The 68082-nt window shown below is 41.2% G+C and overlaps 2 protein-coding genes across 11 annotated transcripts; one reads left to right on the forward strand and one right to left on the reverse strand.

Annotated features, from left to right (window-relative positions):
- The first annotated feature begins 1541 nt into the window (after positions 1 to 1541).
- On the forward strand, positions 1542 to 22341 carry LOC130921266 (protein piccolo-like). Of its 9 annotated transcripts, none has more exons than XM_057844937.1 (20): positions 1542 to 1622; positions 8380 to 10379; positions 10984 to 11045; positions 11124 to 11345; positions 11419 to 11723; positions 11801 to 12012; positions 12096 to 12194; positions 12274 to 12311; positions 12383 to 12762; positions 13498 to 13526; positions 13604 to 13741; positions 13809 to 13979; positions 14123 to 14248; positions 14311 to 14434; positions 14514 to 14678; positions 14759 to 14955; positions 15031 to 15168; positions 15237 to 15275; positions 15357 to 16620; positions 16692 to 22341. In XM_057844937.1, the coding sequence occupies exons 2-19, from the start codon at positions 9033 to 9035 to the stop codon at positions 15462 to 15464; spliced, it is 3900 nt and encodes a 1299-aa protein (XP_057700920.1). In that variant the 5' UTR covers positions 1542 to 1622; positions 8380 to 9032; the 3' UTR covers positions 15465 to 16620; positions 16692 to 22341. The 9 variants fall into 9 exon arrangements, with proteins under 9 accessions (XP_057700920.1, XP_057700925.1, XP_057700921.1 ...); XM_057844942.1 differs by adding an exon at positions 14015 to 14053 and having other exon boundaries at positions 1560 to 10379; positions 13809 to 13901; XM_057844938.1 differs by having other exon boundaries at positions 1560 to 2863.
- A 1305-nt stretch (positions 22342 to 23646) lies between these two features.
- On the reverse strand, positions 23647 to 48655 carry prelp (proline/arginine-rich end leucine-rich repeat protein). 2 transcript variants are annotated; one of them, XM_057844957.1, is made up of 8 exons: positions 48552 to 48637; positions 38984 to 39127; positions 37369 to 37786; positions 37114 to 37299; positions 36885 to 37042; positions 33644 to 33840; positions 29470 to 29545; positions 23647 to 24982 (listed from the first exon to the last, which is right to left on the reverse strand). In XM_057844957.1, exons 1-8 carry the CDS (start codon positions 48557 to 48559, stop codon positions 24892 to 24894), a joined length of 1278 nt encoding a protein of 425 aa, XP_057700940.1. In that variant the 5' UTR covers positions 48560 to 48637; the 3' UTR covers positions 23647 to 24891. The 2 variants fall into 2 exon arrangements, with proteins under 2 accessions (XP_057700940.1, XP_057700941.1); XM_057844958.1 differs by lacking the exon at positions 38984 to 39127 and having other exon boundaries at positions 23801 to 24982; positions 48552 to 48655.
- Positions 48656 to 68082: the final 19427 nt, after the last annotated feature.

A 68082-nucleotide genomic window follows, 5' to 3' on the forward strand; every position in this document is an offset into this window, starting at 1 on the left:
AGTATTCACCTAATATGAGTGATGCTGCCACTCAAACTGATCCAAACACGTCCGATGCAATGGTACAGTGACCAGCTGATGCGTGCCGAGCACTTAATATGGACCACCCTTACGTCGCTAAACGTGAGTTGGATGTAAAAGAGATGGAGGACAAGCGATCCAGACGACGAATTTAATGACTCCGATCCTGACTATCACACGTGTGCATTCATAGTTTTATTACTTTCAGTGAGAGTTTATAATGTCAATAGTCATGGAAATAAAAATGCACGAATGACAAGGTGTGTTCACTTTTGGCCTGTACTGTATGTAAAGCACACGACAGCTCTGGATGCTAACAATCTACATAATCATACTGGGATAAGTCTGAAAACGCAATAGCTTACCTTGAAGATCTGCTAACAAAAACCGGAGTTCTCAACAGCATACACTCTCTCGCTCCGTTGTCATTGAGACGCACTTGCCGCAAGTACGTCACCAGTTTTGCCCAGCTCTTGGCTTATCAGGTATTTCCTGCGCCACATTTTGCCCTGCTGCTCGTCTTGTGAACGACCGACAGTGCTGTCCTGCTCTTCACTTTTCCGATCTGGTTCAAATTGGAAGAGCAGAACCGACGACATGTTGGTGTAGCTAACGAGTGACACGCTGGAAGTTCGGCAACGGGCCCGGTGACGTCACACACTGCGACGTAACAAGAATGGCGACCTATCACTTAAAATAATTTTACAAACTTTATTCAAACAAAAAGATTAAGAGGGATTTTAATATCAAATTATTATAACACACAATAACATTTATCTTTTAAGAATTTCTTGTCTTCAAGATCGAGGATCCCTATAAGGCGGCCATTGAAGCATCCTGGGCCTCTGTAACACCTCAGCAGTTCCACAGGCTGATTGCCTCCATGCCACGCTCCATTGAAGCAGTCATTTCTGCAAAAGGATTCCCGACCAAGTATTGAGTGCATAGCTGATATAATTTATTGAAGGTTGACTTTTTTTGTATGAAAAAACACTTTTTTGTATTGGTCGGATGAAATAAGCAAATTTTTTGAGATAGGGATTTGATGTTTTTCTTGACTTTTTTTTTTGCCAAAATCATTGATATTAAAACAATAAAAGGCTTGAACTACTTCATTTGTGTGTAATGAATCTAAAATATATTAAAGTCTAATTTTTATCAGTATCTTACAGAAAATAATGAACTTTATCACAATATGCAATTTTTTTTGAGAAGGACTGGTATATATGGAAAAAAAAACACAAAGTAAAATAAGTCGACATCTTTTTTGAGTTTTTATGGCGTTTTGCAAACAACCTAAGGGTGCGTTGCCGCCACCCACTGACCTGGAGTGTGAACAACAGCCATTTTATACTAGTGAATCAATTTTTGGTTTCCTATTATTCCTTCATAAAAGCATCGTTGATATCCTTCGCAAATCCAGAAAGTTAAAAAAAAGTTTTAAATTAAAATAAAATAAAAAAAAAACCGGCCCTGCCGGAAACGTTCGAGATAGCACGCATGCGCAAACGCTCTGTGACGTAAAAACATGGCGTCGAACCAAACCGAAAACAAGTACTAGCACTTGAATTGTGTTTTTCCAACTTCTGTTCAAATCAAAGGTAAACACGCGAAAACATTTTGTTTCATGTTTGCATATTTGTAGTGCCAAAAATGCTGTATTTTGTCGTGTGGGCACTCTTGTCTGAAGCAAACAAGCCGGCATTTTGCTCAACCAGCGAGCATGCTAAACGCCATATTAGCGGCGGTAATTCTCTACTGTCTTCTGTGCCTGTTAGCCAAATACTGTATTTTCATGTTTCTTGTGTGTGATATTTTTTTCGAGCATCGGAGAAGCCCAGTCTTTCTGCTAGATAATACGTGTTTATAGTGCCAACTCATTCTTCGCAGTGCAATACTACAAGGACACAAACGTTTTCAGCTAGTTCAAACACTATTGAAATTGGTTAAGAAATAAAGGAAATACAGCTCATTTAACTTAAGAAAATCGGCCAAACACATGTTACAGAAGCTTTTACTTCAGGAACCAAAGATGTAAGTTTCCTTATTTCTGAGTTCTGCCATTATTTTGACTTGAAAGACAAATTATGATGTATAGTTTGTGTTGTATTGTTCGATACGGTTATGAAATATGAGTACAATTGACATTTTTTCCCCAAATATGACAGCCTCAAAGTACTGTACATAGCAAGTTCCTTTGAGAATGACATGAAATTACATGAAACTTCATCAAATAAGGATTAATAACGGTCTTTAAATACCTTATTTTGAGGGCCGGAAGATTTAAATGGTAATAATATTGTGTGAAACTAATAGAGATGCACGATAATTATCGGTCCGATAATAGGAATTATGACGTCATCCCAATAACTCCAATAACAATGGGCCTATTAATAATATTTTTGGCACAGTGTTGGATTGGGATGTGAGCGTTTGTTTCCACTCCTGTTTTGCCAGTATGCAGTTTTGTTACTGTTCTAGAGGCCGTATTTTTCCTTCCCTGAGTTTTAAACCTTACTATGACAATTAGAGATGCACGATAATATCGGTCACCGATAATTATCGGCCGATAATGGCAATTATGACGTCACACAGATAATCCAGATAAAACCAAATTCAACCGATAATGCAATCCGATAATTATATACTTTGAAATATTTTAATTGAGTCTAACATAAGCTCTTTTGAGTTAAATGTAATTCCTACTTTGGCCTGCGGATGGCGCATGTTGCGTTCTGACGGCGAAGAGTGGAGGCGCCACAGAGGAAGAAATTACTTTTCCTTTGCTGTGGAGTAAAAACAGCTTGTAGCTCAACTCATGTCCTCTACTCTGTCATCACAGGTTGGTTAAAACTCTGCATCCATCTGTTTAGCATATATTATTAATGTTAGAAAGGGTTTGGGATAATAATATACGGTGTGAAAAGCAAAAAAAACGATGTTTGTTGAGCGTTTTGGAGTCAAACGTGATGGTGTTGTATGCTAACCTGCGGAGCTAACGGCCTAGCGTAGGAAGATGATGATGTAGCATACCCTAGCGGAAACCAGTCGGTACATGTTAAAAATGGTTGTTACATACAGATGTATTAAGAATATCCATTCTCCAATGTATAAATATGCTTCATATGTTGAATTTAAAAGCAAGGTACACATTTTATTGTGTATTTATATATTTAAAAAATGTGTATGCTAATGGTTGAAATTTTTAATGGCCATTTGGACTTTTTGGACTTTTGGAGGCCATTTCTTTTGTTAACTTCTGTTGTGTACATATATGTTTGTAAAAGAAATTACTTTTCCTTTGCTGTGGAGTAAAAACAGCTTGTAGCTCAACTCATGTCCTCTACTCTGTCATCACAGTCACACTACAAGTCCAATTGGTTCACCTAATGTGCCCCTCTGAACCCCAGAGGAGCAACAATTTGATTTAGCCTCCAAATGTGCGCAATCAACAGTTTTGTCCAATTCTGCTAGTTTTAAGTAGATGTTTTTGCAGTGTAGTAATGTGATATATGTTAGGGATGGCTTAGTTTTAAGGCATTTTTGTGCAACTTGGGTGTTTACTCTCGAAGTAATTGTTGCCAAAAGCTTACCATTACACAATGTCATTGCCATTGTTTAGATGTTGGAATTTACTACTTGTTCACATTTGATGTGGAAAAAAATAGCACTAAATTACATTTTTGCACAGTAACATTTGATCTGTGTATACTTTAAAATTTTACTTATATATTTGAATAAAATTATCGGCGTGACATTATCGGTTATCGGGTGGAAGGGGCAGGAAATTATCGGTTATCGATATCGGTTGAAAAATGTATTATCGTGCATCACTAATGACAATTAGCAAATGTTTGCATTTTACAGTGTCACGTTTACAAATTCTTGAGGGGCTTTTTCGTTATTGATAGTCTTGCTGTTCTATAATTGCCAAGTTAAGAAAGTTGTTTCATTGACCAAGACGACAAAAGTCTACTCTCCTGTAGCACCAAATGTTTTTGTCTGATGACAAGGCACAATACCTGTTGGGTTGATGTTTTAGTTCAGTGCTCATTGTTCAGGGAAACACATCGTCAATGATATTGACTGATTGATTGTGATTCACTCAAATTATATTTATTTGAAAAAATTAATATGGGCACTTTTTTTTTTTTTTTAATCAAAACAGTTCTTGTCTTTGTTTTGTTCATTATAATAATGCTCATGTCATCATGAAAATTCTGGTTTGGTCAAATGCAAATCTACGCTGAATCAACCACTAGTGTTTTTGACCTACAGGTGTTCAAAAACTCAGGTGAATATACATTGAAAAATTATGAAATATTATCGGTTATCGTATCGGTATCGGCGTCGAGGAGCAGGAAGTTATCGATATCGGTTTCAAAAAATTGATATCGTGCACCCCTAGAAACTAAGCTCATGTTGTTTCCCAAAGAACCAATCAGAAATGCATCTTTTCTATAGGATACGGTTGCCGCCCAGCTCGTGTTGATGACCACAATTTTTATTTTGTTTCTAAATGTACTTTGTCATGACTATTCTACTGACATTTTAATGTATTTATGTTTTGCTAAACCATGGGTCCCCAAAACTACTATTAGGCCCGCGGGCTGGATACGGCCCCCTGAACAATACCAGAGACCATTTTGATTTTTTTGTTTTGTTTTTCTCAATAGTGTCATTTATTTCCTGGCTTTTTTCTGTGAAGAACCCAGAGAGGGTTATTATTAGGGCTGTCAAAATTACCGCGTTAACGGGCGGTAATTAATTTTTTAAATTAATCACATTAAAATATTTGACGCATTTAACGCACATGCCCTGCTCAAACAGATTAAAATGAAAGCACAGTGTCATTTCCACTTGTTACTTGTTTTTTGGTGTTTTGTTGACCTCTGCTGGCGCTTGGGTGCAACTAAGTTTATGGGTTTCAGCACCATGAGCATTGTGTAATTATTGACATCAACAATGGCAAGCTACTAGTTTATTTTTTGATTGAAAATTTTACAAACTTTATTAACAGGGTACCCGCGGGTTATTAAAAGTATTATAAAAGCATTGAATTTAGTTTTCCATTATTAAAGGTATTAAAAGTATTAAATTAGCTGTGGTAAGTCTGGAATTTTTTCACCGTGGTCTTAATTTTCAAGAACATCTCAGTGCAACCTAATTATATCTGTGACAAAGTTTTTTTTTTTTTTTTTTTTTTTTTTAAATCCTTAACGAAGATGACGCATAGAATTTCTACGATGCACTGCACTACAAATCGAAATGCCACTCGAGCGTGCCATACCACCACAGCCGGCAAAACGGAGAATCCATCCACCTCTGCATCGGGAATGCGTCCGTTTGTCGGTGGAAGGAAAACCCTGCAGGCAGAAGTATTGTAGATTCTGAACACCAAAACAGACCACCATTCATATACTTCAAATGAGTCCATTGGTGATCTGTTTCGGATAATATTTCATTTTTGGTCGGCATCGGCTGTCACAATGTTGGTCATATTGCGTTTTGCGTTCCCGATGTCTTAACTGTCTTTTGTAACAAATGTTCAGTTGGCAGAAAAAAACCCGCACATTTTCTTAATGTTTAAACAGTCTACATATTTTATGACCATGCATTTACACATTGAAATAACGCTGGAAAAGTTTGTTAAACATAATGTTGCTCAAATCGTGTTTTTTTCCAGAGGGAGCATTCCCGACATAGTAACTGCAGCCAATTTAAGCTCATCAAGACTTTAAGATAGAGGTAAAATCAGGCCTAAAAAGTCCAGCCCGACCCGAACTGGTCCGCAGGTATTAAAGCCCGACCCGCGTTTTGTGTGATAACATTTGTGACGATGTCTGCATAAAAGCCTGCCTTATATAACGAATTCTCAGTTGGCAGAAAAAAAACGCACATTTTCTTAATGTTTAAATAGACAATACATTTTTATGATCATTATAAATTTATTTACACAAAGAAATAACGCTGGAAAAGTTTGTTAAATATAAATAAACAGATGCGGTTTTGCGGACTCGCAGAGGGGAAGATTGAAAAGGGCGTATACAGTGCCTTCTTTTTTTTTTTTAATCCAAATGATTTATTTTATAACAAGTATTCATTAGTTTATCATTCATTGCAGTTTATGGATCATGCGAAGGCAGTGGACCTGCTTAAACATTTCGGTTTGCCTTTTGAATGAATGTGAATTTCGCCGTTTTAACTCGAGAGTTAGCCATGTTCACTGGGGTCTTGGCAGGTGCACTAGTGGCTAGCCTGTTACAGAAGATGGCTGGTCTGAGTCCTGTCCTCCTCCTCTTTTTGTCCATAATTATTGTGTGCGTGTGTGTGTTTAAAAAAAATTCTGACAGAATTTATAATGTTACTTTAAATGTGTTTTAATTGTATCTTCAATATATGTGCATTCTTTTGTCAAACACACTTAGTAATTGAGGTTAAATTTGATGTTCAGTGCTTTATTTATTTAGTATGATTCAATATGATTTAAATAATGGGTGCGAGAGAAGTATTAATTTTCAGTTGAAATGGCATTAAAAAAGGTCTTAAAAGTCTTGAATTTAGATTTATCGATCCTGGGGGGACCCTGATTAAAACAAAAACATCAAGAGGGGTTTTAATATCAAATTTCTATAACTTGTACTAACATTTATCTTTTAAGAACAAGTCTTTCTATCCATGGATCGCTTTATCATAATGTTAATACCATCTTGTTGATTTATTGTTATAATAAACAAATACAGTACTTATGTACAGTATGTTGAATGTATATATCCGTCTTGTCTTATCAAAGGCTGTTCGGTCCCTGTACGACCGGTGTCAGAGTTTGGTCCGCATTGCCGGCAGTAAGTCGAATTCGTTCCCAGTGAGGGTTGGACTCCGCCAAGGCTGCCCTTTGTCACCGATTTTGTTCATAATTTTTATGGACAGAATTTCTAGGCGCAGCCGAAGCGTTGAGGGGGTCCGGTTTGGTGACCTCAGTATTGAATCTCTGCTTTTTGCAGATGATTTAGTGCTGTTGGCTTCATCAAGTCGTGACCTCCAACTCTCACTGGAGCGGTTCGCAGCTGAGTGTGAAGCGGTTGGGATGAAGATCAGCACCTCCAAATCCGAGACCATGGTCCTCAGTCGGAAAAGGGTGGAGTGCCCTCTCTGGGTCGGGGATGAGATCCTGCCCCAAGTGGAGGAGTTCAAGTATCTTGGGGTCTTGTTCACGAGTGACGGTAGGAGGGAGCGGGAGATCGACAGGCGAATCGGTGCGGCGTCTGCAGTAATGCGGACTCTGCACCGGTCCGTAGTGGTGAAGAAGGAGCTGAGACGAAAGGCAAGCTCTCGATTTACCAGTCGATCTACGTTCCTACCCTCACCTATGGTCACGAGCTTTGGGTCGTGACTGAAAGAACAAGATCCCGGATACAAGCGGCCGAAATGAGTTTCCTCCGCAGGGTGTCCGGGCTCTCCCTTAGAGATAGGGTGAGAAGCTCGGTCATCCGGGAGGGACTCGGCGTCGAGCCGCTACTCCTCCGCGTTGAGAGGAGCCAGCTGAGGTGGCTCGGGCATCTGGTTCGGATGCCTCCCGGACGCCTCCCTGGAGAGGTGTTCCGGGCATGTCCCACCGGCGGGAGGCCCCGGGGACGACCCAGGACACGCTGGAGAGACTATGTCTCCCGGCTGGCCTGGGAACGCCTTGGGATCCCGCCGGAGGAGCTGGTTGAAGTGGCTGGGGAGCGGGAAGTCTGGGCTTCCCTGTTAAAGCTGCTGCCCCCGCGACCCGACCCCGGAACAAGCGGAAGATAATGGATGGATGGATGGACGTCTTGTCTTATCTTTCCATTCCAATAATTTACAGAAAAATATGGCATATTTTATAGATGGTTTGAATTGCGATTAATTACGATTATTTTTAAGCTGTGATCAACTCGATTAAAAAATTTAATCGTTTGACAGCCCTAGTTATTATCTATTTAATTAATAGTGTTATATGATATTATTTTTATTTGGTTGACTTTTTGTTCCGTGAAGAATCCAGAAAGGGTTATTTGATTGTGGCTTTCTGAAAAACACTAAATTTTTACATTTAGGCACTCCTGCAACCGTCACACTTTTCTGTTACAAACTGACCTCGGCCCCTCATCAGAGAAGGGAAAAGTTATGTGGCCTTCACAGGAACAAGTTTGGGGACCCCTGTGCTAAACCCTACGGAGGAGTTTAAGATTTCTCACGATGCATCCCAAAAAGTGAAAAGATGTGATTTTTTGGTTGTTGCTGGATACACAATGAAATCCCAATAAATCATGTTAGGATTTGTGTGTACTTTACACAAGTGATGCTATATGTATGAAATTTTGTTTTTGCAAGAAACAAGCAGGAAGTGCCACCCACAAGCGTGCGACATTACCTGGAAAAAGAAGCAGAGTGGAAAGGCGTTCTCACCGGCGAGCAGCGGTCCAGTTTGTTTCAAGAGCATCGTTTTGGTTTTTTAACTTTTTCCAGCTTTGCGTTGACATCGAAGCATTGTACCTGTTCCCCTGCTCCAGCTAACCAGTGCGTGGGTTGCTGTAAGCCTGTTCCTGATTTGCCCACGGGCAACCATGTTCCACAACCCATACGACCTGTTTGCGGCTCTAAGAAGGCAGACGTCGAGAGACCCCCGTAGCTTGTTCTCTGGCGAAAGACTTCCGGATGGCAACGCGATTCCCACGTTGGTACCCAGTTACTGTCCAAGAGTCAACACTGGTGTAGACATTTATGCTTCAGAACTAAACAATCGAGGGCAAGACTTCCTCTCCTCGGTTGCGACACCGAGGTCTTCCCAAAACATCAACTGACGCTCTGACGTAGCCGATAGCTCCGCCAGTCACTTATCCAACTATGGCCGAACTTCCGCTGCCGCCGCCTCCTCAAGCTGTTATCAACCGTCTTCATCAGGAGGACGTTCTTTGCTCGCTGTGCCCATTGAGGAGGGTCGCGACATCTGCTCCAGTCCAAGCCTACGTTACGGCAAGCCTGACATGGACCGAGCTGAGGCCTCACAACCCAAATATACGCCTGAGTCAGCCGTCGACGTCCTTGTGCAATTTGGACTTGAAAAGGAAGACTTAGAACATCTCATCTCCTACCCTGAAGACCAGATCACCCCAGAGACCTTGCCCTTCATCTTGCGGCAAATCCGCATTCAGAAGGCTAAAAAGGCCTCTGACGCCAATCGCTCCAAACCCTCACGTGAACCGGCCCCTGACCAAAGCCATGCTAGCGGAGACAGTTGGAGAGGTCCTGGACTGGCACAAAAGGACACCCCGTCTCCTCTTGTCCAAACAAGTAAAGTCATCGACTATGGACATATGAGCAAATATGCTGGCAATATGGAGGAGGAGGTTCAGGGCAGGGCAAAAAGAGCTGAGGGTGACAATTTGCTGACAATGGACAATTTGGACAGAAGTAGTTGCGGTCAAGACCAGGTGCAGCAGGTGGGAAGAAGCTCTAGCCTGGCAACTTCTTCCCTGGATCGACAGATGAGTCCCAGCTCTTACTTTAGCTCTCTCCTGATGCCTACCCCTCTTGAGGGTCGCGATCTGGGTAAACCAGCGCTGGCTATTGCACAGTCCATTTTCCCTCATTTCTCTTTACCGAAACAGGACACGGATCTTCGAGGCATCAAATCTCAAGCCCCGAAATCCAGTGATTTTGAACAAGTACAGGCTGTACTTAAGCCCATTTTAAAGCCACAACCACAACAACAGATTCTACATCGCATCCATCCAAGCAGACCTGATGTTGTGGTCCTCGGAGGAGATATCGGCGGCAGTGACCGGTTCCAAAATATAGCTCCAGCGGGTGGTGAGAAGTCCAAGAAGCAGCAGGTGCCTTCACTGGGGCAGAATATCAAGGAAGAGCAGTCACAAAAGAAGCAGTCCTCACAGAAACCACCAGAGACGCAGGAGACCACCAAGGCCAAGCAGCAGCCGTCGAGCAAGCCGCAGCAGCCGTCGAGCAAGCCGCAGCCGCCGAGCAAGTCGCAGCCGCCGAGCAAGCCGCAGGCCTTGTTGCCGACCCCGGTGTTTGCGCCGATGACAAGGCCGCCGGCCTTTTTGCCGACCTCGGTGTTTGCGCCGATGGCAAGGCCGCAGTTTCACCCCGTACCGAGAACTTTACCTTTCCCCAGCCTCCTAAACTTGACACCACGTCCTTTGTGCATCCCGGGTCCAAGTTATGGCGTCCCGCATCCCCAAAACCCGGCGCACATGGAGGTCGGCACGAGTTTGCCGAAGGCAAACCTGATGCGGGACTATGCGGCAGCCACGCCGAGGGTCTTTCCACACTTGTGTTCTCTGTGTAACAAAGAGTGTGTCCATTTAAAGGTGAGTGGACATCCGATGTCTTGTTCCTTCTCCCTACTGCTGTTCATTTCTCCCTCTTTGTCACACGTACACTTTGCTGCTCTGTTGTAATCTGTTCCAATTTGTTGGAGTCGGACTAGCGTTTTGTTGAGCCGTCGCCTGTCAACACTGAGGACCAGGGGCATCGAAGTTTTGGTTTTGCTACTTGGATATTCAGCTTTTAACAACATTTGTCCTCATGGAAAAACATTTGGCTCTTATGTGATGCAACATATTTTTTTTCTAAGCCACACCCAAGGCACTTCATATCTTATTTCAAGCCCTAGTCACAGAAAAAAAAATCCCTTGTCATTTTTTACCATTTTGCATCGACTTTTTGTTATTTTCCCGGCGTGTCGTCCAGGCGTCGCAGAACCAAGTCTTCATGGACATTTATTCTAAATAAATGATTTCACTGGGGGGCCGTGAATTTATTGGACTTGCTGGGCTAAAGCAAGAAAATGAATTCTTGTGCGTCTTTGTTTATGAAATTAGAGGAATAAACCAATTCCACTGGTAAAGCTTGTAGTGTTTGAATACTTTGAAGATACTACCCACTTATCTAGTGTTGTGTTTTGCCTACAAGGACTGGCTCACTCATCAGAACACCAACTTTCACCTTGAGAACTGCAAAGTCCTCCGAAAGCGGTCAGTTTTTTTACAAACCAATCATCTCAAAAGTTGTAGTTTAGTAAAACTTGGTCCTACGGCGATGAAACCATTTAGATATCCAGAGTGGAATGGGGAGGTGGTGAATTCCTGCGAGGATACGCCAAACATTGCGGCGCCCACACCAGAGTCCAAAAGTAAGAAACCTGATCGTGGATCCCACTCATCTTCCCGCTCTGTCAGTCCCCGGCGACAACGCAGCTCAGAACCTCAACAAGAGAAGAATACGCGGAAGAGGACCCCATCTCGCTCGCCTCACAGCTCCAGACACCAACGCAGGTGCTGTCCAGTTTTCACTCTTCCTAATTCTTAGTCCTTCTGGCTCAAAATTGCCATTCTCCAAATGTTCCAGGTCTCGTTCTTTCTCCTCGACTTCACCCGATTATCGTCATTCGCGCTCGAGGAGCTATGAGAGACGCGGTTCGCGGCGAAGCCAAGAGAGAGACACGTCTTCGAGAAGAAGCGATGAAAGGCGGTCCACCAAGCGGAGGAGGTCCTCGTCGCGGAGCCGCCGCGATAGGCACTCGTCACCCAAGAGAAGCCACGAGAGACGGTCGCCCGCCAAGAGAAGCCGTGAATCGAGCGCTACGTCGCAGAACAGCCAAGATATGTCGACCAAAGCTGACATACTTGCAAAGAAACTCATGAAAACATCAGGTGGGTCCAATCGTGTCGTGACAGGTGAGAAGCAACAAAGCATATGAATTCAATTCACCACATTGTCTTCTGTCCAGTTGTCCAGTCTCTGTCCAGGCAGACAGACTTGGAGACGATGGTCAAAACTCTGGCCCCTGCCTTGTTGGCAGAACTAGCCAAGATGAAGTCGACCTCTTTCAAAGCAAGTGCTGCTGCAACATCGGAAGCCTCTTCCTCCTCCTCCGCAGCCAACAAAAAGCCAGTGGATGACGAAACAACCTCTGACGAGCAGAAATTGTCCTCTGAAAAGGTCGGTGCTAGGCTTGGCGAAATGTAGGTTGTCTTAAAGTCAACTTCACTTTAAGTTGTCACTGTTTGTGTGTGTTCACTCAGGCCATTGTGTGTTTTGAGCCAAAGGAAGACGCAGACAAAATCCGTAAAGAAAGCAACATCAAAATTAAAGGTTTAGACGTCATTGTTCAGGAAGAAAAGGTGGGCATTTTGATGGCGTATTTTTGATTTTTTTTTTTTCCCCCTGTTGTTTCTAAATGGGATTTTTCTTCTGTGGTAGGAGGGTGTCCCAAGTGAACAAGAACACAATCCTCAGAAGTAAGTAGCACACTTGTGACGGTTTGTAATTGGTGAACGGTCTTAACATTGGAATCGCCTTGTTTTCTCAGGAAACTACCTTCGCTGACCGAAGCTTCTAAGACACAAACATCAAAAAGTACCTCTGCCTCACAGGTTAAAGCGAAGACTGTGACAGTGAAAAAGGTTCCTGTGAAGGCCAAGTTAAGCCCCACCTGCAAAGACCATAGTGAAGCACCAAAAGCCAAATTAACCAAAGCCAACGCATCAGGAGATGCTGCCAGTAAGAAGGTCAACATTCCAGACAAGAAGCTAGAGGTGGTAGCCAAGACAACAAACGTGGCAAAACCTTTGGAAAAAACAGGTGTAAATGTGACTGTCGCTGAAAGAGCAGTCGCGCAACAGCAAAATCCTGACGCGACAATCACCGCAGGAGAGAGGATGTGCGAATTTCTGCTTCCGAACAAGATCGGTAAGTCTCAACATTAGGAGTGGGAACCTCTTGGTGCCTCACGATACGATACGATTTGCGATACAAAGCTTACGATAACGATAATCTGACGATATGGTGATACGACGGTTATCGATACATTGGTCAGGAAATCATTCTAAGATATTGTACAAATGACTAATAAACAGAAAAACAAGCTTCTATGGCCGGTAGTGGCAGCCAATGCCAGGCAATGAGGTCATTTTGGGCCATTTAAGGTCATTTACCTGTTCATTTTCAGCGATTTCATGGTATTTAATGGGTCTTTTCCTGTTTATTTTGAGTTACAGAACAGGAAATGACCTGGGAATCACCCAAATGAATAGGCAGTGACTCAAACTGAACAGAAAACGACCTGTAAATGCCCTAAAATGAACAGCAAGTGACCTGTAAATGCCCTGAAATTGGACAGATTGACTGTGAATGCTCTGGTTTCGAATGAACGAATGTTCCCAGTCTAAATGGATTGGGCGTCGAGCACCGTCAATGTAGCCTTAGAGTTAACTGAGACACTATTATGGTGGAAGATTTTGTTGGTTCGTTTTTATTTTAGACATTGCCGATATCGGGATTCTTTGCAGGAGCATATCGATAACCTTTTGGGATACAAAGTATCACCATATACCGCCATTTCGATATTTTGTCACACCCCTACTCAACATGTTGTCAACACATGCTGCTCATGGGTATTCAAATCCCAATTGTGTTTTGTTGCAGCGACACTCATTGAAGACAGAATAAACCAGGTAAGATGACGCCAGAGCTTATGACTTTTGATGAGTTGACAACCAAGCAGTGGTCATGATTTTTTAAATCTTTACAGTATTACAAGAAGACACAGCTGTTAATCTCCAGTCTGCCTGCAGATCAGCACAGCTACTGCGTGCAAGACATTATTCAATCAGTCAAGCCATTTGCTTCCTCGGCCGATGAGATCTATGTTCTTCCTCAATCAAAGATGGTAGGGAACTCGGATCCAGATTTGAAAAGTTGTGATGTCTAATTTGACTAATTAACTCTTGTCTCAGGCATTCGTTGAGCTGTTTGGAAGGAACGCAGTGCTCTTTGCCATGTATGCCTGGAAAACCACGAAACTGACTCTCAAAAACAAGACGTTGGAAGTGGGTGTCCTGAAAGAAAAGATCCCCATGTCGCCGTTAAATCGTCGTAACAAAATGACTCAGTATGGGCGATTGAAGGTGATTTAGATGTTAATCTGGTGTTGATATTCCAGAAAAATTTCTACAGGTGGTTGATGGGGATGACGAATTATGTAAGTAAATGAAGTCATTGAATGTAATCACCATGTGTTTCACTTTTTGAACTTTGACCTGATTCTCAGCTGGTGAACAACAACCCCTCAACAATCATCTTCATCAAAGGCATCACACCGGGCAAGACGGCCAGTCTTCGTAGAGCTCTTTGGAAGATTGGCGGTGTCCAAAATTTTCTGCCGCTCCACGACAAGGCAAGTTGTTGTGTAGGAGCGCTACTTTCAGAAGTCATTGATGCTCAACCTGTTTGTTGCAGGTCTTTGTAGAATTTGAGAATGATAAATATGCTGATTTCTTGGGAGTTTGGTACACCTTTCATAATCAGTGTCCTGCCTATCAGATAAGCAGACTGGGGATCGCCCCAGAATCAACGCGACATGGTAAGTTTCTCAGGACAGACGGTCACCATCATAACGTAAAATGACAAATAAAGGTGGGCACATTTACTTGTCTTCACAGCACAAACGTTTCCTGTTGAAGCCATGCCTAAACTTGCATTTGCCGGGGCAACTGTTGATACCGCTACATTTGGCATCCCTGAATACACAATCTCCCCATTTTACCTGACAATGAGGACAATCCCCTATCTGTTTAACACCAGTTCGCCGGTGTTTATAATCCCCAGTGAGAGCCGTGATCCTGCTTCTGCAGATGCCCATGTAATGTCAGGAGTAAATAATGCAAACCTGGTCTGCTTTTTGTAGAGTTCCTGACTGTCAAAAGACCAGGCAACATCAAAGAGGCCATTCAGCGCGGTGCGTCGTCAACAGTCATGTTGACAAATTTGCCTCGAGACGGTTTCCGACACGAAGACGTAGCCATGCTTGCGTGGCCGTATTTTTCCCAGAAGGACCTTCGGTCTCTGTACTACAATGTGATTGCGTTGCCGCTCCAGAGGAGGGTGAGGACACTGCAGAGTTGCGTAGTCTTTGGACAGCAAGTACTCATTGCCCCCTCTTTGTCTCCTTGCCTACAGGCCTTTGTGTATTTTAGTGATTGGGTGGCGTGCGGCGGCTTCGTCCGCTCCCACTTGAAGGGCCCTAAATTTATGTTGAATGGCAGAAGGCTCGCGGTGCACTTTGTCATGGAGCACATGACTGCTCAAAACAGCGAAGTACGTACATTTGGGCAAAGTTTGATATCGGTGGCATCACTGACCATACGATGTGCCCTTATTCGCAGGAGAACATGTACATGTCACTGATGCAGCTGAGCAATTCTGTGAGTTTATAGAGTGCACACTATGGGAAGTGGTATGCAGGAACAGCTTCAGGGATTCTGTTCTGCTTTTGTGTATTTCAGAAGATTGGTGAGGTGGAGTCCCTGGCCAAGCGCCTGCTTTGTGTTAAGTCTCACTTGCTCGTGTTACTGTGTCTAGTCGGTATCTCTGATGCTCTCTGTGAACTCTGAACTCAGCCGGAACGCGCACGTCTATTAAGTGTCTCTGTCACGTGACTGTGACGCAGCCGGTAACGCGCTCGGCCAAACGGACACACAAGTACGGTGGGTGAATTATGCCAAACAACAAAGGGTCACCTCAATATAATGCTAATGTTGACAACAATTGGCTAACTTGTAGAGCAAAAGTCCGCTAGATTAAATGCTATATAATACCAATGTTAACAACAATTGGCTAACTTTCATAGCAAAAGTCTGCTAGCTTAAATGCTATATAATGCTAATGTTGACAATAATTGGCTAACTTACTTAGCAAAAGTCCGCTAACCAAATGCTACATAATGCTAATGTGTACAACAATTGGCTAACTTTCATAGCAAAAGTCTGCTAGCTTAAATGCTATATAATGCTAATGTTGACAATAATTGGCTAACTTACTTAGCAAAAGTCCGCTAACCAAATGCTACATAATGCTAATGTGTACAACAATTGGCTAACTTTCAAAGCAAAAGTCCGCTAGCTAAAATGCTATATAATGCTAATGTTGACAACAATTGGCTAGCTTAAATGCTATATAATGCTAATGTTTACAACATTTGACTTTCATAGTAAAAGTCTGCTAGCTTAAATGCTGAATAATGCTAATGTTGACAATAATTGGCTAACTTTCATAGCAAAAGTCTGCTAGCTTAAATGCTATATAATGCTAATGTTTTAAAATGATCAAATTAACAACTGTTGGCGAACTTGCATAGCAAAAGTCAGCTAGCTTAAATAAATGCTATATAATGCTAATGTATACAACGATTGGTTAACTTTCATAGCAAAAGTCTGCTTGCTTAAATGCTATGTAATGCCTATGTTTACACCAACTGGCTAACATGCATAGCAAAAGTTTGCTAGCTTAAAAGCTATATGATGCTAATGTTTACCAGATTGTTTCTGGTGTGCACCAGATTGCTTCAATTTATTTTATTTCTGTCGATGTCCCATTAGGAGCTCTGTATCCTTCTCTCCAGTCGGTATCCATTTTTCTCATTGTGCAGGTACCGAGTTTGTCGTCCCAAAATTGGGTTTTTTCTGCAATCTCTGTTCCGTCTTTTACCTGAAAGAGAGTACAGCCAAAGAGACCCACTGCAGCAGCAGGAAGCACTATAACAACTTGAAGGTTCGTTGCTTTTGACGTGCCTTATTTCTTCCAGAGTCTGACCTGAAATATCACTGGCTTCCTTTTTGCAGAAACACTACAGCGCCTGTTAAAAGGATTCAAGCGCATCCACTTTTGACTGAGATGATTTCCCCTGACTCAGGGTGCTTTCACACTAGCAAAGTTTAGTCCTTTTTAAACGGACCAGACTTCTTTCACTCAGATAGTCCCGATCTCGGTCGGCTTTAAGCGCACCCTGCTTCGCTAGTGAATGCCAGCGGAGCAGGGTGCGCTTATTATGTCCACGCACCCTCCTCTCCCAGGAGGGCGGTATTTCCTCTTCTAAATTTGTCCGATCAATGAGTGCGCCTTTCGTCCACTTGACTCGACTCTGAAAGTTGGGTTGGCGCAGTGTGAATGCTGAACCTTTTCAACAAATCATTTGCAAGAGTTGTTGATCTCCAACCGGACCCTGGTCCTCTTGGTCTAATGTGAAAGTGCCCTCAAATGTTTCAAGGTTTCTTCAGATTTGGCGTAAACACTCAGGTGACTTGAAGTTCTGCTCTGAGACCCCCCAATTTGGCCAAATTTCAAAATTGTCCGATATGCATGTGTCATCATTGGAAAGCTTAAAATCTAAATTTTCTGGGGGAAGAAAAATTTTGAAGAGGAGGGCTTTTTTTTTTTTTTTAAGTTTTTTAAACAGTAAAACCCTATATGGAGGTGAGCGCACGCAAGAGCTGAATTAGACGCCATGACTTTAACGAATTATCGTGTACTTGCCTTGTTTCGATCCAAAAACTCCATTTAGCCTGTATCACTGAGTCTCAAGACACAGCTGTGAATGGCCACAGCTGGAATTTATGGGTGAAACATGGTAATATAACAAGGGTTGCGATGCAGAAATCGCAGACATCGAGTGATCGAGATGTTCTTTTTCATATATTTACCCTTTTAAACGTTAAATAATCGATCCAAACAAACAAAAAAAAAATGTTTATCCTCTAACATATCGGGGAGAATACAAAAGTAACACAAAAACAAAACAATTAAGCGATAGTTATGAGGCCGATATTCGTGACTTTTTTACAGACACCAGTTTTTTCATTCTGACGTAATTTGTTTAAAAGTTTAAAATATGCAAGTGAATAATTTTTTAAAGTCTTTTTTTTTTTTTTTTAACGAAATATTGGACATCGACTAATGATTCTAAGCTAAAAATGACATTTTGATTAATATAATTACTTACTTTTTATGGCTGAGTTGAAACAAAAGCGGTTGCGCAACATCTGTAAACTGGGTTTTCCAGCGTAAAAGGGACAAAAAATAGTTGGGCTTAATGGGCCATGAATCTGCTATGGTAGCATGTAGACATATTGTTCAATCAAACACAACAGTTCTTTTGGCTTAAAATACAGCAATTTATTTTATAGAGGGTTGCAAGAGCAGAAACTGCTTTTTCAGTCGTCCGTTTTCCCCACCATATATTGTTTTCTGTGTATACATTTCATTTTAAGATAGACGGATATAGTGGTTTATTAAATGGTTAACAAAAGTAACGTCTTTTTTCTGTACTTGCTTTGTGTTTTTTTTATGACCAAGTACACACTGATCCCTCACTTATCGTTGTTAAGGATTGAACAATCACAAATGTACAAAACAAGCCGCTACTTTTTTCCTGCATTTTGAAACCTGCGGCTTATAGTCCAGTGCAGCTTTTCTGTTGATTTATTATGCCCATTTTTATTTTATTTGTATTAACTCCATTTATGTCTTTTATGTCCAATCAAAAGTGAGATAATTTGAAATATTAAAAGTAAAGGCTTGAACTACTTCAGTTTTGTGTAATGAATCTAAAATATATGAAAGTCTAATGTTTATCAGTACATTGCAGAAAATAATGAACTTTATCACAATATGTCATTTTTTTTTAGATGGACTAGTATATATAAGCATTAGAAAGTGCGACAGTAAAGAAAAGTGGACAATAGAATTTAAAAGTCGTGACCCCAAACTTTTTTTGGAAACGTGTTTTTATGTGTCAATGCAACAAAAATAGGAACTACGACTTAGAACTTGGGAACAAAATATGTCTTACATGGTGTTATCTTTAATATACAGTGTTTCACAAAAGTGAGTACACCCCTCGCATTTCTGCAGATATTTATGTATACCTTTTCATGGGACAACACTGACAAAATGACACTTTGACACAATGAAAAGTCTGTGTGCTGCTTCAGTTTGCTGAAGACATGTCAACAAAGCACATGGATTATGGTCTGATGAGACGGGCGGGTGGGCTTCCTCCTGTGGTGACAGCCATGCACACCAATTTGATGTATGGTCTGAGCACTAACAGGCTGACCCCCCCTCCCCCACCTCTTCAATCTCTGCAGCAATGCTGACAGCACTCCTGTTGAGAGTCACATGACATTTTGGAGTGAAAATGACAAGGAGTACTCAATTTGGACATTCAGGGACGTACGCAGTTTCTATAGGGTGCACTCACTTTTGTTGCCAGGGGTTCAGATATTAATGGTTATATTTTGAGTTATTCTGAGGGGAAAATAAGTTGCACACAGACTACTTTTTATTGTGTCAAATTGTCATTTTATCAGTGTTGTCCCATGAAAAGATACTTAAATATCTGCAGAAATGCGAGGGGTGTACTCACTTTACTGCAAGTTTTCAACAGCTAATAAATCACTCAATTTAACATCAGAAACTTAATACTTGAGGAAAACATGCAGAATCAATCATAAATAATATGTAAATAGATCAATAATACATTCTATATACAATCACAACTTATTATATAATAGAATATCCCTTTGTTATCATTATACACTATATACTGTTAGTGAATGAAGCTTGTGGCCGCCTGGGGTAAACGGAGCTTTTCTGGTGAAAACTCTTGTGAATAAATGCTTAAATCCCTGAATTCTTCATCAATATGGACGTAAAACAGTCTTGATTTTTGGTTGAAAGCAAAGACCCGTACAGTTAGCGTCTATTATCTTACGTATATTGACGAAGTACCATGCTACTATGTTAGCGAATGAGGCTAGCGGCCGCCTGGGGTAAAAGGAGCTTTACTGCTTTCTAGATATGGACGTAAAACAGTCTCGATTCTTGGTTAAAAGCAAAGAAACCGTACAGGTAGCATTTATTTTGCGTAAATATTGCCAAATATGAGGCAAGTCAGTTCCATGTGTTAACAAAGAAGAAAATTCTTGTGAATAAATGCTTCAATCACGCATGCATTGTACGAAAAATATAATATTTACCTGGAATCCTCGAACAAATCACTCCTGAGACGATCCTTCCTGTTTGTACGAGATGCAGCTTTCGTAGTAAAATCCAATCGTAAGTAAATCCAAGCTTAAATCCGACATGAGCGTGTGCCCTCTTCGGCTATTACCGTCCTAAATGAAGCTCGGCCCCCTCTGATAAGGCATTGCGCAAAGAATGACGAAGTGTCAGGTCAATAGATTTTTGAAGTCTATGCTAAAACTGTCTTGGACATTTAAATCATATTGTTGCATTTTGTTACTTGCCAAATGCTATTGCTTCATGAAATGTATTTGATGAGATAATTATTAAGTTTTTACTATATATTTGCTCAAATCAATTGCTGCTCGCAATGAAGAAATGCTTTTGCTTATTATTGTTTGCAAAAAAAGAATGTTTTGTCTTGCCTGGTCAAGGGCAGAAGAGGCCGCTTTGTAGTGGTGTCAACAATAATCGATGCGGCGATGCGGGGCATGGACGATTGGATTCGATGCGGGAAACAAGCCGAATCGATTCAGCACATTTTAAAATGTATAAGTACGTTCAAAAATCTTCCCTGCGCAATTCCGGTGATGCAACGGATTTGGTTTCCCCATTTGTATTAATCTCATATTTCATTTTTTACACACTGCATAACTCTGGTCAAGTTTCGCACCAACCTCGTAGAAGCCAAAATGTCTCCAGATATCTGCCTTCAATGTCTTAGGTAAATCTATAATCTTTCTCGCTCCCTCTTTCTCCGCTTCAGCCATTGTTATGTTATGTCCTATCTCTTAGAGGTTAGATCTTGTGCCCGAACGGGTCGGGTCCAAAATGTTAAGCATTCACGTTCGGGTCGGGTCGGGCCGCCGCGCCGGACTAATAAATTATTTTTTTAAAATAAATACATTCCAAAAAAAAAAGGGATAAAACAGAGCAGGCTCTCTGTATTGTGCATTTGCTTGAGCACGCACATGAAGCAGTGGCGCCGCCTGCTTTTTCTTCTCCTCCTCCACTGTGGCGCTTGCGATTCGTTACGAAAGACACTTTTATTTATGGAATTTATTAAGGCAACACAAATGTGATCCTTTTGAATCTTCTCTGTGTCTGCAAAATCGCATGTTTTTTAAAAAAAAAAAATTATTTAACTTTCCCAGCGATATTTCGTTGTATAAATGCTTTTATAATGATCATAAAAATATGAAGACTATTTAAACATTAAGAAAACTTGCGTTTTTTTCTGCCAACTCGAAGAAATGAAAATAAATTGCTGCTGCTGCGTGTTTTTTTTCCCTGCGTCACTCCAAGCCGGGTCGGGTTGGGCTGGATTTTTTAGGCCCGATCTAACCTCTACTACCTCTCTGCTCTCTCGATTGCAAAAAAACTGGTATTTCCTCATGTTGAAACAGATTGTTATGGCTGCTAAAATGCTGCTGCACTTGATTTTAATTCATTATTTTTTATTGTTATGTGGTAGTTACTGATTGCATTTCAAAGTTGATTGCACATATATAGTGGGTTAGGCCTACATTTTACTTTTGTTCTACATTGCAATTTAGTTGATGTTTTGTTTGCAACTGAACTGATCCCTGGATTGATATTGTGATAAAGATGCTGCTGCACCACAATATTTTCTTTGTTGTTTTCTTTAATATTGACTTGAATATTTTTATTGATGGGTCGTTGTGACTAAAATACAGCGACTGTTATTACTGATTTTGCACTGGAGTTCAGATGTTGCACTGTGTGAAAGGCTGCTACTGTGTGTAAAAAAAAAAAAAAAAAAAAAAAAAAGAAAGCAAGCCCTGGTCTCATTCAAAGCACCAATTAAAGGCTGTGATGTTTTTTTTTGTGTTTTTTTTTTTAATATATACTGTATATCTGAAAGTATTTTCATTTGACTTCAACCAGGAGTGACACAAGAGCCAATAAAAAGCTGTTTAATGTCTGACCGCTTGTGTCGCATCATGATTCACGAAAAATATGCTTTGCTTTAGAATTTTAATGCATCCCAGGCTTTAAGGCATCGCGATGCATTGCCGAATCGTGACCCTCTCTGCCCCCCCCCCCCCCCCCCCCTTTTACGGACAATAACTCACATCCACCAACAACAATAACTCTGAACTGGTTTGCATTGTTGCAGTATGTCACTACCCACTACTTCCTCCTCCCTTACCCTTGCCTATTGGTTGACAACCAGTATACTTGATTATACTTGATTAGCTCATCTGGTTTTGCACTGACTTATAACTGTTCTTATCAGGTATATTTTTATTCTGCACTTTAGCACTGACATGACTTTATGCTGCTGTGGAATCTTTTTTGTACTTATGTCTAATACTGTGTCAATGTTTACACTGGGTATTTATTGTATGGGTTTTGCACTTTACCAACTTAGTTGTACGGATGCTCCAAACAAAGTTTCGTTGTGCTTTTTTCAACAATGACAATAAATATTCTGAATCTCTGAATCGAATCGTGGCCCTCCGAATCTTAATCGAATCAAATCGTGAGGGCAGTGCCGATGCACACCTCTACCGCTTTGCTTTGCTGACACACACATATATATATATATATATATATAATTCCACCCACCAGTTGATTTTAAACAAAGAGGGTGTTGATGCCATATTGAGTAAGTGCCAAGTCCAAAACCCTTTACATTTGAAAGCAGTTGGACAGCTGACTTAATTCCTGACTTTTTCGCTTTCGTTTCCATGAATCCAGTTTTATCCATGATATTTGTTTGTTTTGTTGTTTTTTTGTTTGAATGCAGACACTGGCTGGGTAGTGGCTGCCAGTCAGGGTCTCTCTGATCCCGCGGTGACCTCTTGGCCTTCTCCCGCTTCTCCCCTTTCTGCGGCTTGCCGACTTGCCGCCAGCGGGGATTCGTCCCTCCGGGTAGAGGTCCTCTCCTGCCCCGGGCCTAGTGGGGCGTGGGGGTTGCGACGGTGGCAGTGGGTCCAGATGAATGGGGGTTCGTGACGCCTCGCCTCGTCCTTACCTTGAGGGCTGGTTGATGTGGGCACGGATGGTCCGGGGGACGCTCTGGGTCCCTAGGGACACAGCATTTCCACTTTTCCGCATGACTATCACACATCTGAGTGGGTTCACGCATAGGTGCAACTATGCCCATTTAGGTAATTGTCATTGTCAGGATTAGGGATTAGGTGGCACAGATTAGGATGTCAACACATACAGGTGATTTTCATAATACTGAGTTCTCAACCTCATATTGTTTATACTCCGTTGTGCCTTAACACATGAAAAAAAAAATCGGACAATGAATGAATGAATGAATGAATATATACATGCATATGGCGGAAAACACTCAGGCGACTTGAAGTGTGCTCTGAGACCCCCAATTTGGCCAAATTTCAAAATTGCCCTATATGCAAGTGTGATATATCATTGGAAAGCGTAAAATCTATTTTCTGGGGGAAGAAAAAAATTTTGGGTTAATTTTTTCATCCTTCAGTAAAATGTGTGACATACTTTGAAAAGTTATGGTTTTATTTGAAACCAACCATTATGGTTTGTTAGAAATGGAAACATCTACTATTTTTCTTTTTTGATGAAGAATCTGATTAAATTTCACTTTTGTTGTAATTATTCCTCATCGGTTCCTTGAGATTTTGCCCTGAAATGAACCTTGCTCATGCTTTTTCAAAAGGTTAAGGGACCCTCAATAGTCAAGGCTAAAATGTCGACCCTGAGGTCAACACACAAGCATTAGCCATTTCAAATTGAACGCTGTGCCTTTATTTACGGAGCATCACCTTACAATTTACACAATTGCAATCTTTTTTTTTTTTTTTTCGTCACACATAAACCGTAATGTTATTGTTGTTAGCCGTTAGCCGTAAGTGTATCTGCTTTTGTTGTGCCGCGAGTGATGTTGTCATTTCCCACGCTTCACTTTCTGCCCAGTCATACCTGTTTTGCAAAGACACCCATTCATTGCCACAATGAAAAAATAGAAAGCTTGACGCTGTGTAAACTATACTTGCACTTTAATGTCGACAACATTGTCTATTTATATAGCATTTATTATACGTAAATATGTCAAAGTATGATGCTAGTCTGTTAGTCAATGTGGCGGCCACCATATGTATACAGAGCTTTTCCGGGGAAAATTCTTGCGAACAAGTGCTTGAATCCCTGAATTTTTTATATATATGAACGCAAAACCGTCTCGATTCTTGGTTAAAAGCAAAACAAAAAACGTGCAGTTAGCATTATTTTACATAAATGTTGCAAAGTATAATGCCAATGCTGTAGCGGCTGAATCCTCCCATTGATTTTTTTCACAATGTTTAAAAATGCACGCATGGTACGAAAAGTTAAATAATGACCTTGAATCCTCAAACAAATCACTCCGGAGACAATCTGTATGTGGTCCAGCTTTCGTACTTTTTTAACCTAAATCGGCGATGGATCGCTACATGTGTTGACTAACTGTGACCGACTGTAGGACGGCCCCCTACTTGAAGGTGTTGCGCATTGGCTGACATATGTGACCCGTCAATACAATTATGAAGTCTATGCACAGTCCTTGTAAAAAATGAATAAAAAGAACAGAAGGTAAAAGACACTGTTGATTTAATTATTATTTGTACAAAGCATTATACAATGACTTGAAAGAACAGGCACATTTGGCAGACTTTCAACTACACAGTTGTTAACTAGGCCCCCCCCAATTCCATACGTGTGAACCTACAAACTACTTTGGTGTAGCGTGCCTGTCAATGTGTCTTTATTTTCAAGCATGTCTTCAGAATTTTCATGAAACAACAACACGTGTGATACTGTATATACTGAAGAATTCCTAGAAACAGTTAAAGTGTGTTATAACATCATTTGGCCAGTCCTCACGTGTGAAATCAGTGAAACTATGGAACCTTCCAAAATGTCAAAGTATCACCTGGAGAGTTTCACGGATGGCCCGGGGCATGACTGAGCACACTGATCCAGTGCGTGGGTGTGTAAGCGTGTGTAAGCTTGCCTCAAGGAAGTGTTTCCCTAAATCACGATGGAGTGAAGATGTCTGAAGCACATGATGACATCCAGCGGTATGGGGGGGCTGAGTTGATTTCCATCCAAACGCAGGTACCTGAGGCAATGCAAAACCCAACACGGTGTTTCACAGCTTGGTCGATTGTCATTGTCGTTTTCGTCGACGAAAGCAAAAGTATTTCACCGACAGAAAAAAAAAACTTGTCTTGGAAGACAAATAATGAGACAAATGTCAGTTTTCGTCCGATGACATGAAAATGCAAATCATGTCAAATCATAAACCTTCTGAACAAACTACGATGTAGGGTTGACTACGATACTTATTTCCAGAGGTGGGTAGTCATGTGTACCATTTGCTTGAGTCACTTTTGGAGGAAAATGGACTTCTAAGAGTAGTTTTAGCACAGCATACTTTTAAATTGAGTAGATCTGTGAAGAAGAAACCCTACTCTTAGTCCGCTATTTTGGCTACACAACAGTTGTTCCGCTTTATTCTTCATATTAGATTTGACTTGACTTTTGGCTCTACCGGTGAGACGTCACAACAATTATTACACTTATACTTAACAATAGTCACATGATCAAACTCGAGTTTGCTGTCCTATGATGACGGCAGCCTGTTCAATCATGTGGCGTCTTTAAAGCGCTGTAAAAAAAAAAAAAAAAAAAAATTGTCGTCAACATGACTGGTAAGCACAGCTTTCAAGCTCTCCCAGTTTTTATTTGTCACTCTTTAACCTCGGAAAACCAGAGATAGGATGCTTTTTATTTCATGATAGGAAATATATTGTCTATACGAGGGGGCTGAGTTGATTTCCATCCAAACGCAGGTACCTGAGGCAATACAAAACCCAACACGGTGTTTCACAGCTTTGTTGATTGTCATTGTTGTTTTTGTCGACGAAAGCAAAACTATTTCACCGACGGAAAAAAAACTTGTCTTGGAAGACAAATAATGAGACAAATGTCAGTTTTCGTCCAATGACATGAAAATGAAAACTATAAACCTTATGAAGAAACTACGATGTAGGGTTGACTACGATAGTAATTTCCAGAGGTGGGTAGTCATGTGTTCCATTTGCACCATCGTTTTCGTCATACACTGCTGGCCAAAAGTATTGGCACCCCTGCAATTCTGTCAAATAATGCTCAATTTTTCCCAGAAAATGATTTCAATTAGAAATATTTTCATTTCATTTGCTTGCAATAAAAAAAAACACAAAAGAGAATGGGGGGGGGGGAACTATTACTATTTTACACAAAACTCCAAAAATGGGCCGGACAAAAGTATTGGCACCCTTTGAAAAATGGTGATGCTTCTCTAATCTGTGTAATAAACAGCCCCTGTTACTTAGCTGTGGGACATAACAGGGGTTGGCAATAACTAAATCGCACTTGCAGCCAGTTATAAAGTTGACTCAACCTCTGTGTACCACATTGAGCATGGAGAAAAGAAAGAAGACCAAAATACTGCCTGAAGACTTGAGAAGCAAAATTGTGAGGTAGCATGGGCAATCTCAAGGCTACAAGTCCATCTCTAAAGACCTGAATGTTCCTGTGTCTACCGTGCGCAGTGTCATCAATAACCTCCCTAGATGTGGACGAAAAAGAAAAATGGCCGAGAGATTTCAACCAAAGATTGTGCGGATGGTAGATTAAAAAACCTTGACCACCATCCAAACAAGTTTAAGCTATCCCGCAGTCGGAGGGTACAACAGTGTCAACCTGTACTATCTGTTGGCATCTGAATGAAAAGGGACTCTATACCCCACTTCTGACCCAGACACATAAAAAAAGACAGGCTGGAGTTTGCCAAAACTTACCTGAGAAAGCGTTTTGGAAGAACATCAAATAAGACAAAAGTGGAGCTTTTTGGGAAAAGGCATCAACATAGAGTTTACAGGAAAAGAAATGAGGTCTTCAAAGAAAAAAACACGGTCTCCACAGTCAAACATGGTGGAGGTTTCCTGATGTTTTGGGGTTGCTTCGCTGCCTCTGGCACGGGACGGCTTGACCGTGTGCATGGCATTATGAAGTCTGAAGACTACCGACAAATTTTACAGCATAATGTAGGGCCCAGTGTGAGAAAGATGGGTCTCCCTCAGAGGTCATGGGTCTTCCAGCAGGGCAATGACCCACACCACTTCAAAACGCACTAGAAAATGGTTTGAGTGACCAGCAACGAGTTCAGACCTGAATTCCAGAGAACACCTGTGGACAGGTCTGAAAATGGCACCATTCAAATCTGAGACCTGGAGCTGGTTGCCAAAGAAGAATGGTCGAAAATTCCAGCAGAGCATTGTAAGAAACTCATTGATGGATACCGGTAGCGGTTGTTCGCAGTTATTTTGTCTAAAGGCTGTGCTACCAAGTATTCGACTGAGGCCATGTCGACACGTAGCCGTTTATTTTTTTTCTTTAAACGAGGATTCTGCCCTAATACGTCGGGGAAAAATAATTGCGTCCACACCTGCACGTTTGTGTAGAAAAAAAAAACTTCCACAGCCAACCGCTTTTATTCATTTTTAAGTACATTCAAAACAATAAAATAATTGTCCAAAATACCCATTATTCAATAAGAAGCACAGCAAGAGTTTGTAAAAAAAAAATTTTTTTTTTTTTAAATGGAAGCAAAAAAGCGCCCATTTAATATACTCCAAATGTAAAAATTGGTCTCATGTGTGACGTGAGGACAAAATTTGTCGCAGCCAGTGACTTAAATCTTAGGTTATCAGTGTTCACATAATGGAGGCACAAACACAGAATTCGCACTTCTTCACTTTCCTTGTCGTTCTTAAAATCTCTGGTTTAAATGTGCATGTGCGTGTGGATGATAGGCCTATCCGTAGAAAAATGTCTTCTTTTTGCCAAATACCCTGCTCCGTGTGGACATGACCTGAGGCTGCCAATATTTTTGAAGTTTTGTGTAAAATGATAGTGATTTAATATATATATTTCAAACAAAGTGGTATCGGTATGGTATCGGGGCCAAAAAATGGTATTGGTGCAACACTAGTACTATGTAGAGTTAGCATAGCATTAGCTTCAGCGATTTAAAGTTTACAGTATGTGGATTTTGCCATGTGGAATTTTTTCTGCAATGCGGCAAAATGGATTTTGCCATGTGGCAATTTTTTTTTTTTTTTGCCATGTGGGAAAATCCAAACAAATGCCACTTGGCAAAATCCATTTTGCCACATGGCATTTTTTTTTTTTTTGCCATGTGGCAAAATGGATTTTGCCATGTTGGAAAATCTAAACAAATGTCACATGGCAAAAAAAGTTTGCCCCATGGCAAAAAAATGCCACATGGCATTTTTTTTCTTTTTGCCATGTGGCAAAATGGATTTTGACATATGGCATTTTGGGGGGGGGTATATCACATTTTTTGGAGTATATGGCAGTTATGCAGGCCATGCACGTCCAAATTTTCCATTCATTTTAAATGCTAGAAAAACGTGTGGCTGTGATTTTTGTCCACCCACTTACCATTACAGCGCATTGATGTAACGTACTGAGGGGGGCGTTGCAGGACAAGCCTGTCTGAACTTTTCCCCCCTGGTGCTCCCAATCACCTTGATTAATACCTGGTTAGGTGGATTGGAACACTTGGCGGCTATAAAAGCGGCATTGGGAGAGCACACGGGAGGTCCCACGCGGCTCTGTGGACGTATCCTGCACCGAGGGAGAAGGCCTGAAGTAGGGATGGACGAATTTTTATTGTTTTTTTTATCCATTTTTATCACTGTTCTTAACTCTTTTTAGAGACACTTTGAGGGGTGGCCCAGCAGGGCCTTGGGAGGCTCAACCCCCTGGAGGTCTGCTCAGGTATAGTGATTTTTGTGGTTTGCAGTGACGTTTCTTTGTTTTGGTTTTTTCCCGTTTGCCGTGCGGAACCATGGAGCAGTATCCTCCACCCAAGGGTGATACGAACGCCACACCGCTCTGCACTAGCTGGGACCGATGCAACCCTCTTTTAACCTGTTTTTAGCCTGTTTATTGTCTTTTTAAAAAAATTCAGTGGTGTGCACCGGAAAGCCTCTTCAAGCCTCCTCCTTGCCGCTGTCTCAGGGGTGGAACGAACTTCCGCGTTCGTTACCTTGACATTCAATTGGCATGCAAGTCAGGCAGGTTTAGATTTTTCATAGTTTGTATATGTAACAGGTGCACGCGGGTCAGTTGTACACGTTGCATAGGAAAGCTCCCTTCAAGAGAGCGCGCTGGTGGCTAGAGCTGCTATCCTGTGCTTTTAGCCTAGCATTTTGCGTGCGGCACGGGTTTGAGTTCTGAGCTGGACAAGGGTGTCGGATCATGTGTTATACCAGGTGTTACACCTATCTTTTTCAAAACGGATGTTGCTATCGTAACTGTTGATTTTTTTTTTTTCAACCTTTGAAAACATGGGTTCACCTCACCGAAAACCAAATCATTTTTAAAACTACTGAAATATGGCTAAGAAGCTTTTTGGTCCAGAAGACTAAGATGAAAATTCAAAGGCTGTCAAAAACATCAATGGCGCATCCTGACACAATATTGCAAGTCTTCTCGGCTTCCTCTTTAGGCCGCCCTCGTCACTCCACTCACCTTAGTCTAGGAATCTGGCTGGGGTCGCTCATGTCTTCCTGCAGGCTACGCGGGCAGATCAGCGTGCCGTTGATATCTGTCAGTGAAAAAGCGCACCGTTGATTCCAAAACATGGCTTTCATCATCATCAAATTAAAAAAAAAAAAAACGATCTGAAGTCTTAGTCTGTCAAAATTAAAATACGCTATGAGTGAATTATTGGCATGACTACATCGTCATTGTTGTGTTGTCAATAGTAACAGTGAGACTGTTTAATACATCTGACCTCAGTTTTAGTTTACACAGATGAAGTCTAAACAGCTTGGTCTGTAAAGGTGCAGATTCACGATTAATAACATATTGTTTTATATTTAGTCTCTCCTACTGTGTCCAAATGTTATGTTATGTTGTATCAGGCATTGAAATTGGGTATTATTAGGTTGAAAATGTTTTCTACGATTGGACTTAGGTTGGAAATTGTCAGGGATTGTAGGCAAGCAGGAAACGGAATATATAGTATAGGAAAAGCCCACAAATGTTTTCATGGTGAAACATCTATAAAAACAAAGTGCAAGCAACCAAAGAGTGGGCTTATTAGGAATCAGGATCGTGGCCAGGGAACACACATCTATCTTACATGGACAATGACGCAACAAGGAATGACTGCACATGGAGAGCTCAAATATATACACTGCTGGCCAAAAATATTGGCACCCCTGCAAAACTGTCAGCTAATGCTCAATTTGTCCCAGGAAATGATTGCAATTTCAAATGCTTTGGTAGTAATATCTGCATTTATTTGGCTTGCAATGAAAAAAAAAAAACAAAAAACAAAAGAGAATGAAAAAAAAAAATCCTGATCATTTTACACAAAACTCCAAAAATGGGCCAGACAAAATATTGGCACCCTCAGCCTAATACTTGGTAGCACAACCTTTAGACAAAATAACTGTGAAAAACCGCTACCAATATCCATCAATTAGTTTCATACAATGCTCTTTTGGAATTTTTGACCATTCTTCTTTGTCCAACTGCTCCAGGTCTCTGAGAGTTGAAGGGTGCCATTTTCAGATCTCTCCACAGGTTTTCTATGGGAACTCATTGCTGGCCAGTCTCCAGTCCTTTCTCTCAAACCATTTTTCTAGTGTTTTTGGGTCAATGTCCTGCTGTAAGACCCATGACCTCTGAGGGAGACCCAGCTTTCTCACACTGGGCCCTACATGATGCTGCAAAATTGGGTGGTTGTGTTCAGACTTCATAATGCCATGCACACGGTCAAGCCATCCAGTGCCAGAGGCAGCAAAGCAACCCCAAAACATCAGGGAACCTCCGCGATGTTTGACTTTGGGGACCGTGTTGTTTTCTTCAAAGGCCTCGTTTCCCCCCCCCTGTAAACTCTATGTTAATGCCTTTTCCCAAAAGCTCTACTTTTGTCTCATTTGACCAGAGAATATTCTTCCAAAACGTTTTTGGCTTTCTCAGAGAAGTTTTGGCAAACTCCAGCCTGGCTTTTTTTACGTCTCTTGGTCAGAAGTGGGGTCTTCCTGGGTATCGTACCATAGGTTCCCTTTTCATTCAGACGGATAGTATGGGTTGACACTGTTGTCCCCTAGGACTGCGGGACAGCTTCAACTTGTTTGTTTCGATTTTTCTTTTTCGTCCACATCTAGGGAGGTTAGCCACAGTGCCGTGGGCTTTACACTTATTGATGACCCTGCCTGTGCATGGTAGACACAGGAACATTCAGGTCTTTGGAGATGGACTTGCAGCCTTGACATTGCCCATGCTTCCTCACAAGTCCTCAGATCTTTGGCCTTCTTCTTTTTCTCCTTGCTCAATGTGGTACACACAAGGACACAGGGTAGAGGTTGAGTCAACTTTAATCTATTTTAACTGGCTGCAAGAGTGATTTAGTTATTGCCACCACCTGTTATGCGCCACAGGTAAGTAACAGGTGCTGGTAATTACACAAATTAGAGGAGCATCACGTGACTTTTTTATAGGGTGTCAATACTTTTGTTCGGCCCATTTTTGGACTTTTGTGTAAAGTGATCATGATTCCATTTTTTCCCCATTCTCTTTTGTGTTTTTTCATTGCGACAAAATTTTTGTAGACATGGGGTAACGAGAGAATTAGGTGTCAGGTGGCTGAAAAGAGAGACAGCTGATTGATTGACACACAACCAGGTGAACTCAATGGGCTATCACAAGTGCAAGACACAGTAGGGCACGCACTTGAAAGAACCTAACTGGAACCATGAAAGAAAATATTGGATTTTAAAAAAGCAAAAAAACAAACAAAACAAAACGCATACTAGCCAGGGATGTTCAGAACCCAAAAAGAAACATTTTTATTTTATTTCGCCTAGTTTCTTTTTTGTGGCGTCATGATCACTGACCTTAACTGAGGCCTACAGTTATTTTAATGTTATCCTCGGTTCATTTGTGAGAGTTCTTTTGTTATCTGGCCATTCATCAATGGTCCATTTTTTGGGGGATAACGACTCTTGCTCTGGTTTGCCGAAGCTTTGTAACCTGTCACACCGATTTATTTTTCATCAGTTCTTGAATTTCTCAAGACGGAGGAATTTTTGAAGCTCTTTTGACTGCCTTCCTTTTGTCAGACAGGTTCCAGTGAAGGAATTTCTTGATTGACCAGGGTTAAAAGCATTTTAGACTTGGGTGTGGTAAATGGAAAGGAACATCCCCCCAAAAGGGTATTAGCCATAGTTAACTCGTAGGCCTGCTAGCTTTAAATAAATCATAATGTAGTGGATTCATAAAGCACTTTTTGGACACTAAAAGACACTTTACATTGTATTATTTTTTTTCACTCCACACCTGATGGTTGTAGGCTATTCTTGTAGCCACAGCTGCCCTGGGGCACGCCGACAGAAGCGAGGCAGCCAATTTGCGCCATCGGCCCCACAGACCACCTCGCTCTCACATCGGCAAGTACGGTGAAGTACCTTGTCCAAGGATACAACGACAAAAGGCACAGGCAGGAGCTGAAGTCGAACCGCCATCCCTCAATCAGCAGACGACCTGCTCCACCACCTGGACCACCGTCGCCCCAAAGCGTATTTTATATAACCAATCAGGGAATAGTAGCGTTTCTAGTATTTACCAATTGACTGTTTATGTTACTCTAACACACCCAATCTAAAATATATTGCACTTATACCATTGTTAAAGGAAAACAAGCAGAATATAGGATACATATATATATACATACATACATACATATACAATATAGAGATACATGACGCCTCAACGTGTACGTCATGCAACTGACTGAGCAAGACTGACACTGACATCTACAAACACACGTCCGCACTACCAACTCTCGCAATTAGTTCTCCGGACAGTCCAGAACAATTGGCGGGACGTCCTGTCCCAAAACAAGGAACACCGGAGAACGCCCGATATCCAACTAATAACACGACTGACAAGACTCCGAGAACCCCTGTGACGATGAGGTGGCAAAATCCACAACCCTCGTTGCCCTGACAAAAGTAACTCCCGAATCATCCTGTCCAATCCATAAACCGACAATAATCGTAAACAACGCCCAAACACACCCTTCTTCCTGCCCACCGAGAGCCTTCAAAAGACTGAATGTTTAACTAAGCATTGTCGTTTGTTTTCTCGGGAACTTTTTTCTTGACTTGTGATATGGTGACCTTGGATCCTTGCATGGGTCCCTCTGTGCTGTATGATTGCTGTTGACTCAGAATAAATTGTCAACATGTATTCCGAAGCCTTTTTCCAGCTTTCAAAATGGAGTCAGTACAAGGGGTTTAATACTAAGGTGAACGCGCTAGGCTTGGCCTTTTGGCCGGGTTGTGGGAATGTCGCCGGCCCTGCGCCAGCAGGCTGGCGTGGTTCCGGCAATCTGGCTAAGAGGTCAGATTCCTTCAAAGGGTTCCATTCAGGGCTGAAATAGTGTAAATATTATGTTCTAAATCTGTGTTTTTTTGTTGTTTTTTTAATATTATTGCTGCACTTGTTCATTGTGCTTCAAATTAGTATCGCAGTCAAGACGTGTGCCATCAATCCTAGGCAAGTATTTCCCTACCGCACTTTGTAAATGACGCATGTCTCGTCTTGTACGTTTGGCAGAGAGCACTGAAGTAATATTACAAAACAAAATGACGCACGGGCAACCCGTTCTAGTAAAATTCCTTCAGCTTACTCTCGATAGTGTTGTGATTGAGGTGGAGGTGTTCCAGGTGAGCGCTGAAGAGAGGAATGGAGGCCAGTTGGTTGTGAGCGAGCTGCAAATCCAGCAGGGTGGAGATGTTGAACACGGCTCTGGGGACGCCTTTGTCACTCAGTTGGTTGTAGTTAAGCCTCACGAAGGCCAGGTGAGAGAAGCCTTGAAAGTAGTCTCTTGAGAAGAAGGAGAGAACTCACATTTATTCAACCGGCATCACATGATAATAGTGGACATAAATTCAACAAAAAAACATGTATGAGGCCGGAGACCAAATGATAGGGGGGGAAAAAATCTCGTTACAATTTTATATCACTGTTACTATACTATTCAGGATAATTAACGTTGTTGAAAATAATACATAATAATAACATGGTGCATAAGAAAACTAGCATGCATTTCATTAGCCATGACCAGAGGTGTCGCCTCCCATTAGGCAAACCAGGCAATTGCCTAGGGCCCCCAGCCAGCAGGGGCCCCCAGAGGGCCAACAGATTTAGCACACGCAGCTTTACTGCACTGTCGCAGCGACAAGTGTAGGGAGTGTTTCAATACCATGGAATCATTTGGCAGATTATCTAACGATTGTTATCAATCCCAGTCAGCACTAACCATGTCACGTAGATTATACATGTTTAAGAAAGTCCAATCAGCTATTAATACCACATGATTGTTTAAAGAGTGACTCACAAAGTACTCTCGGGAAAGTCCTTGCCGAGTTGTTTTACGTTGATTTTTCCAGGCCACCTCATTATTCATGTGACAAAAAGAAAAACGTCTATTAATGGGTCTATTGTATTCCTCGTCAAATACTCTATGAGAAAAATATAACATATATGCATCTAAAATAATCCTAAACCATTTTATTAGCAATTTGAATACTCCTTTTAGCAAGGTTCCTTGGGTATGCGTACGTTCCCATAGCAACCAGTCCTGTTATTGTCCTACGTCACAAGCGCTGCGTATTCTGGGAGCGTAAGATGCGCATTTCGAGCAGAGGACGGCCACCTGTTGACGAATGTAAGTACATCCATATGAGTCAGTGTAAAGTGCTTAGTTTTCGCCACTTTTATGGCCTACATGAGCACACGTGCACGCAGCGCGCACTCGCACCCCCCCACCTTTGTGTTCATTATACTGCGTGAGTATGTATGTGTGTCACATGACTCAGAAGGGCCCCATGTTGCCTGGGGCCCCCGGGGACCCTTGCTACGCCTCTGGCCATGATTGCATTCATCATGATATTGTCTATTCATATTGTCATTGAAAGAATCATTTGTTGTTGTTGACAAGTATTACCACACTACTGGACACTAATTTTGGGTGATCATTTTTTTTGTACTATGCCTATTTTTGTCTCACAATAATATAAGTAATTTTTGTTGTAGTAGCTTTTTTGTTTGAGTAAAAGATTGGCTCTAAGCATTGGAGACTAATTCCTGTGTGATTTAACATACAACGCTGGCCAAAAGTATTGGCACCCCTGGAATTCTTTCAGATAATGCTGAATTTCTCCCAGAAAATGGTTGCAATTACAAATGCTTTGGTAGTAATATCTTCATTTATTTTGCTTGTAATGAGAAAACACAAAAGAGAATGGAGAGAGAAAAAAATCATTATCATTTTACACAAAACTCCAAAAATGGGCTGAGCAAAAGTATTGGCACCCTTGGAAAAATCGTGTGACGCTTCTCTAATTTGTGTCATGAACAGCACCTGTTACTTACCTGTGGTACATAACAGGTGGTGGCAATAACTAAATCACACTTGCAGTCAGTTAAAATGGATTAAAGTTGACTCAACCGCTGTCCTGAGTCCTTGTGTGTACCACGTTGAGCATGGAGAAAAGAAAGAAGACCAAAGAACTGTCTGAGGACTTGAGAAGCGAAAGTGTGAGGAAGCATGGGCAATCTCAAGGCTACAAGTCCATCTCCAAAGACCTGAATGTTCCCGTGTCTACCGTGCGCAGTGTCATCCATAAGTGTAAAGCCCACGGCACTGTGGCTAACCTCCTAGATGTGGACGGAAAAGAAAAATTGACGATAGATTTCGATGAAAGATTGTGCGGATGGTGGATAAAGAACCTCACCTAACATCCAAACAAGCTCAAGCTGTCCTGCAGTCTGAGGGTACAACTGTGTCAACCCGTACTATCCGTCGGCGTCTGAATGAAAAGGGACTCTACCCAGGAAGACCCCACTTCTGACCCAGAGATATTTAAAAGCCAGGCTGGAGTTTGCCAAAACTTACCTGAGAGAGCCAAAAACATTTTGGAAGAATGTTCTTTAGTCAGAAGAGACAAAAGAAGAGCATTTTGGGGAAAAAGCATCAACATAGAGTTTGCAAGAAAAGAAAGGAGACCTTCAAAGAAAATAACACGGTCCCCACAGTCAAACGTAATGGAGGTTCCCCTATGTTTGGGGTTGCTTTGCTTTCTCTGGCACTGGACTGCTGCTTAGCATTATGAAGTCTGAAGACTACCAACAAATTTTGCAGCATAATGTAGGGCCCAGTATGAGAAAGCTGGGTCTCCCTCAGAGGTCACGGGTCTCCCAGTAGGACAATGAAACACACTTCACAAAGCACTAGAAAATGGTTTGAGAGAAAGCACTGGAGACTTCTAAAGTGGCCAGACCTGAATCCCATAGAACACCTGTGGAGAGATCTGAAAATGTTAACAATCTCAGAGACCTGGAGCAGTTGGCCAAAGAAGAATGGTCTAAAATTCCAGCAGAGCATTGAAAGAATCTCATTGATTTATTCTGGCTAAAGGTTGTGCTACCAAGTATTAGGCTGAGGGTGCCAATACTTTTGTCTGGCCCATTTTTGGAGTTTTGTGTAAAATGGTAATGATTTCATTTTTTTTCCCATTCCCTTTTGTGTTTTTTTTAATCACAAGCAAAATAAATGAAGATATTACTACCAAAGCATTTGTAATTGCAATCATTTTCTGGGAGAAATTGAGCATGATCTGACGGAATTGCAGGGATACTTTTGGCCAGCACTGTAAACATGCAAAATGGACCCGGACTTTAAAGGGTTAGCGACCACATTCTGGCCTCTGCCTCGTGACACACCAATATGTCTGTCAACTCTACCCACCGTTCCGTGGTTCAAAAAGGTTCTTAAAGAATACCACTGAATCATAAAATAACATCGTATGTCGTGTGTCTATGACAAATTGTTTTGGCTATGTGGACATAGGGCTTTTGATACTTGCTTTGGGATGTCTTCGATGCGATTTTTGTCAAGGAATAACTGTATGAGGCTGTTAGGGACACCGGCGGGCATCTTCCTGAGCACATTGTGGGCCAAGTTCAGCTGCATCAGGTTAGACAAATCCTTGAAGGTGTTTTTGCCCAGGTCACCGTCACTCAGCTGGGAAGAAAGACATATTAATCGATGCAAGTCGCACACGCGAGAAGGCGCGGAAATATGAACAATTTCACCTGGTTGTGGTAGAGGTCAAGAAGGGTCAGGTTTCCCATCTTACCGAGGGCACCCGCGGGTATCTTGGAAATTCGATTCTTACTCAGGCGGAGCTGTTCCAAACTTGCCGGGAGGCCAGAGGGCACCTCTTTCAGCTGGTTACGTTGAACGTAGAGATACAAGAGAGCGGGGATCTTCTGGAACACCTACGCAAAGCATATAAATAGAAGGCATGTCGCAACACTCCAGCCAACGCGGAAGCCGAGTCGTCCTACCTGTTTGTCTATTCGATGGATGCGATTGTTTGCCAAGTTGATCCAGCGAACTTCTGAGGCGTTCCTAAAAGGTTCTGCCGTCACCTCTGTGATGTAGTTGTTTTGAAGGTACAGATAGTGGGTTCTGGAAGGGATGACCGGGACGGTACGGATATTTCGGTTTTCGCAGTTCAAAGAGTTGGGATAACTTGGAGAGCACGAACACTCCCTGGGGCAGTCGGGGTAAGGGGAAGGCGGGCCGAGGATGAGCGGCGGGACGTCCGTCGGTTCCTGCGGCTCGGCCCGAGGGGCGGGGGGCTGCCTCGGAACGGCCGGGCGCCTGGTGGGCTTTCTCGGCCGCGTCCTCTGGCCTAGCGTCGCTGTTATCAAAAGGAGCAGTACCAAGGCAGAGAAGAGTCCTGCGGGGGCCTTCATCCTCCTACAACAGAAAGAGGTGCATTTTATATTTCCCCCCCAAAACAAGTTTCTTCAAATGACAAACTTCAGATTGTTTCTTGTTGTTCTCTTTGTTGTCTTTGTCTTTTGGACAAAAATACTGGTTCACCTTAGTCATATTTTAGTCGTATCGCAATGTTTTTTGTCTAATTTTACTTGACGAAACCTACCTACCAATGAAAAATTCCTCGTTTTCGATGACGAGATGAAAATTCACCCAATTTTTGCAGTGTTTTGGTAAGCACAGAAGTCAGTCAGTTTTGAAGCAGGGCCGAGAACCAAAAGTGGTATTTGCCACATGGCACAATGGATTTTGCCATGAGCCATTTTTCTGCCATGTGGCAAATACCACTTTTGGTTCTCAATGTCTCTCCATTTTTGACACGCCTTTTTTAACAACCCACCCGCCCATTTCATCTCGTTATCATCATGAAAAATATTGTTTGTTGATGAAAGATTACAACGACAATGGTCCAGATCAATGTTTTTGTCGTGCATTATATTGGTTTAATTCAAATGGTTGCATGCAATTGCATCGTAAAATCCTTTCAACAAAAGAAGTATTTTTGGGGGGAGAAATATGCTTTTAACCCCTTCTGACCTGCATTTTATCTGCTGGGGAAAAAAATCTGCACTCATTTTTACTCTACTCAAACACCAGAGGAAAGTTCTGGTCGGGGATATTTCATGCTTTTATGGGTTATTTTTTTTTTATGTTAATGTAGAACTACCAAGGATGGATCAGTTGATTTAACAAAAAAAAATCACTTTTGTATCCAGAGAAGGGTCATCTGACTCTAATCAGCATATCTTTTATGAGCATTAAGGTCCTCATTAGTCATTCCCATTCACACACACAAAACCACACGGTTGGATTGCTCCAATTAGCATCTTAAGTGTTTGCAGGGCAGGGCTGCCTGATCGCGGAGGACTGTCTGACATTACAGCATTGAAAAAGAGCAGTTGTCTCAATCTCTCTGAATATTAAGTTGCACTGTTTCTTGTATGTATGGAGCTATAATTGTCCTATTGCTGATGAGGGTCATTTTTTGCACAAAAAAGCTTTTTATTCAATAAAGAAACGTATGTGAAAAAGACAACAAAAGATATTATATACAGTACAAGGGACGGTGTGATAACAAACAAAACATTTTTCATGTGGTTACATATGACACTTCACCCTTTTCCTGGGGCTAGGTGTTGGAGGTTGTTGCCGAAGTATTTTTTCCTTCTGTGCCTTTTTTGCGCCCACGTGAGACTGAGCCAATTCCTTTGCAAGACCCACCAACAAGTCCACCCGTCTCTCTTGCCTTCCGGTGCATGCCTGATACAACACACATGCATTTAGTGCTGCCACGTCAATCACATTGTAGAACACGGCGCATGGCCATCTGTTTGACAAAGCCAAGGGAGCCCTGGATTTGAAAATATTCAAGATGCTCATTGCAGCTATCCAGAGTGAACCCCCATTTCACACCTTGGCAGTGACTCCACAGGAGTGTGTAGGGGTGTTGTCTGCTTGATTGCTTGTTTGACTGGTCTATTGTTTGACAAAGCCAAGTAGTCAGTTTGGTATCGGGGTCATTTGACGCCTTTCTGGTCTTTCTTTATAGGCCAAAATATATATTATAGGTCCTGGGACTTCCAGTGTTTTTAATGAGAAATGAGCACTTTATGTTATCCTTTTTGAAGTTGCGTTTGGTCAGCCATTTTCAAAGAGCCAAAAATAGCAAAGAGGGCATGCCAAACCTCATGATTTGATTTCGATGGGTGAAGTTTCATCCAATCAAAGTGGCAATAGCAACTAAATTCAGTGTATTCATTGGTTTAGAGATGTGTGATAGTGGGTTGGGAGCACCTTGCATGGCAGCGGCACCATTGTTGTGTGAAAGTGCGTGAAAGGGTAAATGTGTGCTAATGTAAAGCAAATTGGGCATGGTAACCATGTAGATAAATGCACTATATAAGTACTCCCCATTTGAAATGGGATCAGTCAAGACTAATGAATGACCAAGCCTTTGATTTGTGATCTATTATAGTTTAAATCGAACACATACAGTGGGGCAAATGAGTATTTAGTCAACCACTAATTGTGCAAGTTCTCCCACTTGAAAATATTGGAGAGGCCTGTAATTGTCAACATGGGTAAACCTCAACTATGAGAGACAGAATGGGGGGGGGGGGGGGGGAACAGAAAAACACATTGTTTGATTTTTAAATAAGTTATTTGCAAATCATGGTGGAAAATAAGTATTTGCTCTATACTAAAAGTTCATCTCAATACTTTGTTATGTACCCTTTGTTGGCAATAATGGAGGCCAAACGTTTTCTGTAACTCTTCACAAGCTTTTCACACACTGTAGCTGGTATTTTGGCCCATTCCTCCATGCAGATCTCCTCTAGAGCAGTGATGTTTTCGGGCTGTCGTTAGGCTTTCAACTCGCTCCTCCCCCCGTGGTGTCAAAATGATAACAAGAACCGGAAGCAAACATCTCAGAACCACACGAGAGGACCTAGTGAATGACCTACAGAGAGCTGGGACCACAGTAACAAAGGCATCTATCAGTAACACAATGCGCCGCCAGGGACTCAAATACTGCACTGCCAGACGTGTCCCCCTGCTGAAGAAAGTACACGTCCAGGCCTGTCTGCGGTTCGCGAGAAAGCATTTGGATGATCCAGAAGAGGAATGGGAGAACGTGTTATGGTCAGATGAAACCAAAATAGAACTTTTTGGTAGAAAGACAGGTTCTCTTGTTTGGAGGAAAAAGAATACTGAATTGCACCATACCCACTGTGAAGCATGGGGGTGGAAACATCATGCTTTGGGGCTGTTTTTCTGCAAAGGGACCAGGACGACTGATCTGTGTAAAGGAAAGAATGAATGGGGCCATGTATCGAGAGATTTTGAGTGAAAATCTCCTTCCGTCAGCAAGGGCATTGAAGATGAGATGTGGCTGGGTCTTTCAGCATGACAATGATCCCAAGGGCAACAAGAGCCACGTGCAGTTCTGGAGCCATAACATCTATCATCATCGGTGGCACTGAAATAGTTAATAAAATATTTTTATGCAAAGTCTACATACTGTATTTCTGCTTGTAGTGAACCACAGCATTCCTCAATTTTCTTTCTTCTTTGAGGCTTGTGTGGAAACTTTGTACTCATATTATGAGATACCCGAGATAAGACAGGAAATGAAGGAAAAAAATGAAAGCTGTTGGAAGAATCAGAGAAGGGATAAGGACTCGTTTGTTCGGGCGGCTCCTCAGGGAGACACGAACAAGGAAGGAGTGCGGCTCTGGAACTTGCCCAGTCTTTGCATGTGCACTTTGACGAATAAGCTTTCACAGACTTCCATACAGCGTAGGACGTACTTGCTCACACGACCCACTAATGCCTCATCATGGATGAATTTGGTTTACAAAGTGGAGGAAAACACAAATGGACACCTGTCAGACCAAACGGCAGTATATTCTAATCTCTATGATGCAAGTCATTAGACCACTATGTAAACATCAATGAATCACAGTGCAGGAAACTTGGAGAGAGAGCATTTGTTCTGCCTGGAAAAACAAACGAGAACGGCCCTTCCTTTTCCCTCTCAGTCATCCAGAGCCTTCCAGACCCTTGTTCCTTCCACGTACCAAAAGAACTGCTGCAGATTGTCAAAACTATATCACGGATACATTTTCTTTCCCATAATTCAACACCCGTTGTATTTGTGTGTTGATTTGCTCACTTATGTTCCATCCCTACATGTTGAACACTTAATTCTTTCTGTTCCAAGGATCTTGTAAATAGCATGCACAATTCAAGCCTTCTATTCATATTCATCTTGCTGGATTGATCACTGTATGTATATTTTATTTTGTTGTACAGTGGTATGAAAACGAATCTGAAACTTTTGGAATTTCTCACATTTCTGTCTAAAATCACCATCATATGTGATCTGATCGTTGTCAAAAATCACAGAGATGAAAATACAGCATCTGCTTGAACTAAAACCACCTAAACATTTATAGGTTTTCATACTTGAATAAGGATAGCATGCAAACAATGACAGAAGGAGCAAAAATAAGTGAAGCCTCTGCCTAAGGATGCTTCAAAAGCAATTGAAACCGATTTTTTACCAAACAATTTTAGTCAGGTGTGTGCCCAATCACTGATGAGTTGTTTGAAGCTGCAGACTATAAAACACACACCTGGTGGGAATTGTCTTGATGAGATCATGGCTCGGTCAAAAGAGCTGTCTGAAGACCTGCGATCAAAGATTGTTGATTTGTATAAAGCTGGGAAAGGATACAAAACCGTCTGTAAAAGTCTGGATGTTCATTAATCGACAGTCACAGAAGTTGTCTACAAATGGAGAGAGTTTGCCGCTGTTGCTTTTCTCCCAAGGCCAAGAGTTCAGTGCAGAACACTGAGAGAGGTAAAAAAAGAACCCCAGAGTGTCCGCTAATGACTTACAGAAATCACTGTGCCAGTCCAATATCTCTATGCACACATCAACTATATAGGAAACTTTGGCTAAGAATGAATGGTGTTCATGGGAGGACTGCACGGAGGAAGCCACTGCTGTCTAAAAAAAAATTGTTGCTCGTTTAATGTTCGCAAAAAGGCACTAGGACACTCCATAGAAGTTTTTGAAAAATATTTTGTGGACTGATGAAACCAAAGCTGAATTAATTGGGAGTAACTCGCAACGTCATGTGTGGAGGAAAAATGGTTCAGCTAACTAACATCAACACCTCATCGCCACCGTGAAGCATGCTAAAGGGAGCATCAGGATTTGGGGCTGTTTAGCTGCCTCCAGGCCTGGACAACTTGCAATCATTAATTGAAGAATGAATTCAAAAAAGTTTTGCAGGAATAACTGAGGCCGTCTATCAGACAGTTGAAGCTAAAAAGAGGATGGATGCTGTAACAAGACAATGATCCAAAACACAGAAGTAAATCAACTTCAGACGTTATGACAATAAAATGACTCAAACACTGAATCAAAGTCGTAACTGTTATTTTTACTTGAGTTGTCCGCTAAAAGCAATTGCAATAATATTGGTATCAGTTCCCCAGTATGCTGTATATGCTGGGTTACAGGTTCATGTGGAAGCTTGCAGCCTTTGTTTGTGGGCTGGTCACAGTTTCACATGATTTGTTAACTGAGGGAGTGACATTAATCACTCATGATGCTCCAATAAAAATGAAAAATAATGAATTATAAACTCATCACATAACGACAGTGTCACCAGAAAGAAATGATCACTACGAAAAGTGATAAAACACCTTCATATCATGAAAAATCTGTGCAAAATGCATCTTGAGAATTGTCATTGCATTGGCCACTGTTGCCTTTGTCAACACTGACCATAACGAAAATATTTCGTCAACGAACACTTTTGTCATGACGATGACAAGATAATAACAAGCTAAAAACGTATTTTGGGACACTAAAACATAACGAGCCTGATACGAAAATGCGCTATAGTTTCCTTCACATGTTCACTATATGTGCTATGTGTAGTTAGCCTGCATCGTCGCAGTGTCTGGCTGTGTCATTCATGTGACGTGCTGCGCACGTGCCTCCCCCTCACTAATGCAGTGTCCTCTTTAGTCTCCATGCAGGCTTGCAAACACTAAGATTTGTTTTCTTATCTTGGCCAGAGAGAACATGCAATGTCGCTTTAGCCTGTAAAGGTCTGTGCTGAGTAATCATCACACACTAAATGTAACTTGCAGCATTAGCATGGTGTTCACATAAGCATTAGGGTTTTTTCTTCTAACTCTTATTGTATTGTTATTTAAATGTATTTACACTGAAAAAGTCATTATGAATGTCCGATGAATGAAAATAGGTTGATTTATCGTGACTGATTTGAGTACCTTGAACACCGCCTCAACAATATTGTCCTTTTCCCGATCTTGTGTTTCTGTGTCTACCGTGCGCAGTGTCATCAATAAGTGTAAAGCCCATGGCTCTGTGGCTAACCTCCCTAGATGTGGGCTGAAAAGAAAAATTGACGAGAGACTTCAACGAAAGATTGTGCGGACGGTGGATAAAGAACCTCGACTAACGTCCACCAAAGAAGTTCAAGCTGTCCCGCAGTCCGAGGATACAACAGTGTCTACCCTTACTATCTGTCGGCGTCTGAATGAAACGGGACTCTACCCAGGATGACCCCACTTCTGACCCAGAGACAAGAAAAAGCCAGGCTGGAGTTTGCCAAAACTTCCCTGAGAAAGCCAAAAACGTTTTGAAATAATGTTCTCTGGTCAGATGAGACAAAAGTAGAGCTTTTGGGAAAATGCATCAATATAGAGTTTACAGGAAAAAAAAAAAAAAAAAAACGAGGACTTCAAAGAAAAGAACACGGTCCCCACAGTCAAACACGGCGGAGGTTCCCTGAAGTTTTGGGGTTGCTTTGCTACCTCTAGCACTGGACTGCTTGACCGTGTGCATGGCATTATGAAGTCTAAAGGCTACCAACACATTTTTCAGCATCATGTAGGGCCCAGTGTGAGAAAGCTGGGTCTCCCTCAGAGGTCATGAGTCTTCCAGCAGGACATTGACCCAAAACACTCTTCAAAAAGTACTAGAAAATGCTTTAAGAGAATGCTCCGGAGACTTCTAAAGTGGCCGGCAATGAGTCCAGACCTGGATCCCATAGAACACCCGTGGAGAGATCTGAAAAGTGCACCCTTCAAATCTCAGAGACCTGGAGCAGTTGGCCAAAGATGAATGGTCTAAAATTCCACCAGAGTATTATAAGAAACTCACCGGAAGTGGTCGCAGTTATTTCGTCTCAAGGTTGTGCTACCAAGTATTAGGCTGAGGGTGACAATACTTTTGTGCAGCCCATTTTTGGAGTTTTGTGTAAAATGATCATGATTTTTTTTTTTCCATTCTCTTTTGTGTGTTTTCATTGCAAACAAAATAAATGAGGGTATTAACACCAAAGCATTTGTAATTGCAGTCGCCTCTGGGAGAAATAGATTATCTGACAGAATTGCAGGGGTGCCAATACTTTTGCCCAGCAGTGCATATTGCTATCAGTTTGATATGGCTGTAGTATAGGATTTTTAGAGTTGGACAACATTGGTTAAATTTCTTATTTGGGACTAAAAAAACGCAAGTCCACCCATTAATACTGTGGATCCGCAGTCTTGTCACTAAGCCTGTCACAAAATGCAATAATTCCATTTATCGCACGATAAATAAAAACGAAGACGGTAATTTTTCCGCTGCGATTTATCGCCACGCGCGCACAGCGGCAGACGTGCTGTTAAAAGTTTGGATTCCTTGTTACCAACTACGCAAAATGCATCTTCGTTCCAGGTCCGGCAAAAAATAGCGCTGGGGCCAATCGTTCCCATTATATCCTATTGTTCAACCGGCCACGCCAGTGCTCCGGATTTACTGCAGACCACCTCCGGCGTGCCGGTGTTGTTGACGTGTGGGCGCTCCCGTCCAGTGTTGTTAATCTTACTGAAAAAAAGTAATTAATTATAGTTACAAATTACTTCTCCCAAAAAGTAATTGCGTTAGTAACTCAATTACCTGAATGTAAGAGTAATTAGTTACTTGGCAAAGTAATTGGTGATAATTACTTTTTTTTTTCCTCAAAAAAAAAAAAAAAAAAACATTGGCCACACTATGTGAAGTTTTTTTGTGAAGGTTTTTGGTACAATTGGCCCGAGCCCAATTCTTTACCCTAATTTACCCTTCACCCTGAATCAACTGTTAAAAGTTGTTAAAATTGCTCCCATTATTGCATTAGTTCCCTTCTCTCTACTTTCGACAAATGAAAGTTTTAAAACTTTCATTTTGACTTTTTGTTGATTTTTTTTGTTGATTTTGACTTCAAGTCAAGATTTTGCCAATTTAGAAGTATTTTAGATAAAAAGTTACTTAGGTTCGTTAGGAAGGTTCTCTACAAAAGAGCCGTAATAAAAGGTCTACTGCTTTAAGATGGCGGCTGTTTACTAATGCATCTAGTGCCGTGTCTGTCATTTTGCATCTAGTTATATCTATATACAGTATATGCAGTGTTGTTAATTTTACTTTAAAATAGTAATTAATTACAGTTACAAATTACTTCTCCCAAAAAGTAATTGCGTTAGTAACTCAGTTACCTGAATGTAAGAGTAATTAGTTACTTGGCAAAGTAACTAGTGATAATTTTTTTTTTTCAAAAAAAAACAAAAAAAAACAAGAAACAAAAAAAACAAAAAACAACAACAACAAAAAACAGGTCACACAATGTGAAGTTTAAAGGATTTGGGGGACAATTGGCCCTAGCCCCTTTACCCTCCACTTAACTAGACACAAGGGTATTGCGATAACTAGCTAGTAACCTTTGCTATGTGTGGAAGTCATTTAAAGTTGTGAATCAACCGTTAAAGTTGTTAAAATTGCACCTGTTAATGCATTAGTTCCCTTCTGTCTACTTTAAACATGTGTAAGTTTTAAAACTGTTTCATCATTTAAAGATAGATTTAAGTTAAGATTTTGCCGATTTAGAAGCATTTTAGATTAAAAAAAAAAAAAAAAAGTTACTTAGGTTCGCTAGGAAGGATCTCAACATCAGGGCCTTCCTGAGAGGTCTACTGCTTTAAGATGGCGGCTGTTTACTAACACATGTAGTCCTTAAAACATGTTGGCAATGCAGCTGTGTCAGTTTTTGCATCTAGTTCTATAATATGATATCTACCGTGTCATGTGGGCGTAGTTTGTCGGCTATGGCTACAGTCAGGTATTATTGGAGCCACCTAGCATCGCGGTTGCAACGGCCCCACTCCTGCTCTGCTCTCGTCCCCGTGAGTCCGTTTCTCTCAGACTTTTTTTATTCAACCAACTTAGTAACGCATAGTAACGCACGCCTTTCCCGCCTCAGTAACGGTAACGGCGTTGCCAAGATGAGAAAAGTAATTAATTAGATTACTCATTGCTGAAAAAAATAACGCCGTTAGTAACGCCGTTATATTGTAACGCCGTTATTAACAACACTGCTCCCGTCAGGGGTGACATTTCACGCGGGGCGGCTATTTTTCGGCACAACACCGGATATTTGAGTGGCAAATTAAGAGCGCTGTGCTTCAAACTCGTCCTGTTTATGAAAGTCGATTGTCATATGCTGGTGTTGTGCAGTAATGAGCAGATGTGACTTCTGTGGCGTTTGCCAACTTTTTTTTAATGCGTGCACACACTAGATATTATGAAATAGCAAACTAGATATGCTATGTCCCATGCCATTGGCTACGTGAGCCCAGAGTGATTATGGGACATGTTGTCCATATACTACACTGATGAATTATAAACCGCCGTGACTGAATGGAAGTTAAGCAGGCCAAATCAATCCATACCAGTGACTATAGATAATGCTGCAAATATTGTTAATTCAGTACGTGACACAGATGGATTCGGACCACATATAGGATGTCTTGCTCATGTAGTAAACCTAGCTGCTAAGAGAGCTGTAGCAATCAACAGTGTGCCCCGCCTCACTTTACAAATAGTAAAAATTGTTCTCAGCACTTTAATACTAAAATTCTGCAGATCAGTAAGAAGTAAGCACATAGATATTATGCACTAAAATGCATGTTTATGTGATGGTAATTTAATTTTTGCTTGTTTGCAAAAAAATAAAAAAAATACAGTTGTTATTTTTTTTCCCAGAGCATTAAATGTATTGAATCAGATTGAAAATTGTGTCCCCTGTATCGAAAATCGTACCGAACAGTGACTTAACTGTATCGTTGCATCCCTATGGAACACCATTGCAGAAGCTATGACGGGAAAAGTTTTCATTTGCCTAAATGCTTTGCAATTGTATTTTTTTTTTTTCTTGAAAAACACATTTTATTCATTCTTTGTTTCTGTGCGGTATTAACAATGTTGTCTTTTACTTAAGAAGCATGGTCTATTTTTTTAGTTGTGATTTCTTATCCCGTTTAAATGGGTGTACTTGAGCTATACTGTATTCTCACAGTATTATTGTAAATTGTTTTGTTTTTGTTTTTTTTTTAATTCGGGGGGTGCAATAATATCGCATATCGCAATAATTTATGAGATAAATTATCACACACTAAAATTTGTTATCGCAACAGGCCTAAGCGTCACTTAAACAGAATAGCTGGGTTGCTTGCGTGTTTCTCATCTAAAAGCTGGCTTAGAGGCAAGGAATTCTGTCAAAATGAGTGCCCCCTTTTAAAACACGCTCTCTGAATTAGTTTTAGGATACTTTTGCCAAGCATGTTCTCATGTGGGTGTGGCTGGCTGGCTGGCTGGCTGGCTGGCTGGCCTGCAAAAAGATCTGCATGTGTAAATCCCTCTGGGGATATCCTTGGATGATAAAATAAATACGGTCAATAAAATATGAGAGGAATGTTATGGGATTAAATCTACTTTATTATCTGTTGTGGGAAACTTAATTGTTGCAATAAATACTACTGAATTGTACTCGAGATGATGCAGATTGGAATTTTTGTCAAAGAAGCTCAGCATAGGTATTATTTTTCATAAGCACAGTATGTTTCAAAAGCATGCCTGAAAGTTTCAAAGTACCGGTAATAATATTCCGTTTTTTACCCAAAAGGAACACTATAAATGCAGACAAAGTTTGGGAAAGAAAGGAGGACCGCGCTGTGGCAGGTATGGCGTCCCCATGGAAACACGTTGGTGCTACAGTCTCATGACACAACACACCCAAACATGTTGAAAGCAAACAAACAGATGATTAAAGTTTCTTACCTGCCCATGGTACCTGCTCTCTTTTGCTGGTTGCGTCTTCTCTTCTTTCTGCCTTCTTTTGCTTGCTGTCCACTCCCTCCCTCTGTGTCTCCCAACCTCTTCAGCCTCTCTCTCTCCCTCACTCCCACCCTGCCTGCCTCGCTCGCTCCTTTGGGTTGTTTTCCCTCTCAAGGTCACAGTGCCTCTTTCTTCCTGACCCATGACTTTTAATCTTGAGAGAGTCTGTCTAGGTGGAAAAAAACAACTTGCATGCTTACAGTGGTAGATGAGCACAGGAGCAAAAACCTGGGAAAGATAGAACACTAGATATTGTGTTTACATTAGTCTTTGTTGAAATTCATCTCATGTGGTTTTCATTAGCAGCATCCAACTGCAAATGACTGTTTCCTTTTCTAAGGGTGCCAGATTCATATGGTCCAAATATTTTGTGTTTTATCTGAAAACTAGACATTTGTTGAAGAAACTGTGATCACCTGCAGCAGATGAATTCAATCCGCAGGCTTGTGACGGGCAGCATTCAATCGGTCCAAACATCTGGTTCAAACTGACCTCAACCAGAAAACAACATTTCTATTCAGTCACTTGCTGTGAGCGTCTTTTTTTTTTTTTTTTTTAAATAAAAAATGGATTCTTGTTTTAATGCTGTTAAGTACGGAAAAGAAGCTTCATAAAAAAAAAAAAGTCAACATGAAATTCCAGCTGCTGTAAATTCTGTTCCTCCGATGTTCTCACCTCAAGCAAATCTGAGCGCAGCGTTCTTTGCATTGTTCGTTTTGTCAACGATAATGACAACGAAAATATCTCGTTGTTACGGATGGAGAGTAATTGATCCTTTTCTTCAGGTATGTAGGTTTTCCCTTGCACTTTATACTGGTTTATGTTAGTTTTCACCTGTATTTTTCCTTTGCAGTAATTTCCACCTGTGTGATCACAGAAGGCCTCCACAGCTGGAACTACTTCCTCATTAGTTAATCATCCAATCATCTGTTCGTCCAGCCACTATAGACCCTACTCACATGACGTCACAACCGCGCCATATTGTCAGTCTACTCGTCGTGTTGACGCATTACCGCTACGTAAATTCTTCCTATGATGGCGTGTTTTTCTGCTCGTTAACATTAATAATCAAAATGGTGAAGGCGTGTGTGGCGGTTGGTTGCAATAACAGAGAAGATAGAGGGAGAGACTTGAAGTTCTACCGTATTCCGAGCGACCCGGAGAGGACAGCGAGATGGACTGCTGCAATTCGACAAGAAAACTGGGCTCCAAACAATTACCATGGATTATGTAGTAGTCATTTTATATCTGGTAAGATGCATTTAATACATATTTAGAGGGTTTTGGGCTGACAAACACAATTAAGATCATTGCGAGGCTAATCGCCGACAACATACAGTTTCAAATTCAAGATGTTTATTTCTTCCGCCATCATTATTTTTTGAATAATATTTAACTGGTACCAAGTGAAAGAAGCTGGCCTCGTCTCCGGATCATCCGTTAAACAGGTGTGTCCAAACTTTTTGCAAAGGGGGCCAGATTTGGTGTGGTAAAAATGTGGGGGGCTACCTTGGCTGATTTACATAGAACAATATATTCAAACACATTTTAGCAAGCCCTTCTGTGTGTCACATTTGCTTTATTTCTTTTAATTCATAATTTCAACAGTCTCATCTTTGTGGCGTTCTCTTTCGACACTCGGGCTCTTGCCAAATACTGCTGCTGTGAAATTAAACTAGCTTCAAGTTGCTATCATTTCTCGCTGCGTAGCTTCCCTGTAATGTTGTCGTACATGTCAGCGTGTCTTGTTCGGTAATATCGTTATCGCGTCACATTGAACTCTTTGAAAACAGCGACTGTCTCTTTGCAAATGAGGCAGACACAGTTGTTGCGTGTTTTATTGAAAAATAGTCCAATATCCACCTATCCTTGAAGCGTCGGCCATCGCAGTCAACTTTTTTTTTATTGATTGTCGCCATTTTAGAAAATTGGAAGTAAAGTGTCACACGGGGTCATGCTGCTTAGAGTGCTGCTCTTAAAGTTTTTCAAACTTTCGTGAGAATAGGCTGATTTTGTGTGGACAAGATAGTTGTAGATATCAGGGTAGCAGATGTCAGGCAGAGAGGGCAAAGACAGCGGGTCGAAAAATATCGATTTAGGCATCAAATATGGATCTGGCGAATGGATAGACTGAAGCTTTTCCACATAACGATTTTTATGCAACGCATCCAATGAGTTTACAGCGTCTGAAAGCACTGGGGCTTCCATGAATTGCACGACAAATTGAAACCATTGAGAATATGGATAAACAAAGACGGACAATATGGTGGCCGGATACAGCGACACGTCATTCTGTGACGTTGGGGAGTAGGGTCTATAGAAGTTGAATTGTTTGCTGGGTTCAGGAGAGGCGGTGGCAGCTCTCAATTTGGTTGTCTTGGTTTGTTAAAGCCTGTTATGTTTTGACTTTGCTTCTGTTTGTGAAGTTTGCTTTCTGCCACTTGTTTATTAATGATCTCTATTGTCTTTTTCTTGAGGTTGGCGCAGAGCACAGTGGTAGGGACTAGAGTGTCTCCCACCTCACGTAGGTAACCCTCTGTATTAGTCCATTAGATAGAACGGCAACACCACCCATGTATTTAGGGGCACAATACTGTAGGTGCCTGCCACAGTAGTGATTTAGTTTGGGGGTTGTTTTGGGTTCTAGGTTTAGTTGGGGGGTTTTGGAACTTTTATTTGGGGTTTGCTGCATAGTGCAGGGGGTTGGGTAAATGTTTGTGTGCTCTGTGTCCATTGCCTTTCTGTTAAATAAACTTATTTGCAATTTGGATTTGTCACTGCCTCCCCCTTTCACACCTGCCGTCTCATGTTACGCTCGCGGCCCCTGAGCACCAGGGGTACTCGTAACACTCGTTGACCGGCAATTTTTATTGAGACAATGACGAGCTAAACACGTGTCTCGGTAGACTAAAACATAACGAGACGGATGCCAGTTTTCGTCTGTTGACACAAGACAAAAATGCGGCATAGTTTCCATCATATGTTCACAATGTGCAACATTTTTTAATTATATGTGAAGATAGCCTTCACTAGTGTCCTCTTCATGCTCCATGCTTGCTTGTTTTGAAACACATGGTGAGATTTGTTTTCTTATCTTGGCAAGATCGCTTTAGCCTTTAAGGTCTGTGCTGAGTGAGTGATCATTACACACTAAATGTAACTAGTATCATTAGCATATCATTTGCATTGGCTTTAGCATTTGGCGTGACAAACGTCGTCTTCAATTCTCCGATAACGTCCAGGTGGGTATAATTCATTGAAAATAATATACTGTTTTCCTACTGAGTATGTATGATCATCACCAAGTTGGCATTGTCCATGTAGACCAGGGGTGTCAGTCCCGGTCCTCGAGAGCCCCTATCCAGCTTGTTTTCCGTGTCTACCTCCTTTAACACACCTGAATCAAATCATCAGCTCGATCCTGATGAGTTGATTCAGGTATGTTAGAGGAGGGAGACACGGAAAACAAGCTGGATAGGGGCTCTCGAGGACCGGGATTGGGCACCCGTGATGTAGACACTACAATTTGTTCATATATGTCCATGTTCATTCCAAATTGTTTGGAAACCTTTATTTATTTTTGGGACTAAAACTGTTGAATTTTACAGACGAAAACATTTGGAGTCACGTCGACTAAAACAAGATAGGCATATTTTACTCATTTCAAGATATATATGAACATAAGACGCAGGCAAGTATTTTCATCCAAAAGACAGACGCAAATGAAAGGGGCTGCCAAACACAACACTGCAGTGGGATGTTTGAAATGTTTTATGAGAGGTACGAACGAGGCTGTTTGTGTGGTTTGTTTCTTTCAGTCACATGACTTTCGAAACGCTAGTTTTTGTGGCTCTGACTGCTCAGATCCATGCTGAAGGAATCCGACCTTTTAGCCAGTTTGCTGGAATCACGCCAGCCGAACCGCCGGACACAGCTCCAATGACCCGGGCCGGCAAAATCCAACAACCCAGACAAAAGGCCAAACTCAACGCATTCACCTTAGTCTTAAACCCTTGTACTGACTCCATTTTGAAAGCGCAAGGAAGGCTGCAAAACACCGGTTGACAATTTATTCTGAGTCGACAGCAATCATACAGCACAGAGGGACCCAGGCGAGGATTCACGACACTATATCACAAGTCAACTAAAGATTCCCAAGAAAAGTGACAACGATTAGTTAAGCATTCAGTCTTTTAAAGGCTCTGGTGAGGCGGGCTGTGGTACGGAAGAAGGGTGTGTTTAGCCATTGTTTAGGATAATCTTCTGTCGTAGTTTGGGCTGCTTAGTTCATGCGTCACAGTTACTGGGGCAACCCCAGTGGGAGATTTTGCCCGCCTCAGTGTCAAAGGGGCGCTCGGAGTCTTATGAGTCATGTTATCAGTTGGATATCGGGCGTTCTCTGGTGTTCCTTGTGTTGGGACAGGACGTCCCGCCATTTCTTCTGGACTGTCCTGAAGAGCTGATGGTGGGATTTGGTGTTGCAGATGTGGGCTTGTAGATGTCTTGCCTATTAGCTGGTTGTCAGCGTCCATCTTGCTCAGTCAGCTGCATGACGCATGCGTTGGGCTTCAGTGGTCAGAAGGCGTCATGCATCTCTTATGCCCTATGTCAAATATATTCTGCCTGTTTTTTTTAAACCATGATATAAATGCCATTTATTTTATATTGGGTGTCTTAGAGGAATACAAACAGTGGAACAGTAAATTGGAGAAAAGATGCTATTCCCCGGTTGATTACAATTAAGTGTTTTAGAGTAATACAAACAGTCAATCCGAGAAAAGATACCATTCCTTCAATGCAAAGGGCTGAATGTTTCCACTTAGCGTCTACCTGTTGATTCTAAAAGAGCGATATTTATTGGTGCCTCACACTTCCTTTTACAGCGGGAAACATTCCATGCCTCAGCCTTTTTCGTACTGAAACATCTGCTTTCCAAACAGATGGGCGAGCGAGGCCGCGTTGGGCTCTGCTCTAGAGTCAAATGATTTGTATATTAATCAAACAACTATGCAACAATGATGTCTTCTCCCGAGGTGAGTGACGGAGCACCTGGTGATTTGAAGATGAGCAGGCAAGGCGTATTCCCAAAGGATGGGAAGTTACTGCATATTGACTGAAAAGTTGTCGCACACAACATCCTGCGAGCTGTTTAGGAACATTCTTTTCTTTCGCACGCCGCGCCCAAAACTCAGGCCAAAATCCACGTCTCTGAAATCTCTAAGCCCGCTGTTTTTGGCTGTTAAAATACTTGCTGTCAGCTTTGTAGTCATGTCACTATGTCTGCTCACAACAAATAACATAAAAAAATAATAATAGTAATAATAATTTTTTGGTATAAATCAGACTCGTGACATAAATGCAAGCTGTCTTCTGATTGTTTTTTTTTTTTTTTTTTACTGCTTTCAGTTCCTTGCATCAAATGTAACCGGCCAAAGAGAAAAAATTAGATTTTGACTCCCTTGGAAAAAGCTGGAAGTAAACTCCTCCTATTGTGTATTTTGTAAATATTGTATTTTCAAAACTTAAAGGGTCATAATAATGCGGGACATTATCTTAGCGTCGCTCGAGGTACTGCCGTCGCCACAATAGTGTAGTAACGGGAAGCTTATGCTGTTAAATCAATGCCAAAAGTATTGTAATCTAAAAAAATAAAAAGATTGAAAAAAAAAAAAAAAACATTTGAAACTGAATGTTTGTTTTATTCTTGAATCTTTCATAAGTTTAAAAAACATTTTGATTTTTTTTCATGTACAAAGTTAATATTTTCAGATTTTTTCCCCCAGTTTTTTACATTCGTCTTTTTTTCACTTTAGAATATTTTTTTTCGCTTTCAATTCTTTTTTTTTTCTCCTTCAGTTTCAAAACTTTTGGCCGTGTTTTAACGCAGGGGGGCTCGGCCTCGACGAGAGGCGTGTTGACTTGTGAGACAGCCTATCAATGCAACCTCAAATGATGCTGCCTTCAGGAAACGTGGGTACTTCGGTGCCGGGATTAGCGATGGGGCAGCGTAGGGTGGGTTGCCAACGGGCTCACACGATGACTGGGTTGTATTTCACAGGGCTGATTTGTGTAGACTCCATCCCTCCCAATCACTTGTCTTCTAGACTCCCCCCTTCCTGGTTAACAGGCCCCCCCACATGTTGTCAACCGGAAATACATCTAGCTGACGATCGCACCAACATATTCATAGTGTAGACGTTCAATGTATTTCTTGTTGTTGTTTGTTTTTTCAGTCTCTCTCTCCTTCTTTTCTTCTGTTCCCCCATAACCCTTCCTGGTCGCTGCTTTGTCTTAAATAAACAAGGTATGCTGTACGTCATAAAACTGGGTCTGTCCTTGGACCACTCCTTTTTACATTATACATTAATAATATTTTTCTTCCGAATCAACATTGTAATGTCCACTTTTTTCCTGATGATTGTATTCTATATGCGCCCGGTTCTTCCCGGGCTCTTGCTCTGACTCAATTACAGACTGCTTTTGATTGTTTACAAATATCTCTTCATAATCACAGATTAGTTTTAAATGCTGAAAAAACTCAATACTGTACATGGTTTTCTCCACTTCCTCCATTACTGACAATGACTTACCCGGAATCAAATCCCTAAATGGTACTCAAATTACTCTCACTGATTTATACAAATACTTAGGAATTTGGATTGACAAAAACTTATCATTCAAAACTCATATTCTTCGCCTAATCCGTAAATTTAAATTTAAACTTCGCTTCCTGTATAGAATCATGGGCTGTTTGTCAACTTCTAACCCAAAAACCATTGTATTACCTTCTTTTGTTTCTATTCTTGATTACTATTCTTGTACTGTCATGCAGCTCCATCAACGCTTCAACAGTTAAACCCGGTTTATCACAGTGCACTACGTTTCATCACCAATGACGAGTCATCATTGTACCCTGTATCAAAACGTTGGTTGGTCCTCACTACAGTCAAGAAGAAATATCCACATCATGTTATTCATCTATAAGGCTTTACTGTGCAAACTTCCAAACTACCTCACATATCTCCCTAACCCTACAAAACACAATCATCCAACTACTTATCCCTAAACATCCCACTCACACGCACTAATGTTGTCAGAACTGGCTTTAGCTACTATGCTCCTCTTAAATGGAATGAATTGCAATCTACTCTTACACTACAGTAATTACAGGCCAATATCAAATCTGACATTCCTGGGGAAAATTATCGAAAGGGTTGTGTTTGAACAGATCCAGACTTTTATGATCCAAAACAATCTTTTTGACTCATTTCAGTCTGGATTTCGGCCACAACACAGCACCGAGACCGTGCTTATCAAAGTCCTAAATGATATTCGTCGGAATACCGATGCAGGCAAATCATCTGTTCTGCTACTATTGGATCTCAGCGCCGCATTTGACACGGTTGATCACAACATACTACTCAGCAGATTGGAACAGTGGGTAGGGCTTACTGACACTATTCTTCAGTGGTTCACATCCTATTTACATGATAGGGATTTCTTTGTGTCAATTGGAAATTATCAGTCAGAACGAACCAAATTCACGTGTGGAGTCCCTCAAGGGTCAATTCTTGGACCACTCTTATTTAACATCTATATGCTTCCGTTAGCTCAGATAATGGAACAGTATGACATCTCCTATCACGCCTATGCAGATGACACACAACTGTACATTTCTGTGTCCCCACATGATTATAGTCCCTTAGTCTCCCTGAGTAAATGCATTCATCAAATCAATGAATGGATGTGCCAGAATTTTCTCCAGTTAAATGTGGAGAAAACAGAGGTGATCATTTTTGGGCCAAAAAAGGAAAGGTCAAAGATAAGCAGCCAACTTAGCACAATGTCACTTACAGCTACAAATCAAGTCAGAAACCTTGGCGTAATTATTGACTCAGACCTAAAATTTGATAGCCATCTAAAGTCCGTCACTAAATCCGCTTATTACCACCTAAAAAATATAACCAGAATTAAGGGGCTTCTGACTCAACAAGACATGGAAAAACTTATGCATGCATTCGTTTTCAGCAGATTGGACTACTGCAACGGTATATTTACAGGTCTTGATAAAAAATCAGTCAGGAAGCTGCAGCTAGTACAGAATGCTGCAGCCAGAGTCCTCACAAATACAAGGAAGCTGGACCACATTACACCGGTTTTGAAATCGCTACACTGGCTTCCAGTGAGTCAAAGGATAGACTATAAAATACTACAAAACACTTAATGGCCTTGGACCAAAATACATGCTTGACTTGTTAGATTCCTATGAGACATCTAGACCCCTAAGGTCGTCTGGAACCGGTCTTCTGCATGTTCCAAGAACAAGAACCAAGCAGGGTGAGGCAGCATTTAGTTATTATGCTCCTCACCTCTGGAACAAGTTACCCGAACGTCTGAAGTATGCTCAAACCGTTAGCTCCTTTAAATCAGGGCTAAAAACGCTTTTGTTTAGCACTGCATATCCATAACTGTCTATATATTTCAATCTACCTGCCTTCTATTCCTCTTGTGCTTATCTCCATTGCTGATTTCAGTGATTATTATTAGTAGTAGTTTTTGCTTTATTTCTATTTTTGTTTTATTTTTATTTATTTATTTTTATTCTGTGATTAAATGCGATCTTTTGTCTTGGTTTTTACGTTGTGTTGATTTAAATGTGATTTTTATGGTTTTCATGTGATGTAAAGCACTTTGAATTGCCTTGTGTTGAATTGTGCTATATAAATAAATTTGCCTTGCCTTGCCTTGCCTTACAGTCAATCAGTCATCTTGGTGATTTTAAATGTCTTTTGTCTGATGTTTTTTCTGATTATTGTTTCCGTTAGTGTAATTTGTGTTGTTTGATATTTGTGAATGTTTTTTCGTGCTCAGGCTTCTCTTGTAAAAGAGATATTAATCTCAATGAGACTGCCTGATAAAATAAAGATTAAATTAAAAATAAATAAATAATTTTAAAAAACTGTTCAGACCAACCGGACACTCAGATTTCCATTCTCCGTGTCAAACTGCTGAACCGGACTGGTTTGAAAAAAACACACACAAAAAAAACCAATGATTTGTACACATGAAAGAGGCTTTCGGGGTTCTCAATTTTTATTGTGACGTAGTCGCCTCCACTTATAGAGAATTTTTATCGCCTCAACCTGACGTGTGATGAAAAAGCTATGCGCGGTGGGAATACTGTGAAGACCAGATGATTGAGAGAGTTCTGTGGCTTGTTTGTCTGAGACTCATTGTTTTAAAGATTATTGTTTCTGAAACTAGTTCAAAATGTAATTGTTACCAGAACTTCTAAAATATGTGTGTTGCATTTTACACAGCAAAGAAGTATAATCAGCTGATTTGGAAAAGAAAACAACAACCACCACTGTTCCGGTTTATTTATTCAAGCCTCCTCTTTGTAAAAAGGCTGTGATTGAGTGTTACAATGTATAAAAACACAGGACCCTAAAAAGCATAATGAAACTCATTCACTAATGAAACCAGTAAAGCTCATCAAACTGCTGAGGCAGCATTGTCGTTGTTTCTTTTTCTTGTAAACGACTAAAAACCAAATCCAAGATACATAAACGTGTATTTCATCTGTTTTGAGGTTAACACACATTTCAAGATAATGGCAGACTCACTCACCCAACTTTTTTGTCATCCAAGGCAGGGGTCTTCAGCTCATTATGGTTCACAGGCCACATTTATGGGAAATAAATCTCATGTGGGCCGGACAAGTCCATTTTTTCGACAAATACAGCATGTACTGGCTGTCATAGAAGGCGCCTGACGTCCAATTCATTTTGACTGAAAGGGGCAAATGAACGAAGATGAGCATTCACAGCCACGTCCGATTGGATGTCTATCGTTGTCAATGGCGGGCAATGAATTCATTTTGCGACACCTCGATTTCATTTTAAGATACAGGGAATCCTCGGGTTACGCACGAGTTCCGTTCCTATGCCATGTGTAAATCAGAATTAACACTTTAAGTACCCCTAAACATCCCCTTAATCTGAAAATAACTATCCAAAAACGTGTATTATACATCATATTAATAAAAAAGTAAAAAATGAGCTACTACTGTAAATGACATTCTGGAAAAAGTCAATACAGGACATACACAACAACTCATGGACCACCTCAACACCACGGACACCACCGGCAGTATCAAATTCACCCATGAAGAGGAAACAGATCATTCCATAGCCTTTTCCCAACATAAACATACATCACACAGACAACGGCAACATCAACATAAAAGTACACAGGAAACCCCCACACGCACCGACCAATTCCTCCTATGGACATCTCAACACCTCACTATCCATAAACTGTCAGTCGTCAGAACATTACATGAACGTATGGCAATGATCACAGACCCAGAAGACAGAAGACAGGAGGAAAAACATAACCAGCACTAAAAAGCTGTCAGTATCCACAGTGGGCAATAGCAAAAGGTGCTGGACAGGTTAAAAACAATAACAAAACGACACAGAGATATGGTGACCTTGCCGTACGTGAGAGGAGTCACGTAACGTGTCCAAAGAATTATGAAAAAAAAAAAAATACAACCTAAACACTCCGCCAGATATTGGTCCATCCAATGGACGAAATCCACCCAGAAAACAAATGTAACTCCATGCAACTCATGCAATAAATCATACATAGGGGAGACAGGGAGGAGCTTTACTACAAAGAAAAACAGAACACAAGAAGGGGTGTGAGAAGAAGACAACAATAAGATCTACAAGGGAAATAAAAGAACAAGCACAACAGGAACATCACAAGTCAGCCATCACTGATCACTGCAAGAGGGAAAACCACATTATGAACTGGGAAAAGGCCAGAGTCATCTGCACTGAAGAAAACAAACATCCACGCTGGACCATTGAGATCCGCAAGCGGGGCCTGACGACCATCAACAGGGACGAGGGGGCTTACACCCTCTCCACTACCTGGACCAGCATCCTGGAAGAGTGAATGGTCAGCAGAGGGCCAGACAGGTGAGTCACGCCTTCATCCAACAGCTGATAAAGACCCATGTCACCAACACAAGTGACTCTGATGAAGGCGGATGTGTTCGCTGAAACATGTCAGGTAATTAAAACGACCTGTAACTATCGTCTGGGATAGATGAAAAATTCAACCAACTTCTATGCCATTTAAAGATAAGTGACTTCTTGCCAATTTTGGATCATTTCCTGTTGATTTTTCAGCCATTTCTAGGCTGCCTCATGTTGATTCTGGGGCACTTCCAGGTGAGTTCAAGTGTTACTTCCTGTTGGTTTTGGGGCCTTTTTGGGTCCCTTCCTAGTTAACTCAATGGCTCATTGACACTGCTCCATGTCCATTCCATTTGACTGAGCGAATAAACGCGTGTAACTGCGAACACAAAAGTGAGCCAAGTGCACGTACTCAAGTCACACGAATCTCTGGTTTTACGGCACCAATGTCAAAATAAAAGTATGTCATTTTTTTATGTACAGTATGAATGGGCTACAATGTACCTAACAGCCAGGGGGCTGAATCGGATCCCCTGGCTGACTGCGGGCCATATATTTGACACCATGGATCTAAGGTGTAAGAATGGCTTGTTAAACATGTTTCTATGTAAAACACCATTACCAAAGACGAAAATCCAGCAAAAACGGAATCTTTAAATCCCCAAATGATTCAAACCTTTGTCAAATATGCAAGTCATGGAAAAGACTACCTGCTCTAATGACAGGAAGGCAACACACCCGCTCTCCAATAATATTGTGAGTGATTTGGGAAGGAATGTCCAAGAAAATCTTTTCTTATGGAAGAACATTTGCTCACTAATGTTCACCTAATAGTGTAAAAACTTGCCATCTGTTTTAACTTTTAAAGTTATGTCTGGTGAAAAGAATGTTTTGCATAGGAAAACCAAACACTTGCTACACAAGATTTTTTTTACAGATAGGAAAAACACCCCTGCCAAATCAAATGGAGATGAATACATCCCTATCTTCAAACAGGACACCCAGTCTTGTTGGACATGGACAGCAGGTCAGACACATAATTTAACTCGTAGCGTTAACATGGCATCGCATTAGCTTTAGCATCCAGCGTGGCGAGCGTCCCGGACAATTTTTAGTTGCATACATTTGGTGGTGTCCAGGTGGACTTAATTCATTTAAAATAATGTACCATTTTATGGTGAAGGGAATAGCATCTTTTCTCGTATTTCCCGTTCGATTGTTTGTAACTCTAAGTACCCAATATAAAATAAATAGCATTTATATCGTAGTTTAGGGAAAACAAGCAGATTATATTTGACATAGATAGATGATGCCTTCTGACCACGGAAGCCCAACGCGCGTGTCAAGCAACTGAGCAAGATTGACGCTAACTACTAGGTGATAGGCAAGACATCTACAAGCCCACGTCTGCAACACCAAATCCCGCAATCAGCTCTTCAGGACAGTCCAAAACAAATGGCGGGACTTCCTTTACTACTACAACACCCGATAACAAAAACAACTCTAAGTGTGATAGCTCGGCACCTCTCAGCCGTCAAGGCGGGCCGAACCTCCCACCTCAGTTGCCTCAGTGACCATGACCCAGCAATGAACGGAGATGCATGAACTTAACCGCCCAAATTTGGAACAGAAGAATTATCGGAAACAACACCCAGGCACACCCTTCGTCTGGCCCACGGTACCGCAGACTTCAAAAAGACTGAACGTTTAGCTAACAACTGTCGCTTCTAGGGGACATGCCGATGTGCTCGTTGTTTTGCTGACCCTGGATCCACAATCGCCTCTCTGTCGGGGAACCATTTGCTGTTTGCCTTGCCGTTTGATTGCTTCCGACCTGAATGAATTGTGTTTTGAAGCCTTTTTCCAGATTTCAAAATGGAGCCAGCACAAGGGGTTAAGACTAAGGTGAACGAGAGCTGTCTGAAGACCTGCAATTAAGGATTGTTGATTTGTATAAAGCTTGGAAAGGAAAACAAAACCATTTCTAAGATTCTGGATGTTCATCCCTCGCCAGTCAGAGAAGTTGTCTACAAATGGAGAGAGTTTGGCACTGTTGCTTCTCCCCCAAGGAGTGGCTGCCTACTAAAGATTACACCAAGAGTTCAGTGCAGAGTACTCAGAGAGGTTAAAAAAAAAAGAGTGTCTTCTAAAGACTTACAGAAATCACTGGCACAGCCCAATATCTCTGTGCACAGATCAACTATATGTGAAACTATGGCCACAGAGGAAGCCACTGCTGTCTAAAATAAAAACATTGTTGCTCGTTTTAATGTTCGCAAAAAGGCACAGAAGTTTTGGCAAAATATTTTGTGGACTGATGAAACCACAGTTGAATTATTTGGGAGTAACACACAACGCCATGTGTGGAGAAAAAAAATGGAACAGCTCACCAACATCCCCACCGTGAATCATGGTGGAGGGAGCATCATGATTTGGGGCTGTTTTGCTGCCTCAGGGCCTGGACAACTTGCAGCCATTAATGGAAGAATGAATTCACAAGTTTTGCAGAAAAATCTCAGGCCGTCTGTCAGACAATTGAAACTAAAAAGAGGATGGATGCTGCAACAAGACAATGATCCAAAACACACAAGTAAATCAATTTCAGAAGAAGAAAATACACATTCTGGAGTGGCCAAGTCAAGTCCAGACATGAACTCCATTGAGATGCTGTGGCATGACCTAAAGACAGCGATTCATGCCAAACCTCCCTGGAATCTGACTGAACTACACCAGTTTTGTCGAGAAGAATGGTCCTGATCGATGTGCCAGACTGATCTGCAGCTACAGGAAGCGTCTAGTTGAAGTTATTGCTGCCAAAGGAGGGGCCACAAAACATTAAATATGACGATTCGCTTACTTATATTTTCCCCCTTCTGTCATTGTTTGCATACTATCATCATTACAATATGAAAACCTGTAAATGTTTTGGTGGTTTTAGTTAAAGCAGACACTGTTTTTTCATCTGTGTGATTTGGACAAGGATCAGATCACTTTGATGGTGATTTTTTTGGTAGGAATTTCAGTAGGCAAGCTCAAATAGGTGGCAGCACTCTTGCGACCATTTAAGAATAAAGCGATTCAGAAGATGAATCCTTGAATGAATATACCGTGTTTGGTGCAAATGCTTGGGCAACCAAAGTCTGGACATGATATAACAAAACAACATAACTCGTCAATTATTTGTTCTGGTACTTAAATCCAGAAATCTTCAATATTTATATCTTTGGAAACATTCACTTTTTAAATACATAGAGTGTGGCGTTGAAGGGAGTCTCGATGCCGTGCTCGGCGGCTCATGTGTCTCTTGTCACTCGCTAGGAACTCTGCTCACTCAGCCGGAACGCACACGGCTCTTAAGTGTCTGTGTCACGTGACTGTGACGTACAACATCTCCCACACACAAGTTCGGTGGGTGAATTATGTCCTATAATAAAGGATCACCACAAGAGTACTTTTACTGTCTGGATTTGTGAATCCATAGGCTGATACTTAGTTGCCGAAGTATATAAAATAATGAGCTGTTTTTTTTTGTCTTTCACACCAGATATTTGTACTTTTGCTCAAGTAGGCTATCGCTTTCAAGTACATGAAACAAGACGGATGCCACGGCCCTCCCCTGACAAAAGTAAACCTAATGATTTTTGTAAAGTCAGGGCTTTCAACACATTTCTTTTATTGTCTTAAATCAGTTAGTGTTGGAATACCCAATGGGATTGATAGCCAAGCATGTGCTGTCTGACTAAATAAAATCTCACTTGGTTAGGGCAGACAGCTGCTCCATGTCAGTTCATGCAGCAGGGCCGAGAATGAAAAGTGGTATTTGCCACGTGGCAAAATGCGGCATTTTTGTCAGGCTGTGGTGACGAGACGGACTCAGATGCGGAGTAAAGGCAATACGGTTTATTAATGAAAAGTAAGGTTCTTCCGCTGACATGCTGGGATAAGAAAAAGTACAAACAAAAAGCGCTCCAACGGAGGAATGAGTCAGGATGGCCACGATCAAAATTTTCAAACACAAAGCACTCCAAATGGAGGAAAATATACAGGATTACAATGAAAGCTATGACAAGAGGCTGATGTGACTAATCTGGGTAGAAAGACACTTCTGCACAAGACAAGGGAAACTAGGGCATTATATACACACAAGGTAATGGGGAACAGGTGGAAATAGGTAATTATGTGACAAGAGGAAGGGCAAGTACGTGACTATGAAGAGGGCGAAGCCTTCAAAATAAAACAGGAAGCTAAGTGGCATGACAATTTTTATTTTTTTTGCCATGTGGCAAAATGGATTTTGCCATGTGGCGTTTTTTTTTTTTTTTTTTGCCATGTGGCAAAATTGATTTAGCCAAAAATGTGTTTTTCTGCCGTTTTAAACGAATGGAAAATTTGGATGTACATATCCGTCAATGGCATGGATATGCATTGCCTGCAAAAAAATGCCACAAACCAAAATCCATTTTGCCACATGGCCCAAAAATATGGCACATGACAAAAAAAAAAAAAACGCTACATGGCAAAATCCATTTTGCCACATGGCCAAAAAAATGCCACTTGGCAAAATCAATTATGACACATGGCAAAAAAAGCCACATGGCAAAATCCATTTTGCCACATGGCAAATACCACTTTTCATTCTTGGCCCTGCTGCACGAGTTGACCTGAAGCAGCTGTCTGCCCTTGTTTTTCTCCTTTCAATTTGTGGTCCATGTTAGAGGCAGGAATCTGAGCACTACCTGTCTTGGTGTTGCAAAGGGTAAATGAGTGTGTGTGCATAGAGTTGTGTGTCACTGTAACCTAATTTATATCACTTGGGAAGGTTTGAGAGAGGTAGAAAGAGAGGAGGCAGGGTAATATTATTTAGAAGTAATACTACTTGAGTAAAACCTTTGGCTACTCTACCCACCTCTGCCGATAACGGCAAACATTTTAGGTGATATGTAACCCTGGGGGCAACTGGGTATGTTGTCCCGGGCATCAGGACAATAGGTGCCCCTGAACGACCCTTAATTTAATTGACTTCACATATTTCTTTTTATTTAAATCGTCTGATCATACGTTCTACTCGATATATACTTAGGTATACTGCTTTGTTGCTTAGCACTCTCAGTTGAATAGCATTGTAGCCTACATGGGACAATAGATGGAAATTGATTGTTTATATTGTGTCACATCACATTACAGTCTGCTAAATTTAACTGTCAAATAAATTTGAAAATTCACACTGTCATGGCTTGCAAAGCATTAAAAGTACTGTGTAGCTGGTGGCAGGGGTGGGGGGCCTTATAATGGTCTCTTGTGCCCAGGGCCCAGCAAGTCTGTTGACAGCCCTGGAAGCACGTTCACTCAGTGTGGCGGTCAGTTGAAAACGCATATGATCACTTTACAGCTCTTCCTCTCGAGGCAAATATTTGGAACGACGCTCCAAATTCAATTGAAGGGATCTAGCACACGTCTGGCTTTGCACAACAAGGGCAGCTTAATGAAAACACAGTAAAACTAAGACTACTACAGAGAAAAACACGTGGGAAAAAGTTGGACTGTCTCCCAGCTCCTCTCAAGTGCCCTTATTAACATGTGCAGTAATTCCAATATTTCTTTTAGTTCAACTGACAAGATGTGTTTAAACGTGCAAAGTTTGGCAGTGCAACTCTTCTTTTAGCAGTGGATGAGTTTCCTTCAACTTCTGCTGACGTCATGTAATTAAGAGAATAAATCCAGACTAGAATGAGACTTGGCCCAGACAACACCAGTCTGTTCAGACCATCACTAGCACTTTGCAGTGCTTGTAGGGGACGTGGTGTCACCTGGAAAATATGGATGTGGTGTAAAACGCAGACACAAAAACAGCATTTATGTTTGGATGGTGTATAACTCTGTCGTCAGATAAATGAAAGCTGATGAAAATTTTTGTAAAATGATAAGGATTTTTTTCCCATTCACTTTTGTGTTTTTTCATCGCAAGCGAAATAAATGAAGATATTACTACCAAAGCATTTGTAATTGCAATCATTTTCTGGGAGGAATTGAGCATTATCTGACAGAATTGCAGGGGTGCCAATATTTTTGGCCAGCACTGTAGCTTGAAGGACACCGGAGAGTGAGTTGGAGGTTGGAGTTTGGGGGCGCATGAGTGACACAACCAAACCATGCTACGACTACATAGGCTATACAAAAAGAAAATGTCCCACATTGTGAAAATATGACAGGAACTACGTATGGCGCATTTTTGTCTTGTCAGACAAAAACTGTCATTCGCCTCGCTAAGTTTTAGTCTCCCAAGACCCATTTATTTTTTTTATTATTATTATTTTTTAGCCTGTTATCGTCTTGTCATTTTCAAGAAAAAAAAGTTCTAATATTTTCATTATCATTGTTGGCGAAAGCAACAATGATGCCGATGAGAAAATGTAAATTTGGTTTCATGTTCCTCCAAGAGTAACGCAGTAAGACGTCAAATGTTTTGACCAAGGAACCTTTAGCTGACCTGATATAAACTCAAGAATGCTAAAGACTCTAAAGAATGAATATTACTTTTCATGGAGCATTTGCTTTTTTATCTTATTCCACATGTGACGCATTCTGGGGCAACCTCGGAGTTAGTTTGCAACCTTTGCAGATGGCGTTGACCTTTTTGCACCGCTGATGTGGTTTTTGGCCCAAACAAATGAGTCAAGAGTTTTGCCATTCTGAATGTTTGTCACGGCACCAATACGGACACCACAACATGTTCCATTCCACTCTGACATACACTTCTGGCCAAAAGTATTGGCACCCCTGCAATTCTGTCAGATAATCTCTCCCAGAAAATGATTGCAATTACAAATGCTTTGCTAGTAATAATCTTCATTTATTTTGCTTGCCATGAAAAAACACAAAAGTGACCGGGAACATTTTTAAAATCATTATCATTTTACACAAAACTCCAAAAATGGGCCGGACAAAAGTATTGGCACCCTTTGAAAAATCATGTGATGCTTCTCTAATTTGTGTCATTAACAGCACCTGTTACTTACCTGTGGCACATAACAGGTGGTGGGAATAACTACATCACACTTGCAGCCAGTTAAAACCGATTAAAGGTGACTCAACCTCTGTCCTGTGTCATTGTGCGTACCACATTGAGCACGGAGAAAAGAAAGAAGACCAAAGAACTGTCCGAGGAATTGAGAATCAAAATTGTGAGGAAACATGGGCAATCTCAAGGCTACAAGTCCATCTCCAAATACCTGAATGTTCCTGTGTCTACCGTGCGCACTGTCATCAATAAGTGTAAAGCCCATGGCACTGTGGCTAACCTCCCTAGATGTGGACGGTAAAGAAAAATCAACAAGAGATTTCAATGAAAGATTGTGCGGATGGTGGATAAAGAACCTCGACGAACATCCAAACAAGTTCAAGCTGTCCTGCAGTCCAAGGGTACAACAGTATAAACCCGTACCATCTGTCTGAATGAAAAGGGACTCAATGGTAGAATACACAGGAAGACCCCACTTCTGACCAGGAGACATAAAAAAAGCCATGCAGGAGTTTGCCAAAACTTACCTGAGAAAGCCAAAACCGTTTTGGAAAAATGTTCTCTGGTCAGATAAGACAAAAGTAGAGCTTTTCGGGGAAAGGCATCAACATAAAGTTTACAGGGAAAAAAACGAGGCCTTCAGAGAAAATACCGTATTGGCCCGAATAAAAGACGATGTTTTTTGCATTGAAATAAGATTGAAAAAGAGGGGGTCGTCTAAAATTCGCGGTCTAGACATTATACCCATTCACGACGCTAGATGGCGCCAGATATCATTGAAGCGATGTTCTGTCATGGCAGATCTCAGCTACTAGTTTAACCAGTTTGCATTATTTATTGCAATGTTTATCCTTATTCAGAATTGATTCAAGACTAGTTACAGATAGACTTCACTTGTATAGTTAATGCAGTTATTGCAATTTTGTTGTTTTATCACAATAGATTGGTTTATTTACATTTCAAAAACCAGAAGCCATTCATTTACGAATGTGATTGCACTTTAGTTTACATATTTAAATGTTCAGATATTAAGATTTGAAGGAGGCAAAATAACATGCTTTTTCTCTCAAATATATTGTTATAAACATTTGTTTCAGATCTACCGTAATCCTTTTCTGTATAAAAATTAATTGGTGTTCAAAAAGTCTTTTTTTCAAACTTGAGTCTTGAAAAAGAGGGGTCGTCTTATAATCAGGGCCGTCTTATATTCGGGCCAATACGGTAACACGGTCCCCACAGTCAAACATGGCGGAGGTACCCCGATGTTTTGGGGTTGCTTTGCTGCCTCTGGCACTGGACGGCTTGACCGTGTGCATGGCATTTTGAAGTCTGAAGACTGCCAACAAATTTTGCAGCATAATGTAGGGCTCAGTGTTTGAAAGCTTGGTCTCCCTCAGAGGTCATGGGTCTTCCAGCAGGACAATGACCCAAAAGCACTAGAAAAATGGTTTGAAAGAAAGCACTG

Source organism: Corythoichthys intestinalis, chromosome 9 (assembly GCF_030265065.1).
Source record: "Corythoichthys intestinalis isolate RoL2023-P3 chromosome 9, ASM3026506v1, whole genome shotgun sequence".
In the NCBI taxonomy this organism is placed as follows: Eukaryota; Metazoa; Chordata; class Actinopteri; order Syngnathiformes; family Syngnathidae; genus Corythoichthys; species Corythoichthys intestinalis.

Coding starts and splice junctions, on each gene's coding strand:
- LOC130921266 (XM_057844937.1), top strand. CDS start 9,033: ATGGACCGAGCTGAGGCCTCACAACCCAAATATACGCCTGAGTCAGCC. Junction 14,435..14,513: donor CCCAGAATCAACGCGACATG/GTAAGTTTCTCA, acceptor TTGTCTTCACAG/CACAAACGTTTCCTGTTGAA. Junction 15,276..15,356: donor TGATGCAGCTGAGCAATTCT/GTGAGTTTATAG, acceptor TGTGTATTTCAG/AAGATTGGTGAGGTGGAGTC.
- prelp (XM_057844957.1), bottom strand. Junction 37,043..37,113: donor TTGACCTCTACCACAACCAG/GTGAAATTGTTC, acceptor CTTTCTTCCCAG/CTGAGTGACGGTGACCTGGG. Junction 33,841..36,884: donor CGCATCGAAGACATCCCAAA/GCAAGTATCAAA, acceptor CTTCTTCTCAAG/AGACTACTTTCAAGGCTTCT.